The sequence below is a fragment of the Pristiophorus japonicus genome, unplaced genomic scaffold (assembly GCF_044704955.1).
Source record: "Pristiophorus japonicus isolate sPriJap1 unplaced genomic scaffold, sPriJap1.hap1 HAP1_SCAFFOLD_35, whole genome shotgun sequence".
Classification (NCBI taxonomy): Eukaryota; Metazoa; Chordata; class Chondrichthyes; family Pristiophoridae; genus Pristiophorus; species Pristiophorus japonicus.
In genome coordinates this window covers 8,837,961-8,910,049 of record NW_027253324.1, presented here as the reverse complement: position 1 = coordinate 8,910,049, position 72,089 = coordinate 8,837,961, and the positions used below count along the sequence as shown (strand labels likewise).

General features: G+C 48.3%; 3 non-coding genes across 3 annotated transcripts; 2 read left to right on the top strand and 1 right to left on the bottom strand.

The window, feature by feature from the left end:
- Nucleotides 1-14,310: 14,310 nt before the first annotated feature.
- On the bottom strand, nucleotides 14,311-14,383 carry trnav-uac (transfer RNA valine (anticodon UAC)). Its single transcript has one exon. It is a non-coding gene; the product is annotated as a tRNA-Val (tRNA).
- Nucleotides 14,384-58,108: 43,725 nt separating this feature from the next.
- trnak-uuu (transfer RNA lysine (anticodon UUU)) lies at nucleotides 58,109-58,181 on the top strand. Its single transcript has one exon. It is a non-coding gene; the product is annotated as a tRNA-Lys (tRNA).
- A 197-nt stretch (nucleotides 58,182-58,378) lies between these two features.
- trnak-cuu (transfer RNA lysine (anticodon CUU)) lies at nucleotides 58,379-58,451 on the top strand. The gene has a single exon. It is a non-coding gene; the product is annotated as a tRNA-Lys (tRNA).
- The last annotated feature ends 13,638 nt before the right edge of the window (nucleotides 58,452-72,089 follow it).

Sequence of the window (72,089 nt, the reverse complement as noted above, 5' to 3'; positions counted from 1 at the left end):
GACTGAGAGTAAGATTTAAATTGCGTTCATGGTAAAATAGCTGTGTTCGGCAGAAACACTGAGGTCAGAGAAATTCGCTTAGGACATAAGAACACGCACAAGATTTATGTAGACAGCTCTCAGATATAATGTGAGGAGGCCACGATGTTCCAGCCTCAGAAGATAACAGGGACAATGCTTCTATTAAGTAGATGGTAGCCATATGTCTGCCAAGAACATTAGCCTGAAAATAAGCCTGGGAAGACGTTTGCAGAAAATTAACACTTAACCTGCAATGGCTTTTCCTCAGCAACAGTCGTCATAACTGAATGTACCAATGGAGTAAGTAGAATTTACTCTATCCAATAAAATTATTTGCACTGTACCAGCCAATGATATTGCTGTAACCTGTATTAACCAATGGAACACTTTCCCGCGTAGTTCCACCATTTTAGAAACATAGAAACATAGAAACTTAGAAAATAGGTGCAGGAGTAGGCCATTCGGCTCTTCTAGCCATTCAATGAGTTCATGGCTGAACATGCAACTTCAGTACCCCATTCCTGCTTTCTCACCATGCCCCTTGATTCCCCTAGTAGTAAGGACTTCATCTAACTCCTTTTTGAATAAATTTAGTGAATTGGCCTCAACAACTTTCTGTGGTAGAGAATTCCACTGGTTCACCAATCTCTGGGTGAAGAAATTCCTCCTCATCTCGGTCCTAAATGGCTTACCTCTTATCCTTAGACTGTGTCCCCTGGTTCTGGAGTTCCCCAACATTGGGAACATTCTTCCTGCATCTAACCTGTCTAACCCCGTCAGAATTTTAAACGTTTCTATGAGGTCCCCTCTCATTCTTCTGAACTCCAGTGAATACAAGCCCAGTTGATCCAATCTTTCTTCATAGGTCAGTCCCGCCATCCCGGGAATCAGTCTGGTGAACCTTCGCTGCACTCCCTCAATAGCAAGAATATCCTTTCTCAGGTTAGGAGACCAAAACTTTACACAATACTCCAGGTGTGGCCTCACCAATGCCCTGTACAACTGTAGCAACACCTCCCTGCCCCTGTACTCAAATCCCCTCGCTATGAAGGTCAACATGCCATTTGGTTTCTTACCCGCCTGCTGTACCTGCATGCCAACCTTCAATGACTGATGTACCATGACACCCAGGTCTCTTTGCACCTCCCCTTTTCCTAATCAGTCACCATTCAGATAATAGTCTGTCTCTCTGTTTTTACCACCAAAGTGGATAACCTCACATTTATCCACATTATACTTCATCTGCCATACATGTCCCCACTCACCTAACCTATCCAAGTCGCTCTGCAGCCTCTTAGCATCCTCCTAGCAGCGCACACTGCCTCGCAACTTAGTGTCATCCGCAAATTTGGAGATACTACATTTAATCCCCTCGTCTAAATCATTAATGTACAGAGTAAACAACTGCGGCCCCAGCACAGAACCTTGCGGCACCCCAGTAGTCACTGCCTGCCATTCTGAAAAGTCCCCATTTACTCCTACTCTTTGCTTCCTGTCTGACAACCAGTTCTCAATCCATGTCAGCACACTACCACCAATCCCATGTGCTTTAACTTTGCACATTAATCTCTTGTGTGGGACCTTGTCGAAAGCCTTCTGAAAGTCCTAATATTCATCAACTGGTTCTCCCTTGTCCACTTTACTAGAAACACCCTCAAACAATTCCAGAAGATTTGTCAAGCATGGTTTCCCTTTCACAAATCCATGCTGACTTGGACATATCATATCACCTCTTTCCAAATGCACTGCTATGACATCCTTAATAATTGATTCCATCATTTTACCCACGACCGATGTCAGGCTGACCGGTCTATAATTCCCTGTTTTCTCTCTCCCTCCTTTTTTAAAAAGTGGTGTTACATTGGCTACCCTCCACTCCATAGGAACTGATCCAGAGTCAATGGAATGTTGGAAAATGACTGTCACTGCATCCACTATTTCCAAGGCCACCTCCTTAAGTACTCTGGGATGCAGTCGCATCAGGCCCTGGGGGTTTATCGGCCTTCAATCCCATCAATTTCCCCAACACAATTTCCCGACAAAAAGGATTTCCCTCAGTTTCTCCTCCTTACTAGACCCTCCGACCCTTTTTATATCCGGAAGGTTGTTTGTGTCCTACTCAGTGAATACCGAACCAAAGTACTTGTTCAAATGGTCCGCCATTTCTTTGTTCCCAGTTATGGCTTCCCCTGATTCTGACTGCAGGGGACCTACGTTTGTCTTTACTGACCTTTTTCTCTTTACATATCTATAGAAACTTTTGTATTCCGTCTTAATGTTCCCTGCAAGCTTCTTCTCATATTCCATTTTCCCTGCCCTAATCAAACCCTTTGTCCTCTCTGCTGAGTTCTACATTTCTCCCAGTCCCCGGGTTCGCTGCTATTTCTGGCCAATTTGTATGCCACTTCCTTGGCTTTAATACTATCCCTGATTTCCCTTGATAGCCACGGTTGAGCCACCTTCCCTTTTTTATTTTTACGCCAGACAGGAATGTACAATTGTTGTAGTTCATCCATGCGGTCTCTAAATGTCTGCCATTGCCCATCCACAGGCAACCCCTTCAGTATCATTCGCCAATCAATCCTAGCCAATTCACACCTCATACCTTCAAAGTTACCCTTCTTTCAGTTCTGGACCATGGTATCTGATTTAACTGTTTCATTCTCCATCCTAATGCAGAATTCCACCATATTATGCTCACTCTTCCCCAAGGGGCCTCGCACAACGAGATTGCTAATTAAACCTCTCTCATTACACAACACCCAGTCTAAGATGGCCTCCCCCCTGGTTGGTTCCTCGACATATAGGTCTAAAAAACCATCCCTTATGCCCTCCAGGAAATCCTCCTCCACCGTATTGCTTCCAGTTTGGTTAACCCAATCTATGTGCGTATTAAAGTCACCCATTATAACTGCTGCACCGTTAATGCACGCACCGCTAATTTCATGTTTGATGCCCTCCCCAACATCACTACTACTGTATGGAGGTCTGTACACAACTCCCACTAACGTTTTTTGCCTTTTGGTATTCTGCAGCTCTACCCATATAGATTCCACATCATCCATGCTAATGTCCTTCAGAACTATTGCCTTAATTTCCTCCTTAACCAGCAATGCTACCCCACCTCCTTTTACTTTTATTCTATCTTTCCTGAATCTTGAATACCCCTGGATGTTGAGTTCCCAGCCCTTATCATCCTGGAGCCACGTCTCCATAATCCCAATCACATCATATTTGTTAACATCTGTTTGCACATTTAATTCATCCACCTTATTGCGGATACCTCTTGCATTAAGACACAAAGCCTTCAGGCTTGTTTTTTTAACACCCTTATGAGCAATTGTGACCTTAGCTCCTTTATTCAAACTCAAGAGTGATGGTACAGCATGGAGGCTTGCTTATATATAGTGCTCCCAAGGGATGCTACGACCCCACCAGTAAGTGCCTGCCAACCCGAAAATGGCCTGTTTATTCCTACTCTCTGTTTTCTGTCCGTTAACCAATCCTTAATCCTTGCTAGTATATAACGCCCAATCCCATGAGCCCGAAATTTATTCAATAATCTCTTGAGTGGCACCTCATCGAATTCCTTCTGTATATATAAATACACCACATCCAGTGGTTCCCCCTTATCTATCCTGCTAGTTACCTGAAAAAACACTGACAGATTTGTCAAGAACAATTTACCTTTCATAAATCCGTGTTAATTCTGCCCAATCCTGTTATTCGATGTGAAGTGCCCTGTTACTACGTGCTTAATAATAGATTTTAGCATTTTCCCTACTATTGCTGTCCAGACTACCGGTACTGCACGGGTTAGAGACAGAGTAAATCTCATTCCATCTTGTCCCAAACACTACCATGGTTGATACAGAGTAAATCTCAGTCTACAATATCCCAAGCACTCCAGGGGCAATTGCACATGGGTTAGTTGCAGAGTAAAGCTCCATCTACACTGTCGCATCAAACACTCCCAGGCCAGATACAACACAGGTTAGATACAGAGTAAAGCTCCCTCTGCACCGTTCCATCAAACAGTCCCAGGGTAGGTAAAGCACGGGTCAGATACAGAGTAAAGCTCCCTCTAGACTGTCCCGTCAAACTCTCCCAGGGCAGGTACAGTACAGGTTAGGTCCAGCATAAATCTCCCTCTGAACAGTCCCCAACAAAATTCACAGGGCAGCTCCAGCACAGGTTAAATACAGATTAATTTATCCCACAACACAGTCCCATCAAACACTCAAAGGGCAGGTACAGCACAGATTAGATACACATTTTCCCACTGGACATTCCCATGGCAGGAACTGCACAGGTTAGATACAGAGTAAAGTTCCTCTACATTGTCCCATAAAACTCTCCCAGGGCAGGAACAGCATGCGTTAGATACACAGTAAAGCTCCCTCTACACTGTCCCATCAAGCACTCCCAGAGCAGGTACTGCTTTGGTTAGATGCAGAGTAAAGCTTCCTCCACACTTTCCAAATAAACACTCCAAGGGCAAGTACAGCATAATTTAGTGAAAGGGTAACCCTCTCAAACCTCACTAAATAATTGTACAGGGCCTTGGTGAGACCACACCTGGAGTACTGTGCACATCTTTGGTCGCCTTATCTAAGGAAGGATACTTGCCATGCTTAGATATAGAGCAAAGCTCCCTCAACATTGTCCCACCAGACATTCCATGGGCAGGTACAACACAGACTAGATATAGAGTATATCTCCCTCTACACTGTCTCAAGCATTCTATAGTAGATACTGCATTGGTTAGATAGAGAATAAAGTTTTCTCTACACTGACACATAAAACACTCCCAGGGCAGATACAGAATAAATCTCCCTCTACATTGTCGCATCAAACACTCCCAAGGCAACTACAGCACGGAATAGATACAGAGTAAAGCTCCCTCTACTCTGCCGCAACAAACAATCCCAGAACAGGTACAACATGGTTTAAATATTGAGTAAATCTACCTCTATACTGTTCCATCGGACATTGCCAGGGCAGGTACCGCATGCATTACATACAGCATAAAGCTCCCTCAACACTGTCCCACCAGGCATTTTAAGGGCATGTACAACACTGGTTAGGTATGGAGTATTTCTCCCTCGACACTATCCAAAGCATTGCAGGGTAGATACAGCATTGGTTAGATACAGAATAATTCTCCATCTACACAGTCCCATCAAACACTCCCAGAGTAAGTGCAGCACGGGATAAATACAGAGTAATCTCTCCCTCTGCATTGTCCCAACAAATAATCCTAGGGCAGGTAGCACGTGTTAGATACAGAGTAAAGCTCTTTCTACACTATCCCAACAAACAATCCCAGGGCAGGTACAGCACAGGGTAGGTCATAATATAAGATATAGGAGCAGGAGTAGGCACTTGGCCCCTCGAGCCTGTTCCACCATTTAATAAGATCATGGCTGATCTGATCTTGGGCTCAGCTCCACTTCCCTGCCCGCTCCCCATGACACTTTATTCCCTCATTGCTCTAAAATCTGTCGATCTCCTCCTTTAATATATTCAATGGCCCAGCCTCCACAGCTCTCTGGGGCAGACATTCCATAGATTTACAACCATCAAAGAAGAAATGCCATCTAATCTCAGTTTTAAATGGGCGGCCTCTGATTCTGAGACTCTGTCCCCTAGTTTTAGTTTTCTCTATAGTTGCAAATATCCTCTCTGCATTCACCTTGTCGAGCCCCTTCATTATCTTATATGTTTTGATAAGATCTCCTTTCATTGTTCTGAACTCCAATGGGTACAGACCCAACCTACTCAACCTATCTTCAAAAGTCAACCCCCTCATCTCTGGAATCAACCTAGTGAACCTTCTCTGAACAGCCTCCAAAGCAAGTACATTCTTCCTTAAATACAGAGATCAAAACTGTATGCAGTACTCTAGGCGTGCCCTCACCAATATTCTGTACAGTTGTAGCAGGACTTACCTGCTTTTATACTTTATCCACCTTGCAATAAAGGCCAAGATTCCATTTGCTTTCCTGATTACTTGCTGTACCTGCATACTAACTTTTTGTGTTTCATGCACAAGGACCCCAAGTTGCGACTGTATTGCAGCACTTTGCAATTTTTATCCATTTAAATTATAATTTGTGTTTCTATTTTTTCTGCCCCAGTGGATAACCTCACATTTTCCCACATTATACTCCATCTGCCGAATTTTTTGCCCACTCACTTAGCATGTCTGTATCCCTTTACAGATTTCTGTGTCCTCTTCACAAGTTGCTTTCCCACCCATCTTTGTATCATCAGCAAACTTTTCGAGATTGCACTTGGTCCCTTCATCCAAGTCATTAATATAGAAATATAGATTGAGGACTGAGCACCGACGCCTATGACAATGCTGGAGCTAGTTTGCCAATGGAAAAATGACCCCATTTATCCTGACTCAGATACAAAGTAAAGCTCCAACTACATTGTACCATCAAACACAGCCAGGGCAGGTATAGCACGCGTTCGATAGAGTAAAGCTCCCTCCACCCAGTCGCATCAAACACTCCCAGGGTACGTAGTGCATTGGTGAGATACGAAGTAAAGCTCCTTCTACACTTTCCAAATAAACACTCCTCGGGCCGGGTACAGCTTAATTTAGATAAAGGGTAATCCTCTCAAATCTCACTCTACAATTGTGCAGGGCCTTGGTGAGACCACACTTGGAGTACTGTGCACAGTTTTGGTCTCCTTATCTAAGGAAGGATTTTCTTGCCTTGCTTAGATACCGAGTAAAGCTTCCTCAACACTGTCCACCAGACATTCCAAGGGCAGGTACAACTCTGGTTAGATACGGTGTATATCTCCCTCCTTCAGGGGAGGGGAACCAGTCAGTGTGGAACTGAACCCAGACAGAGTCAGCACCTTCAGGGGAAGGGAACCAGTGAGTGTAGAACTGAACCCAGACAGAGTCAGCACCTTCAGGGGAAGAGAGGGGAACCAGTGAGCGGAACTGAATCCAGCCAGAGTCAGCGCTGAAGGGGAGGGTAACATAAGAACATAAGAAATAGGTGCTCGAGTAGGCCACACGGCCCATCGAGCCTGCTCCGCCATTTAATAGGATCATGGCTTAATAGGACTCGGGTCCACCTCCCTGCCCACTCCCCATAACCCTTTAATCCATTATCGGTTAAGAAACTGTCAATCTCTTAAAGTTATTCAATGACCTATCTTCCACAGCTCTCTGAGGCAGTGAATTCCACAGATTTACAATGCTCTGGGAGAAGAAAGTTTTCCTCATCTCTGTTTTAAATGAGAGGTCCCTTTTTCTGAGATTATGCTCCCTAGTTCTAGTCTCCCCTATCAGTGGAAACATCCTCTCTGCATCGACCGTGTCAAGCTGCTTCAAAACCTTATACGTTTCGATAAGATCACATCTCATTCTTCTGAATTCCAATGAGTAGAGGCCCAAGCTCCTCAAACGTTCCTCATAATTCAACACCTCATCTCCGGAATCAACTTAGGAACCTTCTCTGAACTGCCTCCAAAGCCAGTATATCCTTTCATAAATGTGGAAACCAAAACTGCACGCAGTAGTCTAAGTGTGGCCACACTAATACCCTGTATGACTGTGGCATGAATTCCCTGCTTTTATACTCCATCCCCTTTGCAATAGAGGCCAAGATTCCATTGGATTTTCTGTTCACTTGCCGTACCTACACACTAAACTTTTGTTTCGAGCACAAGTACCCCCAGGTCCGATTGTACTGTAGCAATTTGCAATTTTTCTCCATTGAAATAATAACTTGCTCTTTGAATTTTTGTTCTGCCAAAGTGCATGACCTAACACTTTCCCCCATTTTACTCCATCTGCCAAATTTATGCCCACTCACTTAGCCTTCCTATGTCCTTTTGCAGATGTTTTGTGACCTCCTCACACATTGCTTTTCCTCCCATCTTTGTATCATCAGTGCAGTGGGAATTTTTAGAAACCCCGTTTTATGCATTCTGGCGATGTTAAAATGGTCAAATAAAGTCTGCTGATTCTGAGTCATGGGGAAAGAAGAAGTTGGTTGGACAAAGTATGGTTGTAGTGCAAACAGATGTATGCATGTTTTTTCTCTGATAAGGAGGAACCGAATGCCCTAAACGCTGAACTCAGGGCCCCATGTACTTTATTGAGAAAGGTTTTTCTTCTTCCATTGCAACCACAATGACGCACGTGCTTGTGGGTTGTGAGATTAAATATGGAACGGCCGGGCAAGTTCGGGGGCAAGAGGCAGCGGAGCTTTTAGACTGATCTCCAACTCGGCCGAGTCTCTGTATACATATAATAAACTTGGGTGTTTTCCACTTGAGCAGATGGGTGTCTGAGTCATATTCTTTAACATAGTTTCTACCACAACAATTTGGCTACATTACACTCGGTCGTTTCTTCCAAGTCGTTAATGTAGATTGTAAATAGTTGGGGTCCCAGCACTGATCCCTGTGGCACCCCACTAGTTACTGATTTCCAACCCGAGAATGAACCATTTATCCCGACTCTCTGTTTTCTGTTAGTTAGCCAATCCTCTATCCATGCTAATATATTACCCCCAAACCAATGTTTTTTTTTATCTTGTGTAGTAACCTTTTATGTGGCACCTTGTCAATGCCTTCTGGAAGTCCAAATACACCACATCCACTGGTTCCCCTTGATCCACCCTGTTTGTTACATTGGTGGAGCCCAGATGATATTGGACAGGAGACGGTCGGTTGTCGGTGCGGGGCAGGAATTGGAGATGTAAGTGGGCTGGTGAGCCTCATAAACATCTGCTTTAGGTCCAAGGCCCCAATCACAGGCCACAGGCCCTGGGATGGCCCCGTGGTGAGAGGCCCGGGTCAGCGGGGTCACTGGCCGCCATCTTGGATGGTTCATGGCGCATGTGCGGCCACCTTGTTGCAGGAACCAAGACATTTAGCAAAACATCAAATGCTGATATTTGTGTGCTGGGGTCCGGCCAAATATCAGCCAAAGTTCCCCATACACCTCTGCAGGGAATTCCACAAGTTAACAACTCTCTGAGTGACGAATATTCTCCTCATCGCCTTCTTAATTGGCCTACCGCTTATCCTACGACTATGTCCCCTGGTTCTGGAATTCCCCAACATCGGGAACAATCTACACGCATCTAACCTGTCCAGTCACGTCAGAATCTTATACGTTTCCATGAGATACCCTCTCATCGTTCTAAACTCCAGTGAATAAAGGCCCAGTTGATCCAGTTTCTCCTCATATGACAGTCCAGCCATCCCGGGAATCAGTCTGGTGAACCTTCCCTGCACTCCCTCATCAGCAATAACGTCCTTCCTCAGATTAGAAGACCAAAACGGAACACAATATTCCAGGTGAGGCCTCACTAAGACCCTGTACAACTGCAGTAAGAACTCACTGCTCCTATACTCAAAGACCCGAGCTATGAAGGCCAACATACCATTTGCCTTCTTCACTGCCTGTTGCACCTGTATGTCAACCTTCAATGACTGATGACCCATGACACGCAGGTCTCGTTGCACCTCCCCTTTTCCTAATCTGCCGCCATTCAGATAATATTCTGCCCCACTGTTTTTGCCCCCAAAATGGATAACCTCACATTTATCCACATTATTCTGCATCTGCCATGCATTTGCCTACTCACCTAACCTGTCCAAGTCAACCTACAGCCTCTTAGCGTCCTCCTCACAGCTCACACCGCCACCCAGTTTAGTGCCATATGCAAACTTGGAGATATTACACTAAAGTCCTTCATCCAAATCATTGATTTATATTGTAATGAGCTGGGGTCCCAGCACTGAGCGCTGCGGCACTCCACGAGTCACTGCTTGCCATTCTGAAAAGGACCCGTTTATCCCGACTCTCTGCTTCCTGTCTGCCAACAAGTTTTCTATTCACGTCAGTACATTACCCCCAATACCATGTGCTTTGACTTTGCACACCAATCTCTTGTGTGGGACTTTGTCAAACGACTTCTGAAAGTCCAAATACACCATATCCACTGGTTCTCCCTTGTCCACTCTGCTAGTTACATCCTCAAAAATTCCAGAAGATTTGTAAAGCATGATTTCCCTTTCATAAATCCATGCTGACTTGGACTGATCCTGTCACTGCTTTCCAAATGCCCTGCTGTTGCATCTTTAATAATTGATTCCAACATTTTCCCCACTGCTGATGTCAGGCTAACTGTTCTATCATTACCCGTTTTCTCTCTCCCTCCTTTTTTAAAAAGTGGTGTTACATTAGCTACCCTCCAGTCCATAGGAACTGATCCCGACTCGATAGAATATTGGAAAATGACCACCAATGCATCCACTATTTCTCGGGCCACTACCTTAAGTACTCTGGGACGCAGACTATCAGGCCCTGGTGATTTATCAGCATTCAATCCTATCAATTTGCACAACACAATTTCCCGCCTAATAAGGATATCCTTCAGTTCCTCCTTCTCACTCGAGCCTCGGTCCCCAAGTGCATTCGGAACATTATTCGTGTCTTCCTTCGTGAAGACAGAACCCAATTATTTGTTCTATTGGTCTGCCATTTCTTTGTTCCCCATTATAAATTCACCTGAATCCGACTGCAAGGGACCTACGGTTTGTCTTCACTAATCTTTTTCTCTTCACATAATTACAGAAGCTTTTACGTTCCAAGCAAGATTCCCCTCCTAATGAAACCCTTATTCCTCCTCTGTTGAATTCTAAATTACTCCCAGTCCTCAGGTTTGCTGCTTTTTCTGGCCAATTTATGTGCCTCTTCCTTGGTTTTAACACTATCCTTAATTTCCCTTGTTAGCCACGGTTGAGCAACGTTCTCCCTTCTATTTTTACTCCAGACAGGGATGGAGAATTGCTGAGGTTCACCCGTGTGATCTTTAAATGTTTACCATTGCCTATCCACTGTCAACTCTTTTAGTATCCTTGGCCAGTCTATTCTAGAATTGCCAATTCACACCTCAGACCGTGAAAGTTCCCTTTCCTTAAGTTCACGACCCTAGTTTCTGAATTAACTGTGACACTCTCCATCTTAATGAAGAATTCTACCATATTATGTTACATTTCCCGAAGGGGCCCCGCACAACAAGATTGCTAATTAGTCCCTTCTCATTACACATCACCCAGTATAGGATGGCCAGCTCTCTTATTGGTTACTCAACAGATTGGTCGAGAAACCCATCCCAAATACACTCCAGGAAATCCTCCTCCACCACATTACGACCATGTGGTTAACCCAATCAATATGTAGATTAAAGTCACCCATGATAACTGCTGTACCACCACTGCACACATCCCTTATTTCTTGTTTGATGCTGTCCCCAACCTTACCACTACTAAACAGTGAGATAGACATTGCAGCAAGGGTCTGGTTATTGTGAAACAACAATTCTAGAAGAACACTGACCCCTACATGATTTGAACAAGCAGCCCTTTGATCGAGAATCAGACGTTAAGGGATGTTCGTCTATATGAAGGTTCTGCAATACAAGGGAATTTAAATTCTCCGCCCATTAAAATACAGTGAGTAAAATGGGATATGGTTTAACAGTCACATGCAAAGTGTCATGTATTGATGCTTGGGGTCTCTAGACACCAGGGGGCGCCACTGTCGGAGGTCATCGGGCTGTACGCGCGTGTGCGCGGGCCTTGGTATATAAGAGCGAGTACGATGTCACGTGGGCACTTTGGGAATAAGTGAAGTTGAACCAGGTTTACAGGTAAGTGAGTTTACAGTAACAAGTCTGTCGAGTCATTCTATACATTGCACAAAACAAAGGACAAATGATTGAAGTATGGAGTGTCCCTGAGTTAGCATTTGTTTGATTGAGCAAAAGAAGGTGAGGGGTTAATTCATGATGCTTTCCCATGAAAGCAAGACAAAAGGTTAAGAAAAAAACCATACGGTGACTGTCAGGTGAGCTCTGCTTATGATACCTGGTGGGAATGGGCGGTTATTTTAAAGCACCTTGTATTGCAGAACCTTCATGGAGACGAACATCTCCAGCTCACTGTGTAGGCCTCGTGGCGCAACGGTTGCGTGTTCAAATCACGTCGTGGTCACTGTTCTTTTGGATATTGTTCTTCCAGAATTAATGTATCATTTGCTGTTTGACAATAACCAGACCCTTGCTCCAAGGTCTGTCTCACTGTTTCCCCGGTGTCAGGCAGAGATACGCCTGCTGCCCTCAATTATTTCATGTGACAGGACACAAAATTTCAAAATCAATCTGCAGGTGACCACACACAGCAGTGAGTAGTCAAGATGGCCGAGCGGTCGAAGCTGCTGTGTTCAGTTCAAAATCTATCTTGAAGACAAGGGTCCAAATCCCACTTCTGGTGTTTATTATTTTTAATCCTCAAGCAGAAACAAACACCAACTTTGTTAATATTGAACCATTAACGTCAATTATTTCATTTTCTCTAATCTTCAATTGATCAATGTTCAAAACGTTTACGCTCGGTTGCGATGCGGGGACTTTTCACGTGTTAAACGAATGTGATAACCACTACACTACTGAAACACTGCAATTGACACAATGCGAGGAACATAACCAGAGCTTTAACCTACACATCTGGCCGATACTTCAGGAGCTGGTTTTACGAGAAGAGAATGACGGTGCTATATTTAGGAAGGCTGTGAGTGTGGTAGGAATTGATCTCGTGTTTCCCAGACTTTCCACATCGGAACAGGAGCTGGCCATTTAGCAGCGAGTGTTTAGGATTAGGAATGCACGGCTTGAGACTTTCTGGCCTCAGGTAAGAAAGTGGTACTCAGGAATAAGGTGAAAGGTTGAATCTTACGCACTGACTCTCTTTAACAAACTCCAGCACCAGGTCAGACGGAAATGTTAAGCGAGCAGCTGAACTGCTGAATCCCACTTTGAAGGAGTTGGCCGTGGTGTCAAAAAAATGCGTTCCGTTTAATGATAATAATTGTTAGAATTGGAATTCAAGCTGAACACACGTGAAGAGGAGTCAGTGACCTGAACACAGCACCTTCGACCGCCCGGCCATCCTGACTATTCAGCGCTGTGTGTGGCCACCTGCAGGTTGATTTTGAACTTTTGTGTCCTGTCACATGAAATAAATGAGGGCAGGTGGAGTATCTCTGCCTGACACCGGGGAAACAGTGAGACAGACTTGGAGCAAGGGTCTGGTTGTTGCCAAACAGCAAAGGAAACATTAATTCTGGAAGAACAATATCCAAAAGAGCAATACCCCAACATGATTTGAACACACAACCTTTTGATCTGGAGTCAGACACACTACCGTTGCACCACGCGGCCTACACAGTTAGCTGGAGATGTTCATCTATATGAAGGTTCTGCAATACAAGTGGCTTTAAAATCCCCGCCCATTCCCACCAGGTATCAAAAGCAGCATTCAGCTGACAGTCACCGAATGGTTTGTACGAAAACTTTTCTCTTGCTTTCACGGGAAACCATCATTAATTAACCCCTCATCTTCTTTACACAATCAAACAAATGCTAACTCAGGGACACTCCATACTTCAATCATTTGACCTGTGCTTTGGGGAGCGGGCAGGGAAGTGGACCTGAGTCCATTATCAGATCAGCCATGATTGTATTAAATGGTGGAGCTGGCTCGAGGGGCCGTATGGCCCACTCCTGCTCCTATTTCACATGATCTTATGTTCTTATGCATGTTAACCCATTTTACGCACTGTATTTTAGCTTTCTGGTTGAAAGTGTTCATTGCCGATGACACCACGAATCTGGGGCAACTTTTATCAAATTTATCAGCACCGATTATGCCCACCGTGCACACAGAATACAATCAGTAGTGAAGATAAAATCCCACCGTGGGTATTTTCAGATTCAACGCAGTAGCATTTCAAATAAAGTGAAAGAATTTTACACTGAAAAGATTTGCAAGTGTTACTTGTATTTGTGTCTTTAATTAAACTTTGTGGCGTCTGACTCCCGTTCATGCCACTGCTGAATAAGAAAGGAGTGTTTGACATTGACCAGACTGCACTGCCCCTGATATTTGTCAGCTCATCCTTTATATTCAGTGGTTTCTCGCCCTTTGATGGGCTGCAGTGTAGCGGATATCACGTTGGTCTCACACGCAAAAGGTCCCCGGTGGATCCGTTTTCTCTCACTCAAAGTTATCTATTTATTGGTGAAATAAAGAGCAATTAATGAATAAGGGAGCCCTATTGCCAGGAGAATAAATAGCAAATAAAAACAGCAAATGCTGGAAATCTCAGCAGGTCAGGCAGCATTTGCAGGGAGACAACACTCGCCTCTGATTGTTCATCCACAGCAAGTTTAAACATAATGTTTCTGCCTGGGATTGAACCAGGGACCTTTCGCGTGTAAAGCAAACGTGATAACCACTACACTACAGAAACCTCTTGTACAACAGCCCCCACAGCGAGGAGCTGACCAGTGAGCTCCCTCTGTGATGATCGGGAATGTGTTGGCTCTCCTGAAACAACTTCTGTCCCACACTGAAAGTTCTCAATTCTTCTCCTCCGCTGCCCTTTACAGAAATGTCACGGATCACCCAGCCACCGTGTTCATTTCCAGATCCTCACAGTGGGGCCACATCGGCTCCTACCGTCTCCCCGCGATCAGCGAACTCACCCAGTTTACAAAATTAAACCCCAAACATGTGCCCGGCAAAGTGCAGGAGAAGCCAGATATTCTGTAATCTCGGTCTATCACAGAAAGCATTGGTATTCATGGTGATTACAGCAATTATTAATCGTCTCACAGACCTCAATTATTTTTCTGCGATGAATTGATCGAGGATTGAAACCAGGTTCGTGCGCCGGGTCTTAACCCCTCAACCACAAGGGAACAGTTACGATTCATGTCGAGCCAGGTTAGTGCACCGGATCTTAACCTCTCGACCACCAGCGAACAGTTACGATGCATGTCGATATATTTATATATATTTATATATGAACCTGAATGTCAATGGCTACCTACCTTGCCCACGTGGCGCCCACGGTAGTGCTTCTAACTTTGAGTGAGAGAAACGGTTCCACAGTGACACCTGTCATGTGTTCGACATGGTTACTGCTTGTACTATTACAAGGTGTGCCACCAGAGGGCACTGCAGTGGGAGACTTGTAGCTTACCTGCACAGGTATGCCTGGCCCAGTATAAAAGGCAGGCCACCAATAAAGGTTAACAATAAAGGACTCAGGTCACTACAGTTAAAGAACGACACATTGTGTCGTGGAGTCATTATCAGAGCATTTGAAGGTATAACAAGGGAGCCCAAAGCCTCAGAAACTGGAAATTCTAACAGAGCGTCGAAGTCATGCTGTTGATGCCTGGGACAACACATTGCTCAAAGTTGTCCACACGTGAAGGCAGAGTGTTTCTTCGACAGAAAGACTGGGCATCTTACGAAGGCATGCCGACTGAAGGGTGAACGTGTTGTTAAAGCTATGAGTCTAGCGTTCAAAGCTCTGAGTCGAAATCCCAAGAGACTACACAGTATGGAAGACCAACAACAGGACGAGGAGATGTTAGAGTTACACATCATCAGGAGCACGAGTTTAACGGACATTGATTCGGAAAGCATCAAAATCCACATAGATGTTGCTGGATTCAAGATACCAATGGAAATTGACACGGGTGCATCCGTGATTGGAATACCTGAGTCACTGTCCCGCGACAAATTGCGTGATTTCCAACTGGAGGAACCCAAGATAGAGCTGCGAGGGTACTCGGAAGAGTAAATTCCTGTGGTTGGTCATATCACTGTACCGATCGGTGAAATATAAAGATTAATTTCAGAACTTGCCTCGAATAGTAGTGAAAAGAGATAAGTCTGCCTTACAAGGAAGAAATTGATTAAGCTCACTAAAGCTGGATTGTAGTCAGATTTTCTGTGTGGAAGCGAAATTTTCATCAACGGATGAGGTTATCAAGAAGTAACCAAAGGTGTTCTGCGAAACGGACAGTCCGATCCAAGGCTTCAAGGCGAGTGTCAGGGTACAGAAGGACGCTAGATTGGTTTACTACAAGCCCCGTTCCGTACCATATGCACTCAAGGAGAAAGTTCAGCATGAACTCAAAAAACTAGAAGGTGTTAACCGTTGCACTGCGGAAACATCTCCACTTTCAGCTCCAGATTAACAATATTAAACCCAATGAGATCGAGAGAAAAGTTGCTCACATGCTCAGGGCAAAATAAATAATTGTCGTTCTACAAAAGAATGAACCAGGTCAGACGGAAATGTTAAGCGAGCAGCTGGACTGCTGAATCGCACTTTTAAGGAGTTGGTGGTGACAAAGCAAATGGGTTCTGCCTAATGATTCATTATAAGAAATGTCTGCAATAGGATTCTAACACTATCTATAGTGACCTGAGCACATCACCTTAGACCACTCGGCCATCAGAGCTGTGTGTAGCCACCTGCAGGTTGATTTTGAACTTTTGTGTCCTGTCACATGAAATAAATCAGGGCCGCAAGCGGATCTCTGCCTGACACCGGGGAAAGAGTGAGACAGACCTTGGAGCAAGGGTCTGGTTATTGTCAAACAGCAAATGAAATATTAATTCTGGAAGAATAACATTGAAACGAAATGTGATCCTGACACACAGAAAGAAGTGTTAAGGCAGAAGATTAAATGCTGCATCCCTTCCTGCAAAAAATTCCTTTCACAAACATTTCTCTGAACAAAACGGCACAAAACAAAAATGTTCCTTTCAAAGTCATTAAACTCCTAAATTTCCAGGCCCCGCGACTCTCCTGAATCAGATGCCTCAAGTTTTGCCGACTCCATCCATATCCCTTTGCTCCAATGTCTGTCTCCCTGTTTCCCCGGTGTCAGGCAGAGATCCGCCTGCTGCCCTCATTTATTTCACTCTCTGTGAATCTCTCTAAGATTCCAACAGCAGCCATGGTTGTGTGAAGGTTTGTATTCTGTTAATCGTCACAATTGTTGTGAAAAGTAGAATACCAGGAGGCTGAATACTGTGAGCTAAACTTAGTGTGATCTTCGTCTTCTTTATTACAACTCCAGAGTGCCTGAACAAAATGGCAGCCAACCTTTTATACTGGCCCTGCACGTGTGGGCAGGTGACCATTAGGACTCCAACAGTCACGCCCTCTGGTGGCAAGTATGACATAGTTACATGCTTCACATAATTGTTATCGTTAAGAAGTTATAATTCCAATGAATGCCTGAATCATCAGAAAGGAGCCTGGTTTGTAGGACAAGGCTACATAACAGGAAGGAGCGTAGTTAGATGACAAGGGAAGTGATACTCTTATGATAAGTTTGGAGAATAAAAAGAGTAAATACTGGAAACACTGAGCAGGCCAGGCAGCATCGGTGGAGAGAGAAACAGAGTTAACGTTTCAGGTTAATGACCTTCCATCAGAAGTTGGGCAGTTGTGTTAGGTAATACTATTAAAAGTTTCAATTGTCACGAAGCAGGGGTAAGGAAAAGATATAAAATGTGGCATTTGGAACAGATAGTTTAGAATCCGATTAATGTTTGATCAATTTCGACACCGAGCTGGGAACTGTTACGTGTTTGAGTTCTTCGGCTAACATTCGCAAGGTTTGGGTGTAAGTACTATTAAGTGTATGTTTAATTATTGTCTGCTTAATAACTCTGACATTTAATGTTACGGACCGTATTCCTGCACTGCGTGTGTTCCAGCTCTGCTTGGAGCACCGATCCCTTCAATCCGTCGTTTACAGGGACAGTTGGATTCTCCGTTCCTTTGTTTGGTGAAATTTAAAAGATTGAAAGCGGCGCACATCAACCTGGTCACCTACTCACTAACCGCTAGACGCTGCTCCCGTGAGATGGAAGCACAGTTACTGTTGCAAGCTTGAACGCAGGTAGAAGCAGAACTCATTCATAGAAAGTCCAAGTCCCTGAGGCACCTGATTTTTTTGCACCAAACTCCCTCGCAAAGAGTTGCGGTTCGTGTGGGGTGATTTGGGCACATCTTTCCCCACACGACAACATTTCAAACATAACTCAACGGATGCAAAGCGCTTTGGGGCGTCATGAGTTCCTGAAAGGTATTGCAGAAATGCAAGTCCTTCTTTGCAAAAGTTTGATGCAATTTCAAAATTCTTGGGTAAACTGAGGATTCGTCCGGGATTTGAACGCGGGACCTCTCGCAAATTTCAAGCAATAACCCCGAAGCGAGAATCATACCCCTAGACCAACGAGCCAACTGCTCGATAAACGTGGAGATAAGGTGTAACCATTATTGAAACATTTTTAGTGTGTTGCTATTCTTGATCGGAGGAGCACATGAGATGGAATCAGTGACTTTGCTTTTTCGACCTGTCTTCTGAAGCACCGCACGGTCCAACTCCGACAGTCAATGAGCTGTTGGGACGTTAGTGTATCCAGGCTGTGGGTTGTCACCCCGAGCGCAGCAGAGGGGTTTCTGCATTCGTTCTGGTTGGGGACAGTATCTTTCCCCTTCTCTCTTCCTCTTGTCTTTCACCCAGTGCTTTGATTTCTCTATTTATTCCCCTGTCTCAGTTTCTAGTGTTTAAAAGGGAACAGAAGATGAAATGGGTGTCACTGTGGAACAATTTATCTCACTCAAAGTTAGACACACTACCGTGGGCAGCACGAGGTCTAGGTAGGTAGCCGTTGAAATTCAGGTTCACATATAACTTTGTATAAATGTATCGACATGTATTGTAACTGTTCCCTGGTTGTCGAGCGGTTAAGATTCGGCAGACTAACCTGGTTTCAATCCTCAATCAATTCATCGCATAAAAATAATTGAGGTCTGTGAGACGATTAATAATTGCTGTAACCACCATGAATACCAATACTTTCTGTGATAGACCGAGTTTACAGACTATCTGGCTTCTCCTGCCCTTTGCCGGGCACGTATTCCAGGTTTAATTTTTAAACTGGGTGAGTTCGCTGATCGCGGTTTGAAAGGTAGGAGCCTCTGTGGCCCCACTGTGAGGATGTGGAAGTGAACACGGTGGCTGGGTGATCCCTGACATTTCTGTAAAGGGCAGCGGAGGAGAAGGATTGAGAACTTTCAGTGTGGGACAGAAGTTGTTCAAGGTGAGCCGACACAGAATGCCGATCAGCACAGAGGAAGCTCACTGGTCACCTCCCCTCTGTTGCGGTTATTGTACCAGAGGTTTCTGTAGTGTAGTGGTTCTCACGTTTGCTTTATACGGGAAAAGTCCCTGGTTTAATCCCGTGTTTAGTCTCCTGGCAAATGCTGCCTGACCTGCTGAGATTTCCAGCATTTGCTATTTATTCTCCTGGTAAAAGGGCTCCCTTATTCCTTAATTGCTCTTTATTTCACTTCAATAAATAGATAACTTTGATTGAGAGAAAACGGATCCACCGGGGACCTTTTGCGTGTGAGGCCAACGTGATATCCGCTGCACTGCAGCCCATCAAAGGGTGAGAAAGCACTGAATATCAAGGATGAGCTGGTCAACGTCAAACCCTCCTTTCTTATTCAGCAGTGGCATGAACGGGAGTCAGACGCCACAAAGTTTAATTAAAGACACAAATACAAGTAACACTTGCAAATCTTTTCACTGTAAAATTTTTCACTTTATTTGAAATCCGACAGCATTGAATCTGAAAATACGCACGGTGGGATTTTATCTTCACGAATGATTTTATTTTGTGTGCACGATAGGAAAAACCCGTGCTGCTAAATTTGATAAAAGTTGCCCCAGATCCCTGAAGACGTTGAACCAGAAAGCTAAAATACAGTGAGTAAAATGGGATATGGCTTTCGAGTTAAGATGTAAAGCACAGGCCAAATGATTGAAGTATGGAAAGTCCCTGAGTTAGCATTTGTTTGATTGTGCAAAAGAAGGTGATGGGTTAAATAATGATGGTTTCCCGTGAAAGCAAGAGAAAAGTTTTCGAGCAAACCATTCGGTGACTGTCCGGTGAGCGCTGTTTGTGATACCTGGTGGGAATGGGCGGGGATTTTAAAGCCCCTTGTATTGCAGAACCTTTATATAGACGAACATCTCGAGCTCACTGTGTTGGTCTCATGGTGCAACGGTAGTGTGTTTGATTCCAAATTAGAAGGTTGCGTGTTCAAATCACGTTCGGGTCAGTGTTTTTTTTGATATTTTTCTTCCAGAATTAATATTTCATTTGCTGTTTGACAATAACCAGACCTTTGCTGTAATGTCTGTCTCACTGTTTCCCCGGTGTCAGGCAGAGATACGCCTGCTGCCCTTATTTATTTCATGTGACATGACACAAAAGTTCAAAATCAACCTGCAGGTGGCCACACAAAACACTGCATAGTCAGGATGGACGAGCGGTCTAAGGTGCTGTGTTCAAATTGCAGTTTTCTCTGAAGGTGAGGGTTCGAATCCCACTTGTGACTTTTCTGATCTTGAAGCGGAACCCATTTATTTTGTCATCACCAACTCCTTAAAAGTGCAATTCAGCAGTCCACATGCTCGCTTAACATTTCCGTCTGACCTCGTGCTGAAGTTTGTTCATTCTTTTGTGGACCATCAATCAGATATTTTGCCCTGAGCATGTGAGGAACTTTTATCCCGATCTCATTGGTTTTAATTTTGGTAATCTGGTGCTGAAAGTGGAGATATTACCGCAGTAGAACGGTTAACACGTTCGCCTCACACGCGAAAGCACCTCGGACAGAAATATTTTCTGGCGCTTTCTCATGCATGTTCAGAGGAGAGTTTGTTCTCCTGTGAAAGGTCAGGAAATCAGAAGAACGTAAGAGTTAGGAACAGGAGTCAGCCATTCGGCCCATTTTCAAGTTTTCGAGATCTTTCCGCCCGGTTTCGGACCGGGGACGTTTCGTGTGTGAGGCGAATGTGATAACTACTATACTTCGGAAACACTATGATAGAATCTATCTCAGGATAAAACCACAGCTCTAACCCACACAGCTAGCCGAGAATTCAGGAACTTGTTTCAAGAGAATAGAATAAGGGTGCTATATTTAAGAAGGCTATAAGTGTGGCCTTCGACAGCGTGGACCATTTTCCACGCCTGGGGAACCTACTATCAGCAAGGGCAGATATCGAAGACGAGGTCCAACACCGCCTCCAGTGTACCAGCACAGCCTTCGATCACCTGAGGAGGAGAGTGTTTGAAGACCAGGACCTCAAATCTGGCACCAAGCTTATGGTGTGCAATGCGGTGGTGATAACTGCCCCGCGGTATAGATCCGAGACATGGACGATATACAGCAGACATCTCAAATCACTGGAGAAATACCACCAGAGCTGTCTACGCAAGATCCTGCAAATCCCCTGGGACGACAGACGCACCAACATCAGTGTTCTCGATCAGGCCAACATCCCCAGCATTGAAGCACTGACCACACTCGACCAGCTCCGTTGGGCGGGCCACATTGTCCACATGCCCAACACGAGACTCTCGAAGCCAACGCTCTACTCAGAACTCCGACACGGTAAGCGAGCCCCATGTGGGCAGAGGAAACGTTTCGGGCACACCCTCAAAGCCTCCCTGATAAAATGCAACATCCCCACCGGCACCTGGGAGTCCTTGTTCCTCGGGTTGAGTTGCCTGTGCTGCATGATCCGTGCCGGATCGATCATCCTCTGCCACGTGGTATGTCACTGGAGGTACCCCACCGTTGTGCAGCCTTTGCACACGTAGTGCTTGAATCGATATTGATGGGCCCGATGATTATCCCCGCAGCACCAACACGTTGCGAATAGAGTCACATCGATCCCCGATGGCGGACCATGAGTCATCACAGGTCTTGCAGCCAGAGACGTATAGTCCCTGCCATATGCAGTTCGGCCTGCTAGCGACATCATTATATGCACAGTACTTGCCGATGAGAATCGATGTTCAGAAGATATCTGTTTGGTGTTATCGTCCGTGGCCATGCATGCCTGGGCGATCGCGATGGCCCTGCTCTGGTCTCGGGTTTCAGCAGCCAGCAGCTTTCGAAGAATGACCTCGTGGCTGATGCCCAGCACGTAAAAGTCCCACAGTATTTGCCCCAACGCAGCTCAAAATAGCAAAGTCCCGCGAGGTGTCTCAGGTCGGTGACATAATCCGCCAGGTCCTGGTCCCCGGAGCGATGGTGCGTGTAAAAACGATATCTGGCCATGAGGATATTCTCCTTCGGCTTTAGGTAGCCCCAAACCAGTGTGCACAACGCTGAATATTCCTTCTCCTTTGGTTTTGTCGGTGTGAGCAGATTTTTGATGAGGCTCTATATTTTAGGCCCACAGATGGTGAGGAGAACCGCCCTGTGCTCAGCCATGTTAGTGTCTCCTTCCAGCTCGTTGGCCACAAAGTACAGGTCAAGCTGCTCGACGAAGGCTTCCCAATCATCATCCTCTTTGGATCTCTCTAATATTCCAACAGCAGCCATGGTTGCGTGAAAATTCGAATTCTGTTACTCGTCGCCAATTGTTGTGCATAGAAGAACTCACCGAGGTTGAGTACTGCGAGCTAAACTTAGTGTGACTTTAGTCTACTTGATTACAACTGCAGTGTGCCTGAACTATATGGCAGCCAACCTTTTATACTGGCCCTGTTCATGTGGGCAGGTGACCATTCGGACTCCAACAGTCGCGCACTCTGGTGGCAAGTATTACATCGTTACATACTTCACATTAATGTTATAATTAAGAAGTTATAATTCCAATGAATGCCTGAATCATCCGAAAGGAGCCTGGTTTGTAGGACAAGGCTGCATATCAGGAAGGAGTGTAGTTAGATGACAAGGGAAGTGATATTCTGATTATAAGTTTGGAGAATAAAAAGAGTAAATGCTGGAAACACTGAGCAGGTCAGGCAGCATCTGTGGAGAGAGAAAAAGAGTTAACGTTTCAGGTTAATGACCTTCCACCAGAAGTTGGGCACTTGTGTTCGGTAATACTGTTAAAAGTTTAAATTGTCACGTAGCAGGGGTAAGGAAAATATATAAAATGTGCCATTTGGAACAGATAGTTTAGAATCCGATTAATGTTTGATCAATTTGTACACCGAGCTGGGAACTGTAACGTGTTTGAGTTCTTCGGCTAACATTCGCATGGTTTACTGTAAGTACTGTTAAGTGTATGTTTAATTATTGTCTGCTTAATAACTTTGACATTTAATGTTGCGGACCCTATTCCTGCACTGTGCGTGTTCCAGCTCTGTTTGGAGCAGCGATCCCTTCAATCCGTCGCTTACAGGGACAGTTGGATTCACCGTTTCTTTGTTTGGTGAAATTTAAAAGATTGAAAGCGGAACACATCAACCTGGTCACCTACTCACTAACCGCTGCACACTGCTCCCGTGAGATGGAAGCCAAGTTACTGTTTCAATCTTGAACGCAGTTACAAGCAAAACTCATTCACAGAAAGTCCAAGTCCCTGAGGCACCTGATTATTTGCACCGAACTCCTTCGCAAAGAGTTACGGTTCGTGTGGGGTGATTTGGGCACATCTTTTCCCAAAATACAACACTTCAACACTTCAAACAAAACTCAACGGCTATAAAGCGCTTTGGGGCGTCATGAGTTCCTGAAAAGTGTTGAAGAAATGCAAGACCTTCTTTGCAAAATTTCGATGCAATTTCAAAATACTGGGTAAATTGAGGGCTCGTCCAGGATTTGAACGCGGGACCTCCCGCAAATTTCAAGTATCAACCCCGAAATAAAAATCATACCCTTTAACCAACGAGCCAACTGTTTAACAAATCTGAAGAAAAGGTGTAATCATTATTGGAGCATTTTTAGTGTGTTGCTCTTCTTGATTGGAGGAGCACATGAGACGGAATCAGTGACTTTGCTTTTTCGAGCTGTCCTCTGAAGCACCGCACAGTCCCACTCCGACAGTCAATGAGCTGTTGGGACGTTAGTGTATCCAGGCTGTGGGTTGTCACCCCGAGCGCAGCAGAGGGGTTTCTGCATTCGTTCTGGGTGGGGACAGTATTTTACCCCTTCTCTCTTCCTCTTGTCTATAACCCTGTGCTTTGGTTTCTCTCTTTATTCCCCTGTCTCAGTTTCTAGTGTTTAAAAGTGAACAAAAGATGATATGGGTGTCACTGTGGAACAATTTCTCTCACTCAAAGTTAGACACACTACCGTTGCACTACGAGGTCTAGGTAGGTAGCCGTTGATATTCAGGTTCATATCTAAATATATATATAAGTATATCGACATGTATCGTAACTGTTCCCTGGTGGTCGAGGGGTTAAGATCTGGCGCACTAACCTGGTTTCAATCCTCGATCAATTCATCGCATAAAAATAATTGAGGTCTGTGAGACGATTAATAATTGCTGTAATCACCATAAATACCAATACTGAAAAGATGTTCAAGTGTTGCTTGTATTTGTATCTTTAATTAAACTTTGTTAAGTCTGATTCCCGTTCAAGTGCCCCCTATAAAAGGGGAGGGGGACTCTAAAAGCACCGGCAATTAAATCAAATTAACTTAAAAACATAAAATCAAATTAAAATTTGGTTGCCGGGCATGACGATGCACTCCAGTCCATCCGGTGCCCACCTCTCGCGGAAGGCCTCGAGCCTACTGGTGGACACCGCATGCTCCATCTCCAAGGACACCCTGGCGAGGATGTACGCGCGGAAGAGAGGCAGGCAGTCAGGTTGAACGATCCCCTCAACCCCCTGCTGCCTGGACCGGCTGATGGCACCCTTGGCCATGCCCACGATCAGTCCTACGAGGAGGCCCTCGAACCTACCCGCTCCCCTCCGCACAGGGTGCCCAAAGATCAGGAGTGTGGGACTGAAGTGCAGACAGAATTTCAGGAGCAGCCCCTTTAAATAATGAAACAGGGGCTGCAACCTCGTGCATTCCATAAAAACATGGAACACGGACTCTTCGAGACCGCAGAAATTGCTTAAAAACTTATTGCACGGCACTGCTCCGTGCACCACCCTCCAGACCAAATCCCCGATAAATACTGAGAGGACTCCCATGTAGAGTGCCCTTCATCGGGGACCCCCGCCTCCTCCGTTCGGCAAGATGGTACGCCATGGCGTGTCCGGACGGCAGGCGATGATGGCAAAGTTGAGAGTGTGCAGGAGCCGCCCGTACAGGAAACCCCTCCGCGCGGAACTGAAAGGCATGGAGGGGATTACCCCGAGGCGACTCAAGTTGTGAGGCGCCGGCCCCCGGGGGAGGTTCCGGGGTTTGGCACCGATGAGGAATTCCATCCGGATGGGGGTCAGTTCGGACGGGATCCCCCCACATGCTTGAGCCTCCTCGATGCACCAAACAGAGTCGGGGACCAGAGCTTTTTTTAGCGACTCAATGGCATCGGCCGCGTGGCGGACTTTGGCAGAATTCAGACGCCGCGCCAGCGGGTCTGGCGCCATCCAGCCCGCTCCTCTGCCATCGAGAAAGTCCCTGACCCTGGTCACCTCACCAGGCACAGCACTCTCATCCGACCGCCACCTAAAAACTTGGTCGTGGAGGTATGGATTCCCGAGCAGCGGCTCCTGCAGGACGGACACCAATCCAGCCGGTGGAGAGCTGCGCTTGGTGGAGACTTTGTTCCAGACCCTGATGAGTTCCTTGTAAAAGACATGCAGCTCCCGGAGGGCGGTCCTGACGCCCCCCACACTCACAAACAGGAGCTGCGTGTCGTAATTGAGGCCATGCTGCTGGCGGAAGAAATACATCGCCAGAGCACGCCACCTTGGAGGGGGCTCGACGTAAACGTATCTCTGTAGGGTGTGAGAACGGAAAGTCGCGAGCTGGGTGCTGACGCACACCAACGACTGACCGCACTCCCCAAGCGGGAGTCTCAAGACCGCCGCAGAGAACCAGTGCTTCCTGTTGTTCCAGAAGAAGTCCACCAGCTTCTTCTGCATCTTGGCGACAAACGCAGATGGAGGGGTCAAAGTGACGAGCCGTTACCGCAACATGGCGGCCACCAGCAAGTTTATGACTAGCGCTCGACCCCTGTCGGACAGCACTCGGAGCAGTCCTGTCCAGCGCCCTAGGCGAGCGGCGACCTTGGCCTCCAGCTCCTGCCAGTTCGCCGGCCAGGCTTCCTCGTCGGGGCTAAGGTAGACTCCCAGAAAAAGGAGATGGGTCGTACTACAGGCAAAAGGCCTGAGCTCCTCCGGCAGGGAGTCCACCCGCCACTGACCCACCAGGAGTCCAGAACATTTTTCCCAGTTGATTGTGGTGGAGGATGCGGCCGAGTAAATCTCCTGGCTCTCACGCATCCTCCGCAGGTGAGCGGGATCCTCTCCTGCGAGGAGCACGTCATCGGCATAAGCCGAGAGGACGAACTCCACGCCCGGCCCTTGCAGAGCCAGTCCCGTCAACCTCGTCTGCAGGAGGCGCAGGAAAGGCTTCGCGCAGACGGCGTATAACTGGCCGGACATGGGGCATCCCTGGCGCACCCCTCTCCCAAAGGGAAGGGGCGCTATCAAGGACTCGTTAACCTTAATCAGACACTCCGTGGCGGCGGACAAAAGTCGGATCCAGGCGAAGAAATGCGTCCCGAACCCGAAAGCGCGCAGAGTTCCGAGCAGATAGTCGTGATCCCCCCTGTCGAACGCCTTCTCTTGGTCGACGGATAGGAAGGCGACCGACAGACCAGCCTCCTGGGAATAATGGATGAGGTCCTGGACCAGATGGATTTTATCGTGGATTGTCCGGCCCGGGACCGTGTAGGACTGGTCGGGGTGGATAATGTGGTCCAGCACGGCACCAAGGCGAGCAGACATCGCCATGGCGAAGATCTTGAAGTCCGTGCTGAGGAGGGAGACCGGGTGGCAGTTCTTAAGGAGGCGGAGATCACCCTTCTTATGCAGCAGGACGATGACTGCCCTGCGCCAAGAGAGGGGCATCTCGCAGTTCGCCAGACTTTCCCCAGGACCCGCGCGTAGTCGCCCCCCAGCACGTCCCAGAATGCCCTGTGGAACTCCATGGTCAGCCCGACCAGACCCGGGGATTTTCCCCTCGAGAGCCGGTCGAGGGCACCGGTCAGCTCTGCCAGGCTTAGCGGAGCTTCTAGATTTTCGGCGCCCACCGGGCTGACCTTCGGCAGGTCCTCCCACAAAACTCTACCTGCTTCCTCGCTGCACGGCTCCGGAGAGAACAGGGCCCCGTAATATTCACGAGCCCTGTTGTTGACGCCCTCCGGATCCGAGACGAGAGTGCCGTCGTCGGCCAGCAGCGTCAAGAGCTGTTTACAGACACTGTCTTTTTTCCAGTGAGCAGAATAAGGGGTAGCCATGGTCCAGACCGGCAGGAACCGGATCCGCGATCTCACGAACGCGCCTCGGGACCCGACGAGCTGCAGGTCCTTCAGCGCGGCCTTCTTCGCTTCGTACACCGTCCGTAAGGGCCGGGTCCCCAACGATTTGACCGAGACGTGACTCTAGGTCGACCACCTCTTTTTCTAGGCGCCCTACCCTGGCCGCCCGCCTCTTGGTCGACCTCCTCGCGTACTCTTGACAGAAGACGTGGACGTGAGCCTTGCCCACGTCCCACCATAGCCTCAAGAAGGATAAGCTCCCCTGCTTGCTTCTCCAACCGGCCCAGAAACGACGGAACGAGTCCTGGAACCGCACGTCGTCCAGCAGCTGGTTGTTAAAATGCCGTACTCGCGCGGAGCGAAGCGATCTCTGCCCACACCAGGTGGTGGTCCGAACACGCCGGGACGCAGGAAACGTACGCCCGAGACACGTAAAGGCGGTCGACTCTGGACCATCCTACTCCAGGCCTCACCCAAGTCAGGGCGCTGGAGTCGGGATGGAGATTTCGCCAGACGTCCACCAATCGAAGGAGCCGACCAGGTCCCTCAACTTCACCATCGCCGTCATGCACTGCGGGGCACCGGAGCGGTCCCTCGCCTCGAGGGTGCAGTTAAAATCCCCCCCGAGGAAAATGCAGTCGCCGACGTCGACGGAGCCAAGAAGAGCGGACACCTCTTCGAAGTAGCGCGTTTGCTGCGGGCCCGGCTGAGGGGCGTACACTTTCACGAGATGGAGCGGCACGTCCCCCAGGCGAACCGTTACGTGCAGCATGCGGCCTGGCACGGGCTCTTCGATCCCCAAGATCTCCGGCTGAAAATGTGGGGCCAGCAAGATGGCCACCCCACTAGAAATGGTGGTGAGGTGGCTCAGGCGGACCTCTCCTTGCCCTTCCAAGAGCCACATGGCTTTGTCTCCCGGAACGGTGTGGGTTTCTTGCAGGAAGCACACCGCATATTTCCTCTCCCGCAGGAGCGAAAAATTGTTAAATCTACGGCGTGCCTCTCTGCTGCCGTTGATGTTGAGGCTGGCTATCGTTATCTTCATGAATAGAGCATAGTGCAACCTCTACCTAACCTATTGTGTTGGGGGGAGTGGAGTCGTTTGTTGACCTCCACTCCTTCAGCAGCCCAGCGAGGAGCTTTTTGAGTCGGCACAGCTCAAGGCCTTGCGCCTTTGATAAGGGCCCGCCCGCGGCCATGGTTTTAGCGTCAGCGCGGACGGAAGTGACGAGCAACACCGGCTCAGACCATCTTTCCAGGGCCTGACGGGCTTGGTCGCGGCGACCCCGGCACTGGACCAAAAAGTCACGGAGTTCCTTTGCAGGAATGATGAGGGTCTCAGCGGCGGACGCGAGCAGATGCACTGCCTCACTGGCGATGGACTCGAGATCTTCTCACGCGTCCTCCACCGAGTCCCCGTCCCACCGGCCGGAGGTTGCCACTAGCAGCCAGCCCGTCGACCGCACGAGTTATGGCAAACGGCCCGGCCGCTCCATCCGGCGCTGGCTCTGCCCCGATCCACCCCCAGGATCGTCGGCAGAGGAATCCCCACTGGGCTCTTTTAAAATTGGTGCTGGGTCGGGAAGCGACAGCGGAAGGGGTTCCTCTTCCGCCCCAGGAGCCGGGGAACACGGAGAGACCTGGTTTAGGAAATTCTCCAGGTCCACCAAGTCCCTCAGCTCCAAAGTAGGGGGCGAGGGTTGTTGTTCTTCCCCTCCCCGCCGCCACCCACCGGCCCAGCGTGTGGATGTATATTAGAATTGACTGCAGTGTCAATTTCTGCCGAGTCGAGCAAGTCCCAGGGGAAGTTGGGTATTGGCTGGGCGGCCTCACGTTCGGCATTTTCGGCGCCGCCCGCCTCAGTCCCCGGGACGCTCGACCCGGCGGCTACGCATTCTTCCGCTGGCCCCACGTCCCCCACGACAGGCAGATCTTCCACGCCATTCCCGGGATGCAGCGGCTGGGCAGCCTCGACTGCCTCCCCCTCCTCGGGGACAGATTCCTCTCGCCTACAGTGCAGCTTGGGGGCGCTGGTGGGGGACGCGGGACATGCGGCGGGCACCGCCTCCTCCTTGGAGGGATGCTGTTCGCCCTCCGCCTCATTGGGGCGGTGCCTCCTTTTGTTCCTGGGGGTGCGCGGAGGCAGGGAGACCTCCATGTCTGCCGGGCCTCCCGCTCCGCCCTCCCCTTTTCCTTATCTTGCCCTCGCCCTGGCCCCTCTGCGGTATTGGTCAAGGGCTCGGGCCCGGGCCCAGGGCACCCCGCGCTCGCCGGTGACTGGGTTGGGCTGTGCACGGTGGTCAAACTTTCTGGCGCACTGATGGGACCCGCCTCTAGATATCTCGTCTTCTTCCGCGCCTTCTTTTCAATCGGACGCTCTCCCTCCCCCGCGCCGGAGGCCGGGAAAACAAAGGACCCCGATGATGCCCGCGCACCTATGGCTCCCGGCACGCGGACGCAACTAGTGGGAGGGGTGGCGGCGTCGCCAGCCTTGGCCGCCTTCGGTGGTTTGGCGGCCTTGGAGGCGGGGCAGTTCTTGCAAACGTGCCCCACCTCTCTGCAGGCATGGCACCGCACGCCATCCGACGTCCAGAAGACGCGGCAGGCAGTCCCCTCGTGCACCACTTTAAAATAGCCCCCCGTCGTCTCCTCCTGCGCCAGGCGGACAAAGAGCTGGCGGCGGAAGGAGAACACATGGCGCAGGCTGCTCTCCATGAGGCCGAGCAGTATGGGGTTGATCCCCGATCTTACCTCCCCCAGTTGTTGTCGGTGAGGGAGGAGAGCTCAGTGGGAACAAAGGGCGGGACGTTAGATATGATGACTCTCTGTGCGGTGGCCTCGAGAGGGTCCACCGGCAGGAAACTCCCGCCCACCGTGAGCCCCATTTCAAGGGCCAGGGACACCGCCCGCTCCGACCCCAGGAAGAACACGGCCTTCCCAGACATCTTGGAGGCTGCGACAATGGCTGAGGAGCCGACTACCCCAGCCATCGCCCGCACGCACTCCTCGATGCTCATTGTGGGGTGATTGTTGCTCGTGACCCCGTGTTTTCTCGTAATCAATCTGAAAGGTGGCAGGGTAGCAGGAGGCGTAGGACGTGCCGTAGATGTCGACGCCGCCTGCGCATATGTCTTTGCTGGCCCTGACACCGGCGTGGATGGGGTCGCCATCATGGGGTCCCTTTAAGGGCAACACCCACCCCAAAGTCACAGGACTTAATGGTCTTAATTGGCCTCGTTCAAAAGACTGAGCAGAGGAGCTCTTAACGAGGCACACTTCTCCCCTAGTTGAAAATTGGGGAGGGGCCTTGCTCCCTCTGCTCAGTTGTCTTAATTGTTTTATTTTTTTTTTCCAATCAATTTGGGAGGAAGGGCTCTCAGAGAGAGAGGGGAGAAACAGAGAGTAACAGAGAAAGAGAGAGGGGGGTGGGAAGCGGGGGGGGGGGGAATCTGCGAGGGCAGGTCTCCCCTCGCAGCTCTGGGTGGGTGCAATCCCCAGATGGCAAAACAAAAATAGTCTTTGGGGTGGTCTTCGGGTGAGGGGAGAAGATGTCTTCACCTGGTGCAGCTGGAGCCACACAGGCACACACTCCCAACAATGTTAATTACGGTGGATTAATTGTTTCTTCAGTCTGGTAGCTCCAGCTATCCCAGGCTCGGCAATGGGGAAGTGGTGCTTCAAAGTTTGTGGGGCCTAGTTGTAAGCAAGACCCCCACACACACTTCCACACACACACACACACACCCCGCGATGTTCCGGCCTCCGACTGGTATTCTTTCCTACCCCCACCGATACAACAAAGTCTTTTAGGGACTGCACCAATACACCCACCTTTAGAATGGGATAGTCTCCCTCCTTCCACACTGGATGTTGTTGTTGGTCTTTCCTCCTCTCTCCAACTCGTTGTAGAAATGGTAATGTTGTTCAAGTTTTCTGCTTTTTCCTCCTCTCCCTCTGGGTGAAAGTTGGTAGTGAAGCCCCTTCCTTCCTTCTCTTCCTGGGCTGATTCACAATTCCAGCCAGGAGCTACAACAGGAGCTGCTCTCCTCACTGCTCACTCAGTCAACTGAGCAGGACACGCCTCCAAAGCTCCACGATTGGTCCTTGTGCAGGAAAATCTTTTTGGGAGTAAACAAAAAACATTAAACCGTGCCCCCACCGATCTGGGGGAAACACCAAACATTTACAGGCCCTTTTATTTTTTTTGTGGTATTTTTGGTTTTTTTGGGGGGGCACAAAAACATATCCTTTCTCCAAGTGCCCCCTATAAAAGGGGAGGGGACATTAAAAGCACCGGCAATTAAAACAAATTAACTTAAAAAGATAACATCCAATTAAAATGTTGTTGCCGGGCGTGATGATGCTCTCCAGTCCCTCTGGTGCCCACCTCTCGCGGAAGGCCACGAGCGTACCAGTGGATACCGCGTGCTCCATCTCCAGGGACACCCTGGACCTGATGTATGTGCGGAAGAGAGGAAGCCAGCCTGGCTGAACGACCCCCTCGACCGACCACTGTCTGGACCGGCTGATGGCACCCTTGGCCGTGCCCAGGAGCAGTCCTATGAGGAGGCCCTCGGAACTGCCCGCTCCCCTCCGCACAGGGTGCCCAAAGATCAGGAGTGTGGGACTGAAGTGCAGCCAGAATTTCAGTAGCAGCCCCTGTAGATAGCAAAACAGGGGCTGCAACCTCGTGCACTCAATAAAAACATGGAACACGGACTCTTCAAGACCGCAGAAATTGCAGGCGGCCTGGGAGCCCGTGAACCGGCTTAAACATTGATTGCACGGCATTGCTCCGTGCACCACCCTCCAGGCCAAGTACCTGACAAATAGTGGGAGGACCCCTGCGTAGAGTGCCCTCCACCGGGGACCCCCGCCTCCTCCGGACGGCAAGATGGTACGCCATGGCGTGTCCGGACGGCAGGCGAGGATGGCAAAGTTGAGAGTGTGCAGGAGCAGCCCTTACAGGAAACCCCTCCGCGCGGAGCTGAAAGGCACGGAGGGGATTTCCCCGAGGCGGCTCAAGTTATGAGGCGCCGGCCGCCGAGGGAGGTTCCGGGGTTTGGCGCCGATGAGGAATTCCGTCCGGACGGGGGTCAGTTCGGATGGGATCTCCCCACGTGCTTGAGCCTCCTCGATGCACCTAACGGAGTCGGGGCCCAGAGCTCTTTGTAGCGACTCGATGGCATCGGCAGCATGGCGGACGTTGGCAGAATTTAGGCGCCGCGCCAGCGTGTCTGCCGCCATCCAGCCCGCTCCTCTGCCATCGAGCAGGTCCCTGACCCTGGTCACCTCACCAGCCACAGCCCTCTCGTCCGACCGCCACAAAAAACCTCGGTCGTGGAGGTACGGATTCCCGAGCAGCGGCTCCTGCAGGACGGCCGCCACTCCAGCCGGTGGAGAGCTGCGCTTGGTGGAGACTTTGTTCCAGACCCTGATGAGTTCCTTATAAAATACATGCAGCTCCCGGAGGGCGGTCCTGACGCCCCCCACACTCACAAACACAAGCTGCGTGTCGTAGTTGATGCCGTGCTGCTGGCGGAAGAACTACATCGCCAGAGCACGCCACCTAGGAGGGCGCTCAAAGTAAAGGTATCTCTGCAGGGTCTGAAGATGGAAAGTCGCGTGCTGGGTGTTGATGCACACCAACGACTGACCGCCAACCTCAAATCCGCGGCAGAGACCCACTGCTTACTGTTGTTCCAGAAGAAGTCCACCAGCTTCTTCTGTATCTTGGCGACAAACGCAGGGGGAAGGGTCAAAGTGACCAGCCGGTACCACAACATGGCGGCCACCAGCTGATTTATGACTAGCGCTCGACCCCTGTAGGACAGCACTCGGAGCAGTCCTGTCCAGCGCCCTAGACGAGCGGTGACCTTGGCCTCCAGCTCCTGCCAGTTCGCCAGCCAGGATTCCTCGTCGGGGCTAAGGTAGACTCCCAGATAGAGGAGATGGGTCGTGCTCCAGGCAAAAGGCCTGAGCTCATCCGGCAGGAAGTCCACCCGCCATTGACCCACCAGGAGTCCGGAACATTTTTCCCAGTTGATTCTGGCGGAGGATGCGTCCGAGTAAATCTACTGGCACTCACGCATCCTCCGCAGGTCAGCGGGATCCTCTACCGCGAGGAGCACATCATCCGCGTAAACCAAGAGGACGACCTCCACGCCCGGCCCTTGCAGAGCCAGTCCCGTCAACCTCGTCCACAGGAGGCGCAGGAAAGGCTCCACGCAGACGGCGTATATCTGGCCGGACATGGGGCATCCCAGGCGCACCCCTCTCCATAAGCGAAGGGGCGCCGTCAAGGACCCGTTAACCTTAATCAGACACTCCGCGGCGGTGTACAAAATTCGGATCCGGGCGACGAAATGCGTCCCGAACGCGAAAGCACGCAGAGTTCCGAGCAGATAGTAGTGATCCACACTGTCGAACGCATTCTCTTGGTCGAGGGATAGGAAGGCGACCGACAGACCAGCCTCCTGGGAATAATGGATGAGGTCCCGGACCAGATGGATGTTATCGTGGATTGTCCGGCCCTGGACCGTGTAGGACTGGTCGGGGTGGATCATGTGGTCCAGCACAGCACCAAGGCGAGCAGATATCATCCTAGCGAAGATTTTGTAGTCCGTGCTGAGGAGGGAGACCGGGTGCCAGTTCTTAAGGAGGCGGAGATCGCCCTTCTTTGGCAGCAGGACGATGACTGCCCTGCGCCAAGAGAGGGGCATCTCCCCGGTCGCCAGACTTTTCCCCCAGGACACGCTCGTAGTCGCCCCCTGACTCCACGGTCAGCACGTCCAGCCCCGGGGATTTTCCCCTCGAGAGCCGGTCGAGGGCGCCAGTTAGCTCCGCCAGGCTTAGCGGAGCTTCCAGATTTTCGGCGCCCTCCGGGCCGACCTTCAGCAGGTCCTCCCACAAAACTTTACGCGCTTACTCGCTGGACGGCTCCGGAGAGAACAGAGCCCCGTAATATTCACGGGCCCTGTTCTTGACGCCCTCCGGATCCGAGACGAGAGAGCCGTCGTCGGCCAGCATCGTCAAGAGCTGCTTACGGACACCCTGTCTTTTTTCCAGCGAGTAGAAGAAGGGGGAGCCACGGTCCAGATCCCGCAGGAATCGGATCCGCGACCTCACGAACGCGACTCTGGACCCGACGAGCTGCAGGTCGTTCAGCACTGCTATCTTCGCTTGGTACACCGTCCGTAAGGGCCGGATCCCCAACGACTTGACCGAGACGGGACTCTAGCCGCAGCTGGTTGTTAAAATGCCAGTACGCGGACCCAGTCCTCGCACGGAGCGAAGCGAGCTCCTTACCACACCAGGTGCTGGTCCGAACACGCCGGGACGCAGGAAACGTACGCCCGAAACAAAGGACCCGACCAGGTCCCTCAACTTCTCCATCGCCGTCATGCACTGCGGGGCACCGGAGCTGTCCCTCGCCTCGAGAGTGCAGTTAAAATCCCCCCCCCGAGGACAATGCAATCGCCGACGTCAACGGAGCCAAGAGCGGACAACTCTTCGAAGAAGCGCGTTTGCTGCAGGCCGGGCTGAGGGGCATACTCGTTCACGAGATGGAGCGGCACGTCCCCCAGGCGAACCGTTACGTACAGCAAGCGGCCTGGCACGGGCTCCTCGACCCCCAAGATCTCCGGCTGAAAATGCGGGGCCAGCAAAATGGCCACCCCACTAGAAGTGGTGGTGAGGTGGCTCATGCGGTGCTCACATTGCCATTCCAGGAGACACGTGGCTTCGTCTCCCGGAACGGTGTGGGTTTCTTGCAGGAAGCACACCACATATTTCCCCTCCCGCAGGATCGAAAAATTGTTAAATCTACGGCGTGCCTCTCTGCTGCCGTTGATGTTGAGGCTGGCTATGGTAATCTTCATGACAAAAGCATACTGCAACCTCTACCTAACCTATTGTGGTGGGGAGAGTGGAGTCGTTTGTTGACCTCCCCTCCTTCAGCAGCCCAGCGAGGGACTTTTGATAAGGGCCCGCCCGCGGCCATGGTTTTAGCGGCGGCGCGGACGGAAGCGACGAGCAACACCGGCTCAGACCATCTTTCCAGGGCCAGACGGGCTTGGTCGCGGCGACCCCGGCACTGGACCAAAAAGTCCCGGAGTTCCTTTGCAGGAATGAGGAGGGCCTCAGCGGCGGACGCGAGCAGATCCACCACCTCACTGGCGCTGGACTCGAGATATTCTCACGCGTCCTCCACCGAGTCCCCGTCCCCCTCCGGGAGGTTGCCGCTAGCAGCCGGTCCGTCGACCGCACGAGTTACGGCAAACGGCCAGGCCGCTCCATCCGGCCCTGGCTCCGCCACGATCCCACCCCCAGGATCGTCAGCAGAAGAGTCCCCACTGGGCTCTTTTAAAACTGGTGCTGGGTCGTTAAGCGACAGCGGAATGGGTTCCTTCACCTCCCCAGGAGCCGGGGAACACGGAGAGACCCGGTTTAGGAAATTCTCCAGGACCACCAAGTCCCTCAGCTCCAAAATAAGGGGCGAGGGTTGCTGTTCTTCCCCCTCCCCGCCGCCAACCTGCGGCCCAGCATGTACAGAATCATTAAAATTCAAAATTTCCGTTTGTGCCGAGTCGAGCAAGTCCCGGGGGAAGTCGGTTATTGGCTGGACGGGCTCAGGTGCGGCCTTTTCGGCCCCGCCCGCCTCAGTCCCCGGGACGTTCGGCCCGGCGCCAATGCATTCCTCCGCTGGCCCCACGCCGCCAACGACAGGCAGATCTTTCACGCCATCCCCGGGAGGCAGAGGCTGGGCAGCTTCGACTGCCTCACGCTCCCCGGGGACAGATTCCTTGTGCCACGGCGCAGTTTGGGGGCGCCGGTGCTGGACGCGGGACACGCGGCGGGCACTGATTCCTCCACGGAGGGATGTTGTTGCCCCTCAACGTCATTGGAGTGGCGCCTCCTTTTTTTTCCTGGGGGTGCGCGGAGGCAGGTAGACCCCCATGTCTGCCGGTCCTCCCGCTCCACCCCCCCCTTTTCCTTTTCTTGCCCGCGACCGGGCCCCTCTGTGGTATTGTTCAAGGGCTCGGGCACGGGCTCAGGGCCGCCCGCACTCGCCGATGACTGGGTTGAGCCGAGCGCGGTAAACAAGTTGTTTGGCGCTACGAGGGGACCCACCTTTATATGTTTCACCTGTTCCGTGCCCTCTTGCCAGTCGGACGCTCTCCCTCCCCCCCGCCGGAGGCCGTGAAAACAAAGGCCTCCGACGATGCCCGTGCCCCTACGGCTCCTGGCACGCGGACGCAACTACGGGGAGGGGTGGCGGCGGCGCCAGCCTTGGCCGCCCTCGGTGGTTTGGCGGCCTTGGAGGCGGGGCAGTTCTTACGAACATGCCCTACCTCCCTAAAGGCATGGCACCGCACGCCGTCCGACGTCCAGAAGACGTGGTAGGCAGTCCCCTCGTGCACCACATTAAAATGCCCTTCCGTCATCTCCTCCCGCGCCAGCCGGACAAAAAGCTGGCGGCGGAAGGAGAACACGGGGCGCAGGCTGTTCTCTATGAGGCCGAGCGGTATGGGGTTAATCCCCGACCTTACCTCCGCCAGTTGGTGTCGGTGAGGGAGGAGGAGCTCAGCGCGAACAAAGGGCGGGACGTTCGATATGATGAACCTCTGCGCTGTGGCCTCGAGAGGGTCCACCGGCAGGAAACTCCCGCCCACCGTGAGCCGCTTTTCGTGGGCCAGGGACACCGCCCGCTCCGACCCCAGGAAGAACACGGCCTTCCCAGACACCTTGGAGGCTGCGACAATGGCCTAGGAGCCGACTACCCCAGCCATCGCCCGCACGCACTCCTCGATGTTCATTGTGGGGTGAGTGTAGGTCTTGACCCCGTGTTTCTTAGTTATAAGTCTGAATGGTGTCAGGGCAGCAGGTGGCGCAGGAGGTGCCGTGGATGTGGATGCCGCCTGCGCATAAATCCTAGCTGGCCCTGACACCGGCGTAGATGGGGTCGCCATCACGTGGTCCCTTTAAGGGCTGCACCCACCCCAAAGTCACAGGCCTTAATGGTCTTTAAATGGCCTCGTTTATCGACTGAGCAGAGGAGCTCTTAACAAGGCACACCTCTCCCGTAGTTGACAATTGGGGAGGGGCCATGCTCCCTCTGCTCAGTTGTCTTAATTGTTTTATATTTTTCCAATCAATTTCGGAGGAATGGCTCTCAGAGAGAGTGGGGAGAAACAGAGAGTAACAGAGAAAGTGAGTGGGGGGTGGGAAGGGGGGAAACTGCGATGGCAGGTCTCCCCTCGCAGGTGTGGGTGGGTGCAATCCCCAGATGGCAAACAAAAATAGTCTTTGGGGTGGTCTTCGGGTGAGGGGAGAAGATGTCTTCACCTGGTGCAGCTGGAGCCACACAGGCACACACTCCCAACGATGTTCAATAGGGTTGTTAAAGCTTCTTCAGCCAGGTCGCTCCAGCTATCCCAGGATAGGCAATGGGGGAGGGGTGCTTCAATTGTGTGTGAGGCTTAGTTGTAAGCAAGGCCCCCACACACACTTCCACACACACACACCACCCGCGATGTTCCGGCCCCCGACTTGTCTGCTTTCCTCCCCCCACCGATACAACAACGTCTTTTAGGGACTGCACCAATACACCCACCTGTAGAATGGTAGAGTCTCCCTCCTTCCACACTGGATGTTGTTGTTGGTCTTTCCCCCTCTCTCCAACTCTTTGTAGAAATGTTAAAGTTGTTCAATTTTTCTGCTTTTTCCTCCTCTCCCTCTGGGTGAAAGTTGGTGGTGAAGCCCCTTCCTTCCTTCCTTCTCTTCCTGGGCTGATTCACAGGCCCAGCTGGGAGCAACAACAGGAGCTGCTCTCCTCACTGCTCCCTCAGCCAACTGAGCAGGACACGCCTCCAAATCTCCACGATTGGTCGTTGTGCATGAATCCCAAAAAGTTAGTTTGCAGGTGCAGCAGGTAATCAGGAAGGCGAATGAAATGTCCGCCTTCATTGCGAGAGTGATGGAGTACAAAAGCAGGGAGCTCCTGTTGCAACTGTATAGGGTATTGGTGAGGCCGCACCTGGAGTACTGCGTGCAGTTTTGGTCAACTTACTTAAGGAAGAATATACTGGCTTTGGAGGGGATAAAGAGACGATTCACTCGGCTTATTCCGCAGATGAGGGGGTTAGTTTATGATGAAAGATTGAGTAGACTGGGTCTTTACTCGTTGGAGTTCTGAATGATGAGGGGTGATTTCATAGAAACATTTAAAATAATGAAAGGACAAGACAAGATCGAGGCAGACAGGTTGTTTCCACTGGTAGGGGAGTCATTATCGGAGCATTTGAAGGTATAAAAAAGGGAGCCCAAAGCCTTAAAAACTGGAACTTCTGCCAGAGCGTCGAAGTCATGCTGTAGGTGCCTGGGACAACACATTGTTCAAAGTTGTCCACACGTGAAGGCAGAGTGTTTCTTCTACAGAAAGACTGGGCATCTTGCGAAGGCATGCCGACTGAAGGGTAAACCTGTTTTTAAAACTATGAGCCCAGCGTTCAAAGCTATGAGTAGAAATCTCAAGAGACTACATAGTATGGAAGAACAACAACAGGACGAAGAGATCTTAGAGTTACACATCATCAGGAACAGGATGTTAACGGACAGCGATTCGGAAAGCATCAAAATCCACATCGATGTTGCGGGATTCAAGATGCCAATGGAAATTAACACGGGTGCATCCGTGAGTGTAATACCGGAGTCACTGTACTCCGACAAATTGCGTGATTTCCAACTGGAGAAACCCAAGATAGTCTGCGAGGCTACTCGGGAGAGTAAATTCCTGTGGTAGGTCGTATCACTGTACCGATCGGTGAAATATAAAGATCAATTTCAGAACTTGCCTCTACTAGTAGTGAAAGGAGACAAGTCTGCCTTACAAGGAAGAAATTGATTATGCTCACTGAAGATGGATTGGAGTAAGCTTTTCTGTGTGGAAGCGAAATTTTCATCAATGGATGAGGTCATCAAGAAGTATCCAAAGTTGTTCTGCGAAACGGGCAGTCCGATCCAAGGCTTCAAGGCGAGTGTCAGGGTACAGAAGGACGCTAGATTGGTTTACTACAAGCCCCGTTCCGTACCATATGCACTCAAGGAGAAAGTTGAGCAAGAACTCAAAAAACTAGAAGGTGTTAACCGTTACACTGCGAAAACATCTCCACTTTCAGCACCAGATTACCAAAATTAAACCCAATGAGATCGGGAGAATAGTTCCTCACATGATCAGGGCAAAATATATGATTGTCGTTCCACAAAAGAATGAACAAACTTCAGCACAAGGTCAGACGGAAATGTGAAGCGAGCAGGTCGACTGCTGAATCGCACTTTTAAGCAGTTGGCGGTGACAAAACAAATGGGTTCTGCCGAATGATTAAATATAAGAAATAGGATTCGAACCCTATCTCGAGAGGAGATAGTGACCTGAGCACAACACCTTAGACCACTCAGTCATCCTGACTATCAAGTACTATGTCTGGCCACCTGCAGGTTGATTTTGAACTTTTGTGTCCAGTCACATGAAATAAATGTGTGCAGCAGGCGGATCTCTGCCTGACACCGGGGAAACAGTGAGACAGACCTTGGAGCAAGGATCTGGTTATTGCTAAACATCAAATTAAATATTTTTTCTGGAAGAATAACATTGAAACAAAATGTGATCCTGACACCCAGAAAAAAGTGTAAAGGCAAAATGTTAAATGCTGCATTCCTTTCTGCAAAATATTCCTTTCACAAACATTTCTCTGAACAAAACGGCACAAAACAAAAATGTTATTTTCAAAGTCATTAAAATCCCGAATTTCCGCGCCCCGCGAATCTCCTGGATCAGATGCCTCTAGTTTTGCCGACTCAATCCATATCCCTTTGCTCCAAGGTCTGTCTCCCTGTTTCCCCGGTGTCAGGCAGAGATCCGCCTGCTGCCCTCATTTATTTCACACTCTATGAATCTCTACAATATTCCAACAGCAGCCATGGTTGTGTGAAGGTTTGTATTCTGTTACACGTCGCCAATTGTTGTGAAAAGAAGAACTCCACGAGGCTGAGTACTGAGAGCTAATCTTAGTGTGATCTTAGTCTTATTTATTACAATTCCAGAGTGCCTGAACAACATGGCAGCCAACCTTTTATACTGGCCCTGTACGTATGGGCAGGTGACCAATAGGACTCCAGCAGTCGCGCCCTCTGGTGGCAAGTATTACATAGTTACATACATCACATAATTGATATCGTTAAGAAGTTATAATTCCAATGAATGCCTCAATCGTGCGAAAGGAGCCTGTTTGTAGGACAAGGCTACATATCACGAAGGAGTGTAGTTAGATGACAAGGGAAGTGATACTCTGATTATAAGTTTGGAGAATAAAAAGAGTAAATGCTGCAATCACTGAGCAGGCCAGGCAGCATCTGTGGAGAGAGAAACAGAGTTAACGTTTCAGGTTAATGACCTTCCATCAGAAGTTGGGCTGTTGTGTTAGGTAATACTATTAAAAGTTTCAATTGTCACGTAGCAGGGGTAAGGAAAATATATAACATGTTGCATTTGGAACAGATAGTTCAGAATCCGATTAATGTTTGATCAATTTGTACACCGAGCTGGGAACTGTAACGTGTTTGAGTTCTTCGGCTAACATTTGCAAGGTTTGGGTGTAAGTACAGTTGTTAGTGTATGTTTAATTATTGTCTGCTTAATAACTCTGACATTTAATGTTGCGGACCCTATTCCTGCACTGCGCGTGTTCCAGCTCTGTTTGGAGCACCGATCCCTTCAATCTGTCGCTTACAGGGACAGTTGGATTCATCGTTTCTTTGTTTGGTGAAATTTCAAAGATTGAAAGCGGCGCACATCAACCAGGTCACCTACTCACTAACCGCTACTCACTGCTTCCGTGAGATGGAAGCCCAGTTGCTGTTTCAAGCTTGAATGCAGGTACAAGCAGAACTCATTCAGAGAAAGTCCAAGTCCCTGAGATACCTGATTCTTTGCACCGAACTCCTTCGCAAAGAGTGGGGTGATTTGGGCACACCTTTTCCCACACTACAACACTTCAAACATAACTCAACGGCTGCAAAGCGCTTTGGGGCGTCATGAGTTCCTGAAAGGTGTTGGAGAAATGCAAGTCCTTCTTTACAAAAGTTCGATGTTATTGTCCGTGGCCATGCATACCTGGGCGATCGCGATGGCCCTGCTCTGGTCTCGGGTTTCAGCAGCCAGCAGCTTTCGAAGAATGACCTCGTGGCTGATGCCCAGCACGTAAAAGTCCCACAGCATTTGCCCCAACGCAGCTCCAAAATAGCAAGGTCCCGCGAGGTGTCTCAGGTCGGTGACATAATCTGCCAGGTCCTGGTCCCGGAGCGATGGTGCGTGTAAAAACGATATCTGGCCATGAGGATACTCTCCTTCGGCTTGAGGTAGTCCCAAACCAGTGTGCACAACTCTGAATATTCCTTCTCCGTTGGTTTTGACGGTGTGAGCAGATTCTTGATGAGGCTGTATATTTTAGGACCACAGACAGTGAGGAGAACCACCCTGTGCTTGGCCATTTTAGAGTCTCCTTCCAGCTCGTTGGCCACAAAGTACTAGTCGAGCTGCTCGACGAAAGCTTCCCAAACATCATCCTCTATGGATCTCTCTAATATTCCAACAGCAGCCATGGTTACGTGAAAGTTCGAATTCTGTTACTCGTCGCGAATTGTTGCGTGTAGAAGAACTCCCACGAGGCTGAGTACTGTGAGCTAAACTTAGTTTGACCTTAGTCTTCTTTATTACAACTCCAGTGTGCCTGAACAGCATGGCAGCCAACCTTTTATACTGGCCATGCACGTGTGGGCAGGTGGCCATTAGGACCCAATCAGTCGCGCCCTCTGGTGGCAAGTATTACAGAGTTACATACTTCACATAACTGTTATCGTTAAGAAGTTATAATTCCAATGAATGCCTGAATCATCCGAAAGGAGCCTGGTTTGTAGGACAAGGCTACATATCAGGAAGGAGTGTAGTTAGATGACAAGGGAAGTGATATTCTGATTATAAGTTTGGAGAATAAAAAGAGTAAATGCTGGCAACACTGAGCAGGTCAGGCAGCATCTGTGGAGAGAGAAACAGAGTTAACGTTTCAGGTTAATGAACTTCCATCAGAAGTTGGGCACTTGTGTTAGGTAATACTATTAAAAGTTTCAATTGTCACGTAGCAGGGCTAAGGAAAATATATAAAATGTGGCATTTGGAACAGATAGTTTAGAATCCGATTAATGTTTGATCAATTTGTACACCGAGCTGGGAACTGTAACGTGTTTGAGTTCTTCGGCTCACATTCGCATTGTTTGGGTGTAAGTACTGTTAAGTGTATGTTTAATTATTGTCTGCTTAATAACTCTGACATTTAATGTTGCGGAACCTATTCCTGCACTGCGCGTGTTCCAGCTCTGTTTGGAGCAACGATCCCTTCAATCCGTCTCTCACAGGGACAGTTGGATTCACCGTTTCTTTGTTTGGTGAAATTTCAAAGACTGAAAGCGGCGCACATCAACCTGGTCACCTACTCACTAACCGCTGCACGCTGCTCCCGTGAGATGGAAGCCCAGTTACTGTTTCAAGCTTGAACGCAGGTACAAGCAGAACTCATTCATAGAAAGTCCAAGTCCCTGAGGCACCGAACTCCTTCGCAAAGAGTTGCGGATCGTGTGGGGTGATTTGGGCACATCGTTTCCCACATTACACCACTTCAAACACAACTCAACGGCTGTGAAGCGCTTTGGGGCAGCATGAGTTCCTGAAAGGTGTTGGAGAAATGCAAGTCCTTCTTTACAAAAGTTCGATGCAACTTCAAAATTCTTGGATAAACTGAGGGCTCGTCCAGGATTTGAACCCGGTACCGCCCGCAAATGTCAAGTATCAACTGCGAAGCAACAATCATAGCACTAGACCAACGAGCCAAATATTTAACAAATGTGAAGATAAGGTGTAACCAGTATTGAAGCATTTTTAGTGTGTTGCTCTTCTTCATCGGAGGAGCACATGTGACGGAATCAGTGACATCGCTTTTTCGACCTGTCTTCCGAAGCACCGCACAGTCCCACTCCGACAGTCAATGACCTGTTGGGACGTTAATGTATCCAGGCTGTGGGTGGTCACACCGAGCGCAGCAGAGGGGTTTCTGCATTAGTTCTGGGTGGGGACAGTGTCTTTCCCCTTCTCTCTTCCTCTTGTCTATATCCCTCTGCTTTGGCTTCTCTATTTATTCCCCTGTCTCAGTTTCTAGTGTTTAAAAGGGAACAAAAGATGAAATGGGTGTCACTGTGGAACAATTTCACTCACTCAAAGTTAGATACACTAACGTTCCACCACGAGGTCCCGGTAGGTAGCCGTTGATATTCAGGTTCATATATAAATATATATAAATATATCGACATGTATCGTAACTGTTCCCTGGTTGTCGAGGGGTTAAGATCTGGCGCACCAACCTGGTTTCAATTCTCGATCAATTCATCGCATAAAAATAATTGAGGTCTGTGAGACGATTATTAATTGCGGTAATCACCATGAATACCAATACTGTCATGTATCTCACACTACTGTACATAACTGTACGTTACCATGCCATTCATGACTGTAACCAGAGATGACCTGTAACCACAAGCTTACATTACCACCAGGGGTGCATTTGTAGGAGACTCTGGATACCTTTCCCAGACAGGTATATAAGGACAGGTCTCAGGCAAGTGTGGCATTCGAGAGCTATGTAATAAAGGTGCATGTCCTGAGTGACCTTGACTTCAGTATGTGCCTCATGTGAGTCTGTACTACAGGGTCAGGACTTTACAGTGGCGATGAGTAATGGGATTACAGAATCCACAGAATGGCGACCAACGGCTCAGGTGAAAAATACAAAGCTGGAGATAATTGGGAGGACTTTATAGAAAGGCTCCAGCAATGCTTTGTAACCAAAGAATGGTTAGGTGACATTAAGGCAGACAAGAGAAGAGCCCATCTCTTGACCAGCTGTGGCTCGAAAACATAGGCTTTAAAGAAGGACCTGCTGGCACCCGAGAAACCAGCAAGCAAGTCGTTTGAAGAATTGAGCACATTGGTAAGAGACCACCTGAAGATTGCAAGCAGCCTACACATGTAAGCTACCTCGGACCCGTGGCAAAGGTCCCCATACACCGAGCACAGGCTCAGGAAAACCCCGGGGGAGAGGATATCCTGGTCACTGGACCTTCCAGCAACACTGAAAAAGTGCCCGTTCTGAAACTTTCCAGTGTAATAACTTGCAACTAGAGCATCTAACAGTCAGAATGGGCGAGCAGTCTAAGGCGCTGCGTTCAGGTCGCAGTCTCCTCTGGAGGCGTGGGTTAAAATTCCACTCCTGACATTCAGTTTTTTTAATTACAAACTCATTTGTTTGGACACCATTCTGAATTGCTTTGGGACATCCATCGATCTTAATAAAATGACCCTACTTCAATTACAAACAGTTATATCAAAGTTACTTCCCAAGCCGGGAATCGTTCCCGGGTGGCTGTCACGAAAGAATGGTTTTGTGAAGCATTGAAAGGTGCCCTCTAAATATCTCGCACTGCTGATTTAAAAACATGGTTAAATTTGTTTCAGTGCAAAAGAAGGCTGGCTCGAAGGGCCAAATGGCCGACTCCTGCTCCTGGTTCTTGTGTTCTTCTACAGAGCACAGAACAAATGATTAAATGATCAACTCTCCCTCAGTTCGCATTTCTTTCATTGTGCAAAATAATTTATGGGTTAATTAATGATGTTTTCCTGTAAAAGCAACATAAAAATTTAAGGAAATTAAATCGGCCAACTTGGGGCTTGAACTCACAACGCTGAGATTAAGAGTTTCATACTCTCTCGACTGAGCTAGCCAGTACTGCTTAAGTTGCATTTTCGTGTCGCTGATGGCTGCCAGGGGCCAGTTGGCTCCGCACCATTCGTTTATCTCGAACTTCAAACCTCGAAACTGGTTCTCTTGATTTCTAAGCCCCTTGTATTGCAGAACTTTCATTTCAACGAACATCTCCAACTCACTATGTATGCCTCGTGGAGCAACGGTAGTGTGTCTAATTCTAGATCCGTAGGTTGTGTGTTCAAATCAGGTCGAGATCACTGTTCTTTCTGACATTTTTATTCCAGAATTAATATTTCCTTTGCTGTTTGGCAATAACCTGACCCTTGCTCCAAGGTCTCTCTCACTATTTCCCCGGTGTCAGGCAGAGATACGCCTGCTGCCCTCATTTATTTCATGTGACAGGACACAAAAGTTCAAAATCAACCTGCAGGTGGCCACACACAGCACTGAATTGTCAGGATGGCCTGACTGGTATCCCGACCACAGTGGATCAACTCATATTTCCCACATTATACTCCATCTGAGAAATTACTGCCCAGCCACTGAACCTATCGATATTGCTTTGCAGATTGTTTGTGTCCTCCTCACAACTTGCTTTCCCATCGATCTTTGGATCATCTTCGCGACATTACCAACATGCAGAGCACAGAACCAATTATTGAACGACTGACTTTCCCTCAGTTAGCATTTCATTCATTGTGCAAAAGAAAATTATCGATTCATTAACGATGTTATCCCATGAAAGCAAAATAAAAGTTAAACGAAAATAATTTGCACACTTGAAAGGAATATTTTTGTTTGGTGCAGTTCCGGTCAGAGAACTTTTTGCAGAGAGAGGGATTGAGTATTTCAGCTTGATGCTGAACATTTTTCTCTGGGCATAGCATTAGGCGCTAGTTTCTGGAGTGTAGCAGTTATCACATTTGTCTCACACGCGAAAAGTCACCGGTTCAAACCCGGGTGGAAACATTATTTCTGAAACAAAAACTGGTTTTAAATGTTCATTGTTCATGTGACAATGGCCTCCTTCCGTGCTATAAACTTCTCTGATTCCATGATGAGCAACGAACATTTAAAACCAGTCTCCTAAAATACAGAGTGTGTAAAATCAGAAAAAGAATAAAACTTCCTCAATGATTCAAGTTTCACAAATTATTAAAATTAAGATGTTGAAGTTTCGGCTGTCCCTCAGTGATCATGTTAGCATTTATTTAATTCTGCTAAACAATGCTATCGGTTAATACCAGCAGATAAAGCCGCATTTCAAACCCGGAAACAACTTATTCATTATTCACCCTTCCCAGTTCCAGTGCACAGAGGGTTATTCATACTCCATCCCAAAAACTCAAATCCAACTTCTGACATTCCTTATTTCTAACTACCAACTCATTTGTTTTGACACCACTCTGAAGTGCTTTGGGTCATCTGTGTAATTTAATTAATTTACTTCACTTTAATTAAAAACGGTGGTAGCAAAATTACTTCTCTAACTGGGAATCGAACCCCGGCAGCTGTCGTGATCAGAAGGTTTTTGTGAAGCATTTAAATATGCTCTCTAAAAATCTCGCATTCCTAATTTTCAAATAGGGTTACCATTTATTTCAGTGTGAAAGAAGGAGATTGAAAATGCCAACAAAAACACCAGGCAGCGACTACTTAAGACAAATTCAAACTTTTCACAAAGTTGGTTTTACTCAGTAACGGCTGAGCTAAAGTTGTCACTAACCAGTTCCATCAGAATATTAAATGTTTCTATGAGATCCCCGCTCATCCTTCTAAATTTTAATGTATAAAGGCCCAGTTGATCCAGTTTCTCCTCATATGTCAGTCCGGCTTGCCCCTTATCCTTAGACTGTGTCCCCTGGTTCTGGACTTCCCCAACATCGGGAACATTCTTCCTGCATCTAACCTGTCCCGTCCCATCCAAATTTTAAATGTTTCTGTGAGAACCCCTTTCATCCTTCTAAAGTCCAATGAATACAGGCCCAGTTGATCCTGTCTCTCCTCATATGTCAGTCCTGCCATCCCGGGAATCAGTCTGGTGAACCTTCGTTGCACTCCCTCAATAGCAAGAACGTCCTTCCTCAGAATAGGGGACCAAAACTGAACACAATATTCCAGGTGGGGCTTCACCAAGGCCCTGTACAACTGCAGTAAGACCTCCCTGCTCCTCTACTCAAATCTCCTCGCTATGAATGCAAACATGCCATTTGCCTTCTTCATCGCCTGCCAACTTTCAATGACTGATGAACCATGACAACCAGGTCTCGTTGCACCGCCCCTTTTCCTAATCTGCCGCCATTCAGATAATATTCTGCCCGAGTGTATTTGCCCCCAAACTGGATAACCTCACATTTATCCACATTATACTGCATCTGCCATGCATTTGCCCATTCGCCAAACCTGTCCAAGTCACCCTGCAGCCTCTTAGCGTACCCCTCACAGCTCACACCGCCACCCAGTTTAGTGTCATCTGCAAACTTGGAGATATTACACTGTTACATGTTCATTACATGTTACAATGAACATTATGAATCAGACACCTCAAGTAAAGTGCGTGTAATGGGCAATGATTCAACAATTAACATAAGTACGTAAGGAGCAGGAGTCGGCCTTTCGGCCCCTCGTGCCTGCTCCACCATCCAATAATATCGAGGCTGTTCTGATCCTGCACCCCTGCTGTTTTTATACTCCTCTCGAGTTTCTGCAGTGTCGAGTTCTCGCTATCTGTCCTAAGCTTCCCTTTTTCCTTTATCTTACCCTGTGTGTCCCTTGAGGAATTTTTATCCCCTATCTGACTTTACTCACTCTGTGTTTTAGGAGACTGCTTTAAAATGTTAATTGCTCATCATGGAATCAGAGAGATTTGCAGCACGGAAGGAGGCCATTCGGCCCATCGTGTCCGTGCCAGCCGACAAACAGCTCCCCAGCCCAGTCCCACTTTCCAGCTCGCGGTCCGTAGCCCTGTAGGTTACGGCACTTCAGGTGCACATCCAAGTACTTTTTAAATGTGCTGAGTGTTTGTGACTCGATCACCCTTTCAGGCAGTGAGTTCCAGTGAATTCCCCTCAAATCCCCTCTAAACCTTCGATCAATTACTTTAAATCTGTGCCCCCTGGTTGTTGACCCCTATTCTAAGGGAAACAGGTCCTTCCTGTCCACTCTATCCAGGCCCTTCATAATTTTATACACCTCAATCCTCTCCCCTCAGCATCTTCTGTTCCAAGGAAAACAAACCTAGCCTATCCAATCTCTGCTCAGAGCTAAAATTCTCCAGTCCCGTCACCATCCTCATAAACCTACTCTGTACCATCTCCAGTGCAATCACGTCCTTGCTGCAATGTGGTGACCAGAACTGCATGCAGTACTCTAGCTGTGGTCTAACAGTTCAAGCATAACCTCCCTGCTCTTGTATTCCAAGCCTCTGTATAATCGATCTGGACAGCAGACTGTCCTGTCGACAGGTGATCGTGGGAGGCTGAGCCTTAGTGGAATCGGAGAGGAGGAAGTTCTCTGCTGATCAACATGCAGTCACCCACAATTCCTCATTTTTTAGGCGGGACTGTGTTACTGAAAGTTGGGGTGGATTAGTGAAAGTGTGCATGTCATTACTGGCTTGCAACAAAAGCTATTTACCCAACGTGGGGCTCAAACCCCCAACCCTGAGATTAAGAGTTTTATGTTTGACCAATTGAGCTGGCTGGTCTTGGCAAAGCGATGGATCCTTGTTGTATCTCAAATGTTGTGGGAGGATTCATTATTGAAATAATGGTTGATTATCTCACAGACTTTAATTATATTTGCCAACTTGTCATCGGGAACATTCTTCCTGCATCCTCGTGAACCTTGTCTGAACTGCCTACAATGTAAGTATATCCCTCCTTAAATAAGGAAACCAAAACAGTGAGCATTTCTTTCATTGTGCAAAAGAAGATTAATTCCAGTGAAAGCAACATAAAAGTTTAAGGAAAACAATTCACCCGACGTGGGGCTCGAACCCATGACCCTGAAATTAAGAACATCAAGTTCTATCGACTGAACTAGCCGGGCTTCTCAACATCGCTCCTATCAATCCCCTTCAGTTAGTGGTCAATGGTAATCCCAGACTGTTGATGGCGGGGGATTCGGTGATGGTAATGCCGGTGATCGCCAGGCCTGCTGAAGTTGCATCTTCCTGTCACTGATTGCTGCCAGGCGCCTGTTGGCTCCGCCCCGTGGGTTTATCTCGAACTTCAAACCACGAAACAGGTTCTCCTGAATTCCAAGGTGTGTACGGAGATCAACCATCAAAAGCTCTGTCATTAACCACAGGGGTCCGGCAATTTTCTGATCGCAATGCACTTTCAGTCCTTGTCCTTAAAATTGCGGACGTGTAAATTGGGGAGTTTAATGACTTTGAAAGGAACATTGTTGTTTGCTGCAGTTCCAGTCAGAGAAATGTTTGTGAAAGGAACGTTTTGCAGAGAGAGGGATTGAGCGCCTGTTGGCGGAAACATTTTTGAAATGAAAACTTGTGGACGATAAAATGGAACAAGAGCAGTCCGGGGTACATTGTCACATGATGCAAGCTTTCTCTGACCCGGACCAAAGCTCCACGTACACCGAGCACAGGCGCAGGAAAACCCCGGGTCGAGGATATCCCGGTAACTGGGCCTTCCAGCAACACTGAACAAGTGCACGGTCTTAAACTTTCCAGAGTAATAACTTGTAACTAGAGCATCCAAAAGTCTCTTGGGATCCCTTGGAACTTCAGGTGATGCGCTCCCTGGTGGTGAAACATGGGAGTGCATGCATTACAGAGACACAACATCACTCCCCCGCCAAAGTCAAAGTGAAAACTATTTACAAGGTGAGGCGGTCGGGAGCCTTTCTTTCCCTGGTGGACCGCCTCGGTACAAATGTCTGTTCTGGTGTGTTGGCTGTGCCCTCGCTGGGCAGGCGTGTTGTTGGCCCTGCAGGGCTGCTGGGTGAGTCTGGCCTTGCTGGGCTGTTGGGTGTGATGGGTTCGATTTCCGATCTGTGGTGGTGTCGTTGATCCTTTGGGTGTGTGTTGCGGATTCGAAAAAGGTGTTGTCTGCAGTGGGTTGTTCAGGGCAGTCTGTGAACCGCAGCCTCGTTTGGTCCAGGTGCTTTCTGCAAATTTGTCCATTGTCTAGTTTGACGACAAACACCCGACCCCTTCTTTAGCTATCACCGTGCCCGCGATCCACTTGGGAACATGTCCATACTTTAGCACATACACAGGGTCATAGAAACATAGAAACATAGAAAATAGGTGCAGGAGTAGGCCATTCGGATCAATTTCCCGTGACACAGTGGCGCGACCATCATTTACATTTTGTTGCTGACGCCTGCTCTCCACCTGATCATGCAGGTTGGGGTGGACCAGCGAGAGTCTGCTTTTAAGTATCCTATTCATGCGTAGCACAGCCGGGGGCACCACTGTGAGCGAGTGGGGTCTCGTGCTATAGCTGAGCAGTACTCGGGACAGGCGGGTGAGGAGTGAGCCTTCTGTGACTCGTTTGAGGCTCTGTTTGATTGTTTGTACTGCCCGCTCTGCCTGCCCATTGGAGGCTGGTTTAAACGGGGTCGAGGTGATATGTTTGATCCCATTGCGGGTCATGAATTCTTTAAATTTGGCACTGGTGAAACAAGGCCCGTTGTTACTGACCAGTATGTCAGGCAGGCCGTGGGTGGCAAACATGGCCCTCAGGCTTTCAATGGTGGCGGTGGCGGTGCTTCCCGACATTATTTCACATTCAATCAATTTTGAAAAATCATCCACCATCACCAGGAATATTTTACCAAGAAATGTGCCTGCATAGTTGACATGGATCCTCGACCCTGGTCTGGAGGGCCAGGACCACAAACTTAGTGGTGCCTCTCTGGACGCGTTGCTCAACTGAGCACATACACTGCATTGCCGTACACAGGACTCGAAATCAGAGTCGATACTGGACCAGCACATGTGGTATCTCGCTATCACTTTCATCATTACTATACCTGGCTGTGTGCTGTGGAGATCCGAGATGAACGTCTCCCTGCCCTTTTTTGGTAGCACTACGCGGTTACCCCACAACAGGCAGTCTGCCTGACTGGACAGCTCGTCCTTTCTCCGCTGGAACGGCTTGATTGGCTCTTGAATTTCAACGGAGATGCTGGCCCAGCTCCCATGCAGTACACAGTTTTTTACTAGGGACAGCAGAGGATCTTCGCTGGTCCAAGTCCTATACTGGCGGGCCGGAACAGGTAATTTATCATTTTCAAACGCTTCCATGACCATCAACAAGTCAGCGGGCTGCGCCACCATCAACAAGTTTGCAGGCTGCGCCATTTCCACCCCCGTGGTGGGCAATGGTAGCCGACAGAGCTTCCGCACAGTTCTTGGTGCCTGGCCTGTGGCGGATGGTCTAGTTATACGCTGAGAACGTGAGTGCCCAACTTTGAATGCGGGCTGAGGCATTCGTATTTATCCCCTTGTTTTCAGCGAAAAGGGATGGGAGGGACATATGTTCGGTTTCCAGCTCAAATTTGAGGCCAAACACGAACTGATGCATTTTCTTTACCCCGAACACACACGCTAATGCCTCTTTCTCAATCATGCTGTAGGCGCTCTCGGCCTTAGACAAGCTGCTGGAAGCATAGGCTACAGGTTGCAACTTCCCTACAATTTTAGCTTGTTGTAATACACACCCGACTCCGTACGACGACGCGTCACCTGCTAGCACAAGTCTTTTACACGGGTCATACAATACAAGCAGCTTGTTGGAGAATAAAAGGTTGCTGGCTTTGTCAAAAGCAATTAATTGTTTTTTTTCCCCATACCCAGTTCTCAACTTTGTGCAATAACACATGTAGGGGCTCTAAAAGGTGCTTAACCCCGGTAGGAAGTTACCAAAATAGTTGAGGAGTCCCAGGAACGACCGCAGCTCCGTGACGTTCTGTGGCCTGGGCGCGTTCATGATAGCCTCTGTCTTGGCGTCTGTGGGCCAAATGCCATCCGCCGTGATCTTTCTCCCCAAAATCTCCACTTCTGTTGCCATGAAGACGCATTTCGACCTCTTCAGCCGCAGCCCTACGCGATCCAGTCGCTGGAGGACCTCCTCCAGGTTTTGTATGTGTTCGGCGGTGTCCAGACCCATAACCAATATGTCATCCTGAAAGACCACCGTGTGTGGTACCGACTTGAGTAGGCTCTCCATGTTTCTCTGGAAGATTTCTGCAGCCGACCGAATTACAAACGGACATCTGTTATCGTTGAACAGTCCCTTTTGCGTGTTGATGCAGGTGAGGCCCTTCAAAGACTCCTCCAGCTCCTGCGTCATGTAGGCCGAAGACAGGTCAAGCTTGGTGAACGCCTTGCCTCCTGCCAGTGCGACAAATAGGTCGTCTGCCTTAGGTAGCGGGCATTGGTCCTGTAGCGAGAAACGATTAATAGTTACTTTAGAATCGCCGCAAACCCTGACCGTGCCTTCACCTTTGAGTACTGGAACAATCGGTCTAGCCGACTCGCTGAATTCCACTGGGGAGATGATGCCCTCGTGTTGCAGACTGTCCAGCTCGATTTCCACTCTCTCCTCATCATGTGAGGTACCGCTCGTGCCTTGTGGTGAATGGGTCGTGCCTCTGGGACCAAGTGGATGCGCACCTTCGACCCGGAAAAGTTTCCAATGCCTGGCTCAGAAAGGGAAGGAAATTTGTTCAGAACCTGGGTACATAAGGCCTCATCGTCATGTGATAGCGTTCGGATGGTATCCCAGTTCCAGCGGTATTTGCCAGGCCAGCTCCTTCCAAGCAGTGTGGGGCCATCGCCCGGGACAATCCAGAGTGGCAGTTCGTGCACCGTGCCCTCGTAGGTGACCTTGACCATGGCGCTGCCCAGGACAGTGATAAGCTCTTTGGTGTACATTCTCAGTTTCGTGTGAATGGGGCTTCGGGCTGTTGTTGCACCACAGTCTCCCAAACATGTTTTTACTCACGGTGGATTGGCTAGCGCCAGTGTCCAGTTCCATGTTTGCGGGTAAGCCATTCAATTTTACATTTAGCATTATAGGTGGACATTTCGTCGAAAATGTGTGCACCCCGTGTACTTCAGCATCTGCCTCCTCTCTCTGAGGCTCGAAATTGCTTTGATCCACCATGGACCGATCTTCCTCTGCCACATGGTGGTTAGCAGGTTTTGCAGAGCTTGCAGCTCATTCGTAAGCTCGTTGGAGATGCCGCATTGTTCCACAGCTCTTGCAAACATACCCTTTGAAGCGGCATGAATAGGCTGAATGGAAGCCTGCACAACACCAACAAGGTGTGAATTGCCTTGCACTCATCCTTTGTTGGGGACTCTGAGTCATCTGGGTCACCTGAGGCCTGCTGGCAGTTGCAGACTCGTGGGTGCTGCCCTGTACATTTCTGCTCACAAACACAGTTCCAGTTAATTTATGAACATTGCTAGCACTTGTGTGCTGAGAGATTTGTTTGGTGTTATCACTGGTGGAAGTAAATACCTCTGTTATCGCAATGGCCTGACTTAGGTTCGGTGTCTCTACAGCCAAAATTTTTCGTAGGATGGTCTCGTGGCAAATGCCCAGTACAGAAAAGTCTCTGAGCATTTGCTCCAGGTAGCCATCAAAGTCACATTATCCTGCAAGTCGCCTTAGCTCGGCGATGTAGCTCGCCACTTCTTATCTTCAGATCGCTGGCACGTGTAGAACCGATACCTAGCCATAGCACGCTCTCCCTCGGGTTAAGATGCTCCCGAACCAGTGCACACAGCTCCTCATACGATTTACCTGTGGGTTTCACCGGAGCCAGAAGATTCTTCATGAGGCTCTAGGTCGGTGCCCCACAGACTGTGAGGTGGACCGCTCTCCTTTTTGCAGCAGGTCCTTCACCGTCCAGCTCATTGGCTACAAAGTACTGGTCGAGCTGTTCGACATAGGCTTCCCAGTCCTCACCCTGTGAGAACTTCTCCAGGATGCACACAGTTTGCTGCAAGTTTGTGTTGGATTCGTATTCTCGTCGCCAGTTATTGTGGTCCTAACACAGATGATGCTGCATACAGGGAGGTTAAAGTAACAGTGACCTCAGTCTTTCATAAGACACTCCAGAGTGAGAAACTGGCCTTAGGGGCCGGCTTAAATAAAGTGCTCCCAAGGGGTGCTGGCATCCCTTGGGACTTCAGGGGATGAGCTCCCTGGTGGCGGAACATGGGAGTGCATGCTTTACAGATACACAACACATACATTGCCGCAACTTTGATTTCTGCCAACATCCCTTGTGTTTAACCTTCGCCACACGTCCGCCACGATCTCTCGCCGCTCCTCCACCACGACCTCTCACCGTTCCACCACCACGATCTCTCGTAACTCCTCCACCACGACCTCTCACCGCTCCTTTTCCACGACCTCTCACCGCTGCTCCACCACGACCTCTCACCGTTCCTCCACCACGATCTCTCACCTTTCCTCCACCACGACCTCTCACCGTTCCTCCACCACGACCTCTCACCGTTCCACCACCATGATCTGTCAACGTTCCTCCATCACGATCTCTCACCGTTCCTCCACACTGACCTTCCCGCTCCTCAACTGTACCTGGGTCCCGCCGATGTTCCTGCCCATGCACCAAACGGCGACATGTGTTTTGATGACGTGCAGCAGAGCAGGTCTCCAGCCGTCCTGGTTAACCCTTGCCACTGGACCAAGACCTCGCTCTGTCAAGCCCGTGTGGTTGCTGATGTGCAACGGTCACACCACGTTAAAACAATCCACCCACAGGCATCTTCCACCCTTTGATTGGAGTTCAGGACTGGAATTTCGGGTCCTTCATTGAAACACCTGTGAACCCATGTGGAAGTAAGCCTTCCTCGTTCGAGGACCCACCTATGATGATGATGATGATGTAGTGTGGGACCTTACCAAATGCCTGCTGGAAACCATCAGATTAAAAATAGTAAGACCCGTCCCTTAATTCTGTTTTCACTGACCATGCCTTAGGAAGGCTATATTGGCTTTGGAGGGAGCACTGTGTCGGTTTCCCAGAATGATACCTGGATTCCAAGGTTTAAATTAAGATATGAGATGGCACCCACTGGAAATTAGACGGTTGAGCAGTGATTTGATTAAAATTTTCAAGACAATAAGGGAACAGATAGAATAGGTAGAGATAAATGATTCCCGCCTGTTGGGGAGTACCAGACTAGGGGCCAAAATCTAAACATTAGAGCCAGACGTTTCAGGAGTGAAATTCTGAAACATTCCTACACACACAGGGTGGGAGAGGTTTGGAACTCCCTTCTGCAAAGCTCAGTTGGTGCGGGGTCAGTTATTCATTTTACATCGCATTTTGACCAAAATTATGAAGGAATATGGGCCAAAGGTGGGTATATGGAGTTTCGTCACAGATCAGCCATGACCACATTGAATGGCGGAACCGGCTCGAGGGGCTGAATGGCCTCCTCCTGTTCCTGTGTCACAGGCTCGAGGAGACTACTGTGGGATGAGGGCAGAGTTGGCTAAAGTAGACTGGGAATACAGACTAAACGGTGGCACAATTTTGGAACAGCAGAGGACTTTTAAGGAGCTCTTTCATCGTGCACAACAAAAATATATTCCAGTGAAAAAGAAAGGCCGTAAGAGAAGGGATAACCTGCCGTGGATAACGAAGGAAATAAAGGAGAGTATCAAATTAAAAATCCATCCGTATAAGGTGGCCAAGGTTAGTGGGAAACTAGAAGATTGGGAAAATTTTAAACGACAGCAAACAATGACTAAGAAAGCAATAAAGAAAGGAAAGATAGATTACGAAATTAAACTTGCGCAAAACATAAAAACAGATAGTAAAAGCTTTTACCGATATATAAAACGGCAAAGAGTGACGAAAGTAAATGTTGGTCCCTCAGAAGATGAGAAGGGGGATTTAATAATGGGAAATGTGTAAATGGCTGAGACCTTAAACAATTATTTTGCTTCGGTCTTCACAGTGGAAGACACAAAAACCATGCCAGAAATTGCTGGTCACAGGAATGTGGGAAGGGAGGACCTTGAGACAATCACTATCACGAGGCGGGTAGTGCTGGGAAGGCTAATGGGACTCAAGGTAGACAAGTTCCCTGGTCCTGATGAAATGCATCCCAGCGTATTAAAAGGGATGGCGGAAGTTATAGCAGATGCATTCGTTATAATCTTGCAAAATTCTCTGGGCTCTGGGGAGGTACCAGCGGATTGGAAAACAGCTAATGTAATGCCTCTGTTTAAAAAAGTGGGCAGACAAAAGGCAGGTAATTTTAGGCCGGTTAGTTTAAAATCTATAGTGGGGAAAATGCTTGAAACTATCATTAAGAAGAAATAGCGGGACATCTCGATAGGAATAGTGCAATCAAGCAGACACAGCATGGATTCCTGAAGGGGAAATCATGTTTAATTAATTTACTGGAATACTTTGAGGATATAACGAGCATGGTGGATAGAGGTTTACCGATGGATGTGGTGTATTTCGATTTCCAAAAGGAATTCGATAAGGTAGCACACAAAAGGTTACTTCCGAAGATAGAGGTACGCGGAGTCAGAGGATATGTATAAGCATGGATCTAGAATTGCCTGGCGAAAAGAAAGCAGAGAGTTGGGATAAATGGGTGCTCTTCAGGTTGGAAATCGGTGGTTAGTGGTGTGCCACAGGGATCGGTGCTGGGACTACAACTGTTTGCAATATACATAGATGACCTGGAAGAGGGGAAAAGTGTAGTGTAACAAAAACTACAGTTGACACAAATATTAATGGGAAAGCGGATTGTGTAGAAGACACAGAGAGGCTGCAAAGAGATTTGGATAGGTTAAGCGAATGGGCTAAGGTTTGGCAGATGGAATACAATGTCGGAAAGTGTTTGGTCATCCTCATTGGGAAAGAAAACAGTAAAAGGGAACATTATTTGAATGGGGAAGAATTACAACATGCTGCGGTGCATGTCCTTGTGCATGAATCCCAAAATGTTAGTTTGCAGGTGCAGCAGGTAATCAGGAAGGCGAATGGAATGTTCGCCTTCATTGCGAGAGGCAAGGAGTACAAAAGCAGGGAGGTCCTGATGCAACTGTAAAGGGTATTGGTGAGGCCGCACCTGGAGTACTGCGTGCAGTTTTGTTCACCTTACTTAAAGAAGGATATGCTGGCTTTGGAGGGGATACAGAGACGATTCACTCGGCTGATTCCGCAGATGAGGGGGTTACCATATGATGATAGATTCAGTAGACTGGATCTTTACTAGTTCGAGTGCAGAAGGATGACTAAATATATTTAAAAAGGAGTTAGATGAAGTCCTTACTACTAGGGGAATCAAGGGGTATGGTGAGAAAGCAGGAATGGGGTACTGAAGTTGCATGTTGAGCCATGAACTCATTGAATGGCGGTGCAGGCAAGAAGGGCCGAATGGCCTACTCCTGCATCTATTCTCTATGTATCTATGTTTCTATGTTACTTGTATTTGTGTCTTTAATTAAACTCTGTGGCGTCTGACTCCCGATTACGCCTCTGCTGAATAAGAATGGAGGGTTTGACGTTGACCAGACTGCACTGCCCCTGATATGTGTCAGCTCATCCTTTATATTCAGCTGTTTCTCGCCCTTTGATGGGCTGCAGTATCGCGGATATCACGTTGGTCTCACACGCGAAAGGTAACCGGTGCATCCATTTTCTCTCACTCAAATGTATCTATTTATTGAAGTGAAATAAAAAGCAATTAAGGAATAAGGGAGCCCTTTTGCCAGGAGAATAAATAGCAAATCAAAACAGCAAATGCTGGAAATCTCAGCAGGTCAGGCAGCATTTGGTGGGAAACTTAACTCGCCTCCGATTGTTCATCCACAGAAAGTTTAAACATCATGTTTCTGCCCGGGATTGAACCAGGGACCTTTTTCGTGTAAAGCAAACGTGATAAACACGACACGAGTTTCAACAGCAAGTTTCAACATCTGGGGCGGAGCCAACAGGCGCCTCGCTGCAATGAGCGATGAAAATCTGCGTTGGGCAGAAGCCCGGCGAGCTCAGTCGGTAGAGTATGAGATTTTTAATCTCAGGGTCGTGGGTCCGAGCCCCACGTTGGGTGAGTACATTTCTTTTAATTTAATGCAGCTTTCAAGGAAAAACATCATTAATGAACCCACAATCTTCTTTTGCACAATTGAAGTAATGCTAATTGAAGGAACTCCACAATTCAAGTCTGTGAGATACTCAATCATGATTTCAATCATCATTAATCCACCCACAACATTTGACATACGTCAAGGATCCCACATTTGCCAAGCCCGGCTAGCTCAGTAGGTAGAGCATAAGACTCTTAATCTCAGGGTTGTGGGTTCAAGCCCCAATTTGGGCGAACAAGTGCTATTAAACTTTTATGTTGCTTTCACGGGAAAACATCATTAATTAACTGATCAATTGGAGAGGCTGGGTCCGTTTCCTTTGGAACAGAGTATTTGTCCTCCAGGATCCATCGTTTCCTTGCTGAATCACAATAACCAGACCCTATATCTCCCTCTGTATGTTCGGGGGTCTCTTCTCCATTCCCAGTCGTGTGATCGCCCCTTTTCTGTTCTCCAATTCAATCCATATGGCCTCGTTCAAAAATCTGTCTATCTCCACCTTAAATATATTCAATGACCCAGCCTCCACAGCTCTCTGGGGCAGAAAGCTCCAAAGATGCACCACCCTCTGAGAGAAGAAATTCCTCCTCATCTCCGTATTAAATGGGCGACCCTTAAACATTCAGGCAATAAGGAGTTATGGGGATCAGCCATGATCGTATTGAATGGTGGAGAAGGCTCGAGGGAACATGTGGCCTACTCCTGCTCCGAATTCTTATGTTCTGATGACCCCTTATTCTGAAACTGTGCCCCCAAGTTCTAGATTCCCCCACAAGTGGAAACATAGAAACATAGAAAATAGGTGCAGTAGTAGGCCATTCGGCCCTTTGTGCCTGCACCGCCATTCACTATGATCATAGCTGATCATGCCCTCAGTACCCCTTTCCTGCTTTCTCTCCATACACCTTGATTCGTTTCGCCATAAGGGACATATCTAACTCCTTTTTGAATGTGTGGGTCAATTCCCGTGAAAGTAACATAAAAGTTGAAGGAAAATAATTCACGCAAGGTGGGGCTCGAACGCATTACCTTAAAATTAAAAATCTCATGCTTTATAGACTGAGTTAGACAGGCTTGCCCACATCTACTTTGTCAATGGTCCATCCCAGGATGTTGATGTGTATTAGTCAAAGGAACATAAGAAATCAGAGCAGGAGCCGGCCATTCGGCCCCTCGAGCCTGCTCCACCATTTAATAAGATCATGGCTGATCCGATCATGGACTCCGCTCCACTTCCCCGCCCGCTGCCCATAACCCCTCAACCCGGCATTGTTTAAGAAACTGTCTATTGATGTCCTAAATATATTCAATTTCCCAGCTTCCACAGCTCTCTGGGACAGTGAATTGCACAGATTTACAACCCTCTGAGAGAAGAAATTACTCCTCATCTCAGTTTTAACTGGGCGGCCCCTTATTCTAAGATCATGCCCCTCGTTCTAGTATCCCCCATCGGTGGAAACATCCTCTCTGCATCCACTGTTAGTGAAAATAAATTCACATAGACTCTGGTAAGGTAAGAGTGAAAACTTTATTGCTAACAGAGCTCTGGGAGAAGAGTTGAGATCTAGCGATCTCCCGGAGTGCCTTGTGCCGCGGGATTATAAGCAGTTTACAGGTGGTGGAATACAATCATTTAAATTAATTTACATACAACCAATCGATCCATATGGCAACGCAATTAATTCACATTCAACTTTTTAGTCCTAGTGAAACCTGATAGCACGGTGCGGGGTTGGGGGCCCTTCCTCTTTATCTTCTTTTGTGGTTAGTTATTCTGTTGCAAAGCTTTCGATGAAACAGTGGCCTGCACCTGGCCAGGAGTCACTTGTTGCTGCAGAGTTCATATCAGGGAGAGCAGATAGGCTTCTTGGTGCAAAGTTCATTACGTGGTGGCTTACCCATCATGCTTTGCTATGTCTGAAAATCCACTCCAACACCGTCATTCTGTTCTCGGAAAACCAGCTCCTGAAGTATCGGCCAGCTGTGTAGGTTAAAGCTCGGATTATATTCCTAAGATTACTTTAACTACGGCGTTTCTGTAGTGTAGCGGTTATCACATTCGCCTCACATGTAACAAGTCCAGACGAAAAAATTATTTTGGAGGCTATTTTTGCTGTAAATAAATTGAACAAAAGTCGCCCAAGGTTCCTTGTCGCATGAGCAGTGAAGATTTTAAACCAGTCTCCTAAATACAGAGTGTATAAAGGCAGATAGGGGAGAAAACTTCATCAACGATTCAAGCAATTAAATGATTAACATAAGAACAGAAGAAATAGGAACAGGAGTCGGCCATTCGGCCTCTCGATCCTGCTCTGCCATTCAATAAGATCATGGCTGATCTGACCATGGACTCTGAGTTAAGGGACTCGGGGGCCTGTTCTCTCTCCCCTGAGAAGGTTCACGTTCTACAGTCCAGCCTCTAAAAGGCACCACTCTGTGCACAGTCCTTGCCGGGTTTGAGTCCTAAGGATGAGTCATCTGCCTCGAGCCACAGGTCGAGGTCATGAATGCTAGGCTCACGGAGATGGCCTTCTGCAGTGTGACTGTGGTATCCGCTGACAGTAGCTTATGAAGGAGGCCCTCGTGGCCGATTCCGATGACAGAGATATCCCGCAGCGCTTCGGTGAGGTGGTCACCAAAATTCCACGGTGCCGCCAGCCTCCTGAGGTCTGCAGCATATTTATATCTCCTGGACTTCGGGCCGTCGGTGTGTATAAAACCGGTGTCTGTCTATGAGGATGCTCTCTTTGGGCTTGAGTTGTCCTTGGATCAGTGTTACAAGCTCCTCGTACGCCTTGGTCATTGTCTTCCCTGGTGCCAGCAAGTCCCTGACGAGGCCATAGACGATGGACCCACAACTGGTTAGCAGGATAGCTCTGCACTTATCAGCCAGTATGGCCGGGATGTCACCTGCCAGGTCGTTTGCTGTGAAGAAATGGACAAGCCTCTCCACAAAGGCTTCTTAATCATCACCATCAGCGAACTGCTGCAACGTACCAAGGTTAACCATTTTCGTGTGAAGGTCCGTAATCTCGTCGCCAATTGTTATACCTTCAGATGCTCTGATGATGACTTCACGAGACAATGTGTCATGCTTGAACTGTAGTGACCTTAGTCCTTTATTGATAACCACAGAGTTAGGATCACACCTGTTGGCCTGCCTTTTACATTAGGCCAGGCACACCTGTACAGGTAAGCTACAAGTCTCCCACTGCAGTGCCCTCTGGTGCACACCTTGTAATAGTACAAGAAGTAACCATGCAGAACACATGACAGGTGTCACTGTGGAACAATTTCTCTCACTTGAAGTTAGACACACTACCGTGGGCACTACGAGGTCTAGGTAGCTAGCCATTGACATAAATTAATATAAATATATTGACATGTATAGTAACTGTTCCCTGGTGGTCGAGGGGTTAACACCCGGCGCACGAACCTGGTTTCAATCCTCGATCAATTCATCACATAAAAATAATTGAGGTCTGTGAGCCGATTAATAATTGCTGTATTCACCATGATTACCAATACATTCTGTGATAGACCAAGCTTACAGACTATCTGGCTTCTCCTGCCCTTTACCGGGCACGTGTTCGGGGTTTAATTTTACAAACTGGGTGAGTTCGCTGATCGCGGGGAGACGGTCGGAGCCTCTGTGACCACACTGTGAGGATGTGAAAGTCAACACGGTGGCTGGGTGATGCCTGACATTTCTGTAAATGGCAGCGGAGGAGAAGGATTGAGAACTTTCAGTGTGGGACAGAAGTTGTTTAAGGTGAGCCAACACATTCCCGATCAGCACAAAGGGAGCTCACTGGTCAGCTCCCCTCTGTTGGTGCTGATGTAGCAGAGGTTTCTGTAGTGTAGTGTTTATCACGTTTGCTTTATACGCAAAAAGTCCTTGGTTCGATTCTGGGTACAAGCTTCATGTTTAAACTTGCTGTGGATGAACAATCGCAGGCGAGTTAAGTCTCCCTGCAAATGTTGCCTGACCTGCTGAGATTTCCAGCATTTGCTGTTTTTATTTGCTATTTATTCTCTTGGCAAAAGGCTCCCTTATTCCTTAATTGCTTTTTATTTCACTCCAATAAATAGATAACTTTGAGTGAGAGAAAACGGATCCACCGAGGACCTTTCGCGTGTGAGACCAATGTGATATCTGCTACACTGCAGCCCATCAAAAGGCGAGAAAGCACTGAATATAAAGGATGAGCTGACAAATTTCAGGAGCAGTGCAGTCTGGTCAACGTCAAACCCTCCGTTCTTATTCAGCAGTGGCATGAACGGGAGTCAAACGTCACAAAATTTAATTAAAGACATAAATACAAGTAACACTTCCAAATCTTTTCAGTGTAAAATTCTTTCACTTTATTTGAAATCCTACTGCGTTGAATCTGAAAATACGCACAGTGGGATTTTATCTACACTACTGATTGTATTTTGTGTGCACGGTAGGAATAACCGGTGCTGTTAAATTTGATAAAAGTTGCCCCAGATTCGTGGTGTCATCGGCAATGAAGACTTTGAACCAGAAATCTAAAATACAGTGAGTAAAATGGGATATGGTTTTCGAGTTAAGATGCAAAGCACAGGACAAATGATTGAAGTATGGACTGTTCCTGAGTTAGCATTTGTTTGATTGTGCAAAAGAAGGTGAGGGGTTAATTAATGATGCTTTCCTATGAAAGCAAGAGAAAGGTTTTCGAACAAACCATCCGGTGACTGTCAGGGGAGCGCTGCTTGTGATACCTGGTGGGAATGGGCGGGGATTTAAAAGCCCCTTGTATTGCAAAACCTTCATATAGATGAACATCCCTTAACTGCTGTGTAGACCTTGTGGTGCAACGGTAGTGCATCTGACTCGAAGTTAAAAGGTTGCGTGTTCAAATCAGGTCGGGGTCACTGTTGTTTTAGCAATTGCTGTTTCACAATAACCAGACCCTTGCTGCAATGTCTGTCTCACTGGTTCGTTGTGGTAAGGTTGGGGACAGCATCAAACAAGAAAGAAGGGATGTGTGCAGTGGTGGTACAGCAGTTATCATGGGTGACTTTAATCTACATCATGATTGGGCTAACCACATGGTAGTAATGTGGTGGAGGAGGATTTCATGGAGTGTATTTTGGATGGTTTTCTCAACCAAGAAGGGAGCTGGCCATCCTTGACTGGGTGATGTGTAATGAGAAGGGACTAATTAGCAATCTTGTTGTGCGAGGTCCCTTGGGGAAGAGTGACCATAATATGGTAAAATTCTTCATTAAGATGCAGACTGTCACAGTTAATTCAGAAACTTAGGTCCTGAACTTAAGGAAAGGTAATTTTGACGGTATGAGGTGTGAATTGGCTAGAATAGACTGGCCAAGGATACTTAAAGGGTTGACGGTGGATACGCAATGGCAAACATTTAAAGATCACACGGGTGACTTCAGCAATTGCACATCCCTGTCCGGAGTAAAAATAGAACGGAGAACGTTGCTCAACCGTGGCTAACAAGGGAAATTAAGGATAGTCTTAAAACCAAGGAAGAGGCAGATAAATTGGCCAGAAAAAGGAACAAACCTGAGGAATGGGAGAAATTTAGAATTCAACAGAGGAGGACTAAGGGTTTCATTAGCAGGGGGAAAATGGATTATGAGAGGAATCTTGCTTGGAACATAAAAACTGACTGAAAAAGCTTCTGCAAATATGTGAAGCGAAAAACATTAGTGATGACAACTGTCGGTCCCTTGCAGTCGGATTCAGGTGAATTTATAATGAGGAACAAAGAAATGGCAGACCAATTGAACAAATACTTCAGTTCCGTCTTCACAAAGGAAGACACGAATAACCTTCCAAAAGTACTCGGGGACCGAGGGTCTAGTGAGAAGCAGGAAATTAAGGATATCCTTATGAGGTGGGAAATTGATGGGATTGAAGGATGATAAATCCCTCGGGCCTGATAGTCTACATCCAAGAGTACTTAAGGAAGTCGCCCAAGAAATGGTGGATGCATTGGTGCTCATTTTCCAACAGTCTATTGACTCGGGATCAGTTCCTATGGACTGGAGGTTAGCTAATGTAAAACCACTTTTTAAGAAGGGAGGGAGAGAGAAAGCGAGTCATTACAGACCGGTTAGCCTGACATCAGTCATGGGGAAAATGTTGGAATCAATTATTAAGGATGAAACAGCAGCGCATTTGGAAAGCAGTGACAGGATCGGTCCAAGTCAGCATGGATTTATGAAAGGGATGAATTTATGCTTGACAAATCTTCTGGAATTTTTGAGGATGTAACTAGTAGAGTGGACAAGGGAGAACCAGTGGATGTGGTGTATTTGGACTTTCAAAAGGCTTTTGACAAGGGTCCACACAAGAGATTGGTGTGCAAAATCAAAGCACATGGTATTGGGGGTAATATACTGACGTGGATAGAGAACTGGTTGGCAGACAGGAAGCGGAGAGTCGGGATAAAAAGGTCCTTTTCAAAATGGCAGGCAGTAACTAGTGGAGTGCCGCAGGGCTCAGTGCTGGGACCCCAGATCTTTACAATGTACATCAATGATTTGGATGAAGGACAAAGTGTAATATCTCAATGTTTGCAGATGACACTAAACTGGGTGGCGGTGTGAGCTGTGAGGGGGACGCTCAGAGACTGCAGGGTGATTTAGACAGGTTAGGTGAGTGCGCAAATTCATGGCAGATGCAGTAGAATGTGGATAAATGTGAGGTTATCCAATTTGAGTGCAAAAACGTGAAGACAGAATAATATCTGAATGGTGGCAATTTCGGAAAAGGGGAGGTGCAACGAGACCTGGTTGTCATGGTTCATCAGTCACTGAAATTGGCATACAGGTACAGCAGGCAGGAAAAATGTAAATGGTATGTTTGCCTTCATAGGTGGGGGATTTGAGTATAGGAGCAGGGAGGTCTTCCTGCAGTTTTTCAGGGCCTTGGTGAGGCCTCACCTGGAATCTTGTTTTCCATTTTAGTCTCCTAATCTGAGGAAGGAAGTTCTTGCTATTGAGGGAGTGCTGCGAAGGTTCACCAGACTGATTCCCTGCTTGGCTGGACTGACATATGAGGAGAAACTGGATCAACTGGGCCTTTATACATTGGAGTTTAGAAGGATGAGAGAGGATCTCATCGAAACATACAAGATTCTGATGGGACAGGACTCGTTAGATGCGGGTAGATTGTTCCCGATGTTGGGGAAGTTGGAGCAGGCTCGAGGGGCTAGATGGCCCACTCCTGTTCCTAATTCTTATGTTCTTATGTTCTTAATGCAATTCTGGAAGAATAACATTGAAACGAAATGTGACCTGACACCTAGAAAGAAGTGTTAAAGCAGAAGGTTAAATGCTGCATAACTTTCTGCAAAAAATTTATTTCACAAACATTTCGCTGACCGAAACGGCACAAAACAAAAATGTTCCTTTGAAAGTCATTAAACTCCCGAATTTCCGTGCCCCGCGAATCTCCTGAATCAGATGCCTCTAGTTTTGCCGAATCAATCCAAGTCCCTTTGCAATGTGCTGCTTTCACCCACACTACGAAATGTGCCACTAACTTATCGAATCATGGAATGTTTACAGCACGGAAAGCCATTCGGCCCATCGAGCACGTGCCGACTCTCGGCGAGTCCCACTCCCGAGCCCTTTACCCGTAGCCCTGCAATTGTTTTTCCTTCAGACACTTATCCAACTCCCGTCTGAAAGATAAGATTGAATCTGTCTCCACCGCCCTTTCAAGCCGTGCATCCCAGATCCTAACCACTCGCTCCTGTTCCTATATGTAAAGTGTGGGAACACGAGATCAATTCCTGCCGCACTCACAACCTTCCTAAATATAGCACCTTCATTCTTTTCTCGGAAAACCAGCTCCTGAAGTATCGGCCAGCTGTGTAGTTTAAAGCTCTGGTTATGTTGCTGGCACTATGTCAATCGCAGTGTTTCTCGAGTGTAGTGGTTATTCCGTTTGCCTAACACGCGACAATTCCCCGGTTTGAAACCGGGTGGAAACGTTTTGAACATTGTTCAATTAAATATTAGAAAAAATGGAATAATTGACATTAATGGTTCAATATTAACAAAGTTGGTGTTTGTTTCTGCTGATGTTAATAACCCTTCAACTAGGCTGGATTTTAATATTTTGATATTTCAAATAACAGTGTTGATATTTGATGGCTCCAAGATAAGAGAGACTAATTGATGTCCTGTTTCTGACTGCTCCATTTTTGATCAGGGCGGAGGAGCGGTGAGAGATCGGGGCCCAGGAGCGTCGTGATCGGGGCTCAGGAGAGGCAAAGACCGAGGGACAGCACGGGCCAGCCCACACTGCGATCTATGGATAGTCGGCGCAAGTGTGCACACGAGGTCCATGCAGCAGAGTTTGGTCTATGGTCGTCTTGGGTAATCCTTGCCTCTGGACGAAAACCTAGCTCTGTCAAGCTCGTGTGGTGGCTGGTGTGCAACGATCACCGCATGTTAAAACACTCCACCCACAGGCATCTTCCACCCTTCAGGATGTAGTTCGGAACCTAGATTGTCCGGTCCCTCATCCAAACACCTGTAAACTCATCCCTTTTTAGTGTGGAAAGAAGTCATCCTCGATACGAAGGACTGCCTAATACTATACTCTTAACAAAATGCAGTGTCTCACAGCCCTGTTACATTGGCTGGTTTCTCTGTACAGTTCTGTACACACTCAAACTCAACACAGTGTCTCTCACTCCCTCCCGTTTCCAGCCCTGACGTTGCAGAAAGCCCCTCGCAAAGCGACACGTTCTGGCTGCTTTCAGTTGAGTTGTGAGAGATTATTAAAGGATCCTGCATCTCCGCCTCGCTTCACAACTGCAGATCGAAGCCGCAAACAACCCATCGACTAATCGCTCGTACCCAGCTCCAGAGTGAGTGAGGCCGGGACTGTCATGTATTCAACCAGCATTGTTCCCCATGTATAATCTGACCTAAGTTGTACACTGTGAGAACAATGACCACTAGGTGGTGAACTTGTGGGAGACACTCCTAACCTGGACCTTCAGGGATAAAAGGCGAAGCTCCACCCACTTCCATCACTTGAGTGCTAAGGAATAAAGGACAGGTCACAGACTGACCTTCTCTGAAGCATGAGCCTCGTGTGCATTTACATTGTATAGTAAGGACGTATCAATGGCGACGAGAAACTGGGATTTAAACCACGCGAGCATGGCCACGAGCAGAACAGATGAAAGGTACAGTGTTAAGCAATGGTTGGGACAGAGATTCAACATTGTTAAAGCATCACACAGTTCTCCAGGCAGCCAAGGGCAGTCAGGCATGCCCCAATATGTAGCCGAACCCAGAGGGGGAGTTCGACAGATACAATGGCAAGCTGAACGGCGATTCACGTCATTGCAAGGGACATTGCGGCCAGTAATGGGGCCATCAACACCTGTAAATGGTGCACTCAAGAACAATCACGGGGCAGTCAGTGACGATCGACTGGCAGAGAACTTTTGTTTTCAACAGCAGCTCATGTTGGAGGCGTGGAGGCACACACTCAGCCGGAGTTTGCAGAGATGAGCAAAATACTTGCAGAAATTGCAGAAATGGAAACTGGGGGAAATCGCTGGAAGCTGAAGTTCAGCGAGTTCAGGTGGAGCACGTATACAGTTCATACACAAGGACGCCACCGATAATGATGAAAGTGCTCCTCAATGGCATCCCAGTATGAGTGGCGCTAGACACGTGGGCCAGCCAGTCCCTGATGGGTATCAATTAGCTCAAAAAGTTGTGGGCGTCCAAGGCCATGTGGCCAAAATTATTGCTGATTGATGCACAGCTACGAACATACACAAAGGAAATCATTCCGTTGCTAGGCAGCGCCACGGTAGTCGTGACCCACAAAGTTGGCTTGCTGTCATGAACTGGAAATGGGGCGATGTCAATGCAATTTCCTCTGTGGAGCGAGTATCATGCTCACAGATCCTGGACTAATTTGACTCATTATTTCAACCCGGCATTGGCACTTTCATGGGGGCCAAGGTAGTGCTTCACCTAAACCCGGACGCCAGGCCAGTGCACCGCAAGGCCAGGGCGGAGCCGTACGTGATGCGGGAAAAGATAGAGGCGAATTGGACCGCCTGCTAAGGGAAGGCATCATCTCGCCAGTCGAATTCAGTGACTGAGCGAGCCCGATTGTGCCGGTGCTCAAGGCGGATGGGTCGGTCAGGATATGTAGTGATTACAACGCCACCATCAATCGGGTGTCACTCCAACACGAGTACCGGTACAGAGAGCGGAGGACCTCTTTTCAACGCTATCCGGTGGCAAGCTTTTTTCAAAATTAGTCCTGATCTCAGCTTACATGACCCAGGAGCTGGCGAGCGAGTCGAAGGAGGTGACCACCATCACGACACACAAGTGGTTGTTTGAGTACAACAGATGTCCATTCGGTATTCGCTCAGTTGCCGCGATCTTCCAATGAAATATGGAAAGCCTCCTCAAGTCGATTCCAGGGACGGTGGTTTTTCAGGACGACATCCTCATCACGGGTTATGATACTGAAGAACACCTCCACAACCTGGAGCAGGTGCTACGCAGACTGGACCGGGTAGGGCTGCGACTGAAAAAGGCGAAGTGCGTCTTCCTAGCTTCAGACGTAGAATTCCTGGGGAGGAGGGTAGCAGCAGACGGGGTCAGCCCTACTGCCTCCAAAACGGAAGCGATCCAGAGAGCACCCAGACCCCGTAACACGACGGAGCTGCATTCGTTCCTGGGTCTCCTGAACTATTTTGGCAACTTAGTTCCCAACTTGAGCACGCTGCTAGAACCGCTGCACGTGCTCCTACGCAAAGGTCGCGAATGTGTCTGGGGGACAGCCAGGAAAGGGCATTTAATAGAGCACGCAATTTGTTATGTTCCAACACTCTGTTAACGCTATATGACCCATGTAAGAAACTTGTGTTAACGTGCAATGAGTCGTGCTATGGTGTCGGGTGTGTGTTGCAGCATGTCAATGCCAAGGGTCAGTTACAGCCGGTAGCTTAGGCCTCCAGAAGTTTGTCCCAGGCAGAAAGGGGCTACGGGATGGTAGAAAAGGAGGCGCTCGCATGTGTATATGCGGTAAAGAAAATGCACCAGTACCTGTTTGGCAGGAAATTTGAGCTGGAGACAGATCACAATCCCCTAACGTCCCTTTTGGCCGACAACAAGGCCATAAATGCAAATGCATCGGCCCGCATACAGAGGTGGGCACTCACGTTAGCCGCCTATGACTACACAATTCGGCACATACCGGGCACCGAAAACTGCGCTGATGCACTCAGAAGGCTCCCACTAGCCACCACTGAGGGGGCTACCGAGCATGTTGCTGAGATGGTCATGGCTGTCGAAGATTTCGGAAGCGAAGGCTCAACCGTGACAGCCCATTAGATTAAAGTCTGGACAAATAGAGACCCGCTATTGTCTCTAGTCAAGAAATGTGTTCTGAATGGGGACTGGGCAGCCACGTACAGGGCATGCCCTGAGGAAGTTAAACTATTTCACAGGCGCACGGATGAACTCTCGATTCAGGACGATTGCCTACTGTGGGTAAACCGCGTAGAAACCAGATGGGCAGAGAGGTGTTCATCAGAGAACTCCACAATGAGCACCCGGGCTTTATCATGAGGAAGGCAATTGCCAAGTCACACATTTGGTGGCCAGGGATAGACGCAGATCTGGAACTTTGTGTTCGCAGGTGCAACACGTTTGCCCAACTGCGTAATGCGCCCAGGGAAGCCCCCCTTAGCCCCTGGTCCTGGCCCAACAAGCCTTGGGCACGCATCCATGAGGACTACGCAGGTCCTTTCAAAAATGTTTTTGGTTGTAGTAGACGCCTACTCTATCAGAAACATAAGAAACATAAGAATTAGGAATAGGAGTAGGCCATCTAGCCCCTCGTGCCTGCTCCGCCATTCAACAAGATCATGGCTGATCTGGCAGTGGACTCAGCTCCACTTCCCCGCCCGCTCCCCGTAACCCTTATTCCATTAGTGGTTCAAAATCTATCTAGCTGTGACTTGAATACATTCAATATGCTCGCCTCAACTGCTTCCTTGGGCAGATAATTCCACAGATTCAAAACCCTCTGGGAGAAGAAATTCCTTCTCAACTCGGTTTTAAATTGGCTTCCACGTATTTTGAGGCTGTGCCTCCCAGTTCTAGTCTCCCCTACCAGTGGAAACCATCTCTCTGCCTCGATATTGTCTATCCTTTTCATTATTTTAAATGTTTCTATGAGATAGAAACATAGAAACATAGAAACTAGGTGCAGGAGTAGGCCATTCGGCCCTTCTAGCCTGCACCGCCATTCAATGAGTTCATGGTTGAACATGCAACTTCAGTACCCCATTCCTGCTTTCTCACCATACCCCTTGATTCCCCTAGTAGTAAGGACTTCATCTAACTCCTTTTTGAATATATTTAGTCATCCTTCTGCACTCCAACGAGTAAAGACCCAGTCTACTCAATCTATCATCATAAGGTATCCCCCTCATCTGCGGAATCAGCCGAGTGAATCGTCTCTGTATCCCCTCCAACGCCAGTATATCCTTCTTTAAGTAAGGTGAACAAAACTGCACGCAGTACTCCAGGTGCGGCCTCACCAATACCCTATACAGTTGCATCAGGACCTCCCTGCTTTTGTACTCCATCCCTCTCGCAATGAAGGCGAACATTCCATTCGACTTCCTGATTACCTGCTGCACCTGCAAACTAACATTTTGGGATTCATGCACAAGGACATGCACCGCAGCATGTTGTAATTGTTCCCCATTCAAATAATATTCCCTTTTACTGTTTCTTTCCCAATATGGATGACCTAACACTTTCCGACATTGTATTCCATCTGCCAAATCTTAGCCCATTCGCTTAAACTATCCAAATCTCTTTGCAGCCTTTCTGTGTCCTCTACACAATCCGCTTTCCCATTAATATTTGTATCATCTGTAGTTTTTGTTGCACTACACTCTGTCCCCTCTTCCAGGTCATCTATGTATATTGCCAACAGTTTAGTCCCAGCACCGATCCCTGTGGCACACCACTAACCACCGATTTCCAACCTGAAGAGCACCCATTTATCCCAACTCTCTGCTTTATTTTCGCCAGCCAATTCTCTCACTCCGCGTACCTCTATCTTCGGAAGGAACCTTTTGTGTGGTACCTTATCGAATGCCTTTTGGAAATCTAAATACACCACATCCATCAGTACACCTCTATCCACCATGCTCGTTATATCCTCAAAGTATTCCAGTAAATTAGTTAAACATGTTTTCCCCTTCATGAATCCATGCTGTGTCTGCTTGATTGCACTAAGCCTATCTAGATGTCCCGCTATTTCTTCCTTAATGATAGTTTCAAACATTTTCCCCACTATAGATGTTAAACTAATCGGCCTATAGTTACCTGCCTTTTGTCTGCCCACTTTTTTAAACAGAGGCATTACATTAGCTACTTTCCAATCCGTTGGTACCTCCCCAGAGCCCAGAGAATTTTGGAAGATTATAACGAATGCATCTGCTATAGCTTCCGCCATCCCTTTTAATACGCTGGGATTCATTTCATCAAGACCAGGGAACTTGTCTACCTTGAGTCCCAATAGCCTGCCCAGCACTACCCGCCTAGTGATAGTGATTGTCTCAAGGTCCTCCCTTCCCACATTCCTGTGACCAGCAATTTCTGGCATGGTTTTTGTGTCTTCCACTGTGAAGACCGAAGCAAAATAATTGTTTAAGGTCTCAGCCATTTCCACATTTCCCATTATTAAAACCCCTTCTCATCTTCTGAGGGACCAACATTTACTTTCGTCACTCTTTGCCGTTTTATATATCGGTACAAGCTTTTACTATCTATTTTTATGTTTTGCGCAAGTTTAATTT